Source organism: Chelon labrosus (assembly GCF_963514085.1).
Source record: "Chelon labrosus genome assembly, chromosome: 20".
NCBI lineage: Eukaryota > Metazoa > Chordata > Actinopteri > Mugiliformes > Mugilidae > Chelon > Chelon labrosus.
This window is the reverse complement of record NC_140353.1, coordinates 20338484-20410572: the sequence shown is the minus strand read 5'-3', so window position 1 is coordinate 20410572 and position 72089 is coordinate 20338484.

Below are 72089 nucleotides of genomic sequence, written 5' to 3'. Positions count from 1 at the left end.
TTTCATTTTTTAATCAATGAGCAGAGAAACCCAAGTTGGAATCAGATACTGCAGAGAGCCGTAAGTTGCAGTAATTACAGCTCATAAAAATAATGTACATCACTGCAGAACGTGGTGCAGACTCTCGAGTCCATCGTTACGACTGGACCCTTTCACTTTTAAAATATGCGACAGTGTTAATCTGAAAATATTGATGCGTGCAACTTTTAGTGTCGAATTTCATCTTATTTATAAATCTCATTTTTACTTGTGTGGTATTGTATTGTGCGCACTTTTTTAAATAAATAAAAAACTTGTACAAAACCTACATTTTGAGCGCCTTCGTTACTTTCAATTCTGTGTTGATTGCTTTTAAAGAGCATCGTAATCACTGTAATGTTGACTCTGTTATTATCCCACCGTGTCTCTGATCAGCATACACAAATACAGCCCTTCACATTCAGACGGCCTCTGTGTGTGTTCATGCTTCCAGCCAGTCTTGCATTGACTGACACAATAAAACATGGCATTCCTGCTTCTGGGAGCTGTGCTCAGAGAAGTAACTCCCTCAATTTACAGCTCTCTGTCTGCCACGGCGGGGGTTGCTTGTGCAACACAGGTGAGCCTGACACGCCGCCGGAGTACTTTTGTTACCTCAGAGCCTTTAGTCCACCAAATAACAAAAGACGACAACACGGCGAGTTTCCTTTAAAGTGCTCACGCGAACGTTCTCTCCCTCTCACAAAACACCACATCCCATTCCCCACCGAAAAACAAACCCGAGGCGTCACGTTCAAAATTAAACTCCGAGGTGACACCCGCGCGGGAGCAAAAATCCTGAAGGTGATTAATGCTTTTCATTTTCTCCTTTATGTGAAAATCAAAACGCACCTGTGATCTTCTTCCAGTCCCGGCTAAATCCCAGCCTCCTCCTTTCCCACAGGATCGCGCTCTGCCACGGCTAGAGAGCCAGAGACGGGGCGTCGGGGACCTTTGATGTCGCCGGAGTTGACAGGCGAGTGCCAGGGCATTGTCTCTTCCCTCACACTGTTATCTCTCCGCAGATAACAGCGGGATCTGTTAGCAGTTGCCATTCAAAGGTGTGTGGGAAGTACCTGCGCTGGGTTTGCAAACTGTGGGTGACACTTGAGATAAAAGGTGACGCCTGACTGGAGACAGATGGGGCCGAATCCACCATCTGTGCAAAGAATTCCTACATAGGAGCTACTGGTGTGAATGGACAATATATGCAAAAAAAGAATAAATTCATTAAATAATTGTGCGTGCAATGAGGCATATTGCGTATGTATCTGGTAGTGCAAATTTAAAGTACACATACATATAGAAATGCATTTCTTTTGGGCTATTTACAGCGGTAGAGCAAGTGCTCCTTCACTTCTCTATTCAGTTTCATTCGTGCAACCTGAATTGTCGTGTAAAATGTAGCTATATCCGACTAACATGTTGAAACAGCTTTGGGGGTTTTTCAAGGGCCAAGCCGTGCATCCAGCCTCTGATCAAGAAAAATGGCTCGGTGCCGTTTTGCATTTGCAAAGTCACAAAGGGCTCACCGTTAATTGCAAATGATGTTACAGAGTATTTCTTTGTCGCTCCGCCTTAATTAATGTCCTTCATCAGCAGCAGCAAATGCCAGGCAGTTGGCAAATACGAGATAATGCCATATTTTATTCATACAGCAGACATGTTAAGTTGAGTCGTGTCTTTATTATAATCCCAAAGGGCAAATATTTGCATGAAAAAAATACACATGTAACCAAATGCGGCCGGGTGATAACACGGCACACAGGACAGACATGAATTAACTCAGAGGGTTCCAGCAGCTGCACTGTCTGAAGTGCTATTGTATGAATATCTTTTCTGACAAGTGTGTGGGGATAAGGCAGCTCTTTGAGCTTTAAGACTTGGCACTATTGCATCAGCTTTCTGACAGCTGTCCAATCACAGGCGGTGTGGAGGAAGTCCTCGTTACGGCTGAAGTTTCAGAAAGTCAAAAATGGCACTCAATATATCAAGAACATTTTAAGTGCTTTCTTAACATTTCCAGGTTTTTATTTTTTTATTGTTCTTTTTTATAAGGTCATGCTATGACATCCCCTTTTTCTGAGTAACATTATGACCACCAGCCTAACATTGTGTAGGTCTCCCTTGTGCCTCCAATACAGTTGTGACTCATCAGAGAATGGACATGGGCCTTCTGAGGGTGTCCTGTGGTGTCTGGCAACAGAATGTTGTTAGTGGAGGCCTTTGGGTCCTATGGGTTGAGGGGAGGGGGCTTTGTGGATCATCCCACAGATACTTGATCAGTTTAGGATCTAGTGAATCTGGAGGCCAGGTCAACACCTTGTGCTGTTCTTCATGCGTTTTGAGTTGTTCCTGTTAGCACTGTTTGGGTGGTTCAGTAAATGTGACTGAAGAATATTAAACTTCCGCGCCCAGGTCCGATCAAACAATTTCAGAAAGTCACTTCAGCATTCATTTTAGCTGCAAAGCTGAAAGTTTCCAAGGTTTGTGAGAAGGCCGTAATTCGGCGCCTGCTTGAAACCATACAAGCCAAAACCAAGGACGAGCCAACTCACAGAATGCCACGCGCCAGCTGGAGTGTTCATTAACACACTCTGGTAGTAGTTGTTGTGATTCCTACCATTTAAGCAATATTTGATCAAACTTTACTCCAGGGGAAATGCCGTAGCTGTGAAAGGGATGAGAAATAAGGGCAATTAAAGAGGAATTTTCAAGATTAATGTTTTATGCTGTAATGTTTTGCTAATGTTTTTTATTGATTTTCAGCTAAAATGGATCAGTGATATTTGCACATTTTCAAGAAGCAGTCGGTAAATTGTTTCCTTTTCGTTACAAAAAAATATCTGGGGTCACTGAATTAAAATAAATTTATATCCGTCACAGAGTTAACGAGATGACATTAAGTGAATTTCGGTGAGTTATTTACAGTTGATTCTTTATTTTGCTTGCTTATTTAGGCTGGAAATAATGTCCATTACCATTAACCAGTGAGACAACACAATACCAAACACATTAATAACAGGAGAATAAGGTCGCATTTACAATTATTTTAGTACCTCTTTTCAGCAATTCCTTAAAAACTACCCACTTCTCCTGTTATTAGTGTGTTTGTTAAGATGTCATTGTCTCGCCGGCGTGAAGACATCACCATCAGCCTCAACAAGCACATGATGATGAATGTTTATAAGGGGAATTAGAAACTTGGTGCTTGGAATCCAAATGGTATTCAGGGAATTTGTTTTACTTCAGTCTACTTGTCTGCAGAAATCAGGAAATTATTTTAACATTCAACAGCTCACACTTCAGTTAAGAGTCCTGCTTAACAGAAGTTAGACTAGCTGTAAGTTTTTGGGAAGCATATCAAAGAAATCAGCTATTACTTATAAAGTAAATAATACTGGTGTAATTTTGATGTGAATGTGAAAGAAGTCTTAAACTGTTCACATTTCGGTAGCTCCATATATTATACTTAGTTTAAAGTTTAAAGAAGCAAAGGAATGTGAAGTGCCACCACAGCCCAGGGATCCTCAGTAGAAGACACACTGATTACCATACCAGCATCCTAAAGATCCGGTGTGCACTTTCACGCGTCGTGACATAAAGGTGATAAACTTTGCAGAAAATCTGTTTAAACTGGATGTGTAACCAGCAGCTGTGAGTAATGACTAATATGTGTTATTTCAGGGATACATCGGAATCGGATCATTAAGATCTACAGGCGCGAAGAGAGAGAGAGAAACTGTGATGAAACAGTGTGACATGACACTGCTGTTGCATTTAAAGACGCAGATGAAATCTTTAGCAACTTAATGCATATGGAAATCTTTGTTAACTCAAAAAGCGTATACCAGTCTAAATGTGGTTGAAAATCCGTCATCCGTTGGATTTAGGTTGGGTGACTGAGGAGGTCAGGTCATCTGATGCAGCAGTCCATTAATTCTGTAGCCCTAACCCCAAACCTCCAGGCTCTCTAAGACCTCTGTGTTTTGGCTCGTTGATGGTCCCATTAATCTAAAAAAATATAATAATTAAAAAATCTAAATAAATCACAAATGGTGCTCCCTTACCGCTCCTCCTCCCTGCTTCACGGTCGGAATGCAGATGCTATCCGTTCACTTCACAAAGACACAGAACCAGGAACCAATTCACATTTGCATTTACCGCACCGACGTCCAGATTTCAACTGGTCCAATTTCCACTCCTTGAATTTCTTGATCCAGGCTGTACTGTTCAGTAGCGGTCACCCTCAGCAGTGGTTTCCTTGCAACAACTCAACCACGGTGGCCTGATTCATGGAGCCTCCTCTGAACAGTTGATGATGCCTTGTGTCTAGTAGGAGTTGTACCGACTAGTGGACTAGTCGGTTTTTTGAATGATGCTTTAAGCATCAAGTCGACTAGTCACTGATCACATGACAATAACAATATGGACGCCTCTGAGAAGACAGTTGAGGAGCTGAATGAGTCATTGCAGCAAACTAGCAGCGGTTCATCAAGTGTGTGGAAATACTTCACTAAAGATGACGCCCATTCTACCGTGACATGCAGAATATGTAAGTCAGTCCTGAAATACAACAAAAGTACTGCTACAACGCACACTCATCTGAAAAGGTGTTGGCATGATAGCAGTGAAATGGTCCAAATCCACTCGACGGCAGTCAGTTAACAACTTCACCAAACGCCCTGTGGTACAGAAAGAGGACAGCTGCACATCAACAATTTGTTGGTGAATTTGAATAGTTATTAGACCTTTAGGTTACAACACGCTGTGGAGTACTATTAAATGTTATTGATGGTGCTGAGTTGCAGCCTGTTTTTATACAGGCTATGCACTTTTAACCATTCTAACATATGTGCCTGTTTTCCAATTGCAATATTTTTGTGAAGCGCTTTGTAATACTGATTTGAAAAGTGCTATACAAATAAAGATTATTATTGTTTTACATATCTGCAGAGCACAATATGTAGCGCATGAGCTGTCTGTTCTCAACATATATATTCAGGTCAAGAATATAGATCTCATTGTTGCAAAGCATTACTTTCTATTGGGTTTTTATTAGTGATGTCCTCAGCAGCTAGTCACAGAATTGGCGATCTCAAACATCTTAATAAGGCAAGAAATCCCACCAATTACAATTAATCTGTTCTCTTAAAACCCTCTCAGGTAGGTATTAGAGATTACCAACAGTATTTAAAGCAGTCCTCATCACAAACAGTGGCTACTTTAAGAAATCTAAAATATGAAACATGGTGGTTTATAAATGTATGTTAAATATAACACTCCATGTGTGTTATAGCTGTAACTCTGTTCTACAAATATCCAGAAAATTGTAAAAAAAAAACAAAAAAAAAAAAAACTGATAACTGTACATCCAACCAGTTTATCCAGTGAAAACTGAACCAATACTATATACAAATCAGAGAATGCCACTATTTGATGTTATGTGCTATTGCACGTTCACCACACAATTTAATTTAACTGATAATTTGACTGAGCCGGTGCTGTACCTGTGTGCTCGTCAACCTGTTCCTATGATGCGCAGTTTGCCAAGTTTTTTGAGTTCACGAGATGACTGTCAACTTTCACGTTTGGTAATTATCTCAGAAGGATGCTTGAGATGCAGAAACCTGTTCTCATATAGCACACATAGGAACCTCATGACGTGCTGCTTTAACATAGAGAGTTTAAATCCATCTATTTCGTGTGTGTTCTAGTTGCTATTTTCTCTAAAATCAATACTATCTTCGTACAGCTGAGGGCAGCTCAATATTTAAACAATCAAATTGTGGTGAGGCAAGAGATAATTATTCATGCCTGACCTCAGCTGTAATTCAGTTTAATTGACAAATGCTTTGGGCAAGGCAGTAACTGAAACACCATTTTCAAGGCATTCTAACCAGCCACTGACCTTAAACTGTAGATTAACGACAGCAGCGATCACGGAATTAGGGGTGCATTTGAGTCTCGTCTTGGTTGAAATATAGGTGTGAAATACGTGAGTGTTCCTCAGTTCACATCATACTTACTGAATGCAACAGGCCCTTGAGACTCTGGGGCTCACAATCCAGTACTCGGTCCCCCAGGACCCCTTTGCTGAAGTCTCTAAATTGTAATCTGAAAGCGCTGTAATCTCTGGCCTTCGAAAGGGACTTCAGACAAAATACCTGCCAGTGCAGGAAAAACAAAACTTTGAGCTGTAACTTGGAAAATGTTACCAGGCCTTACATTGAATCAAAGTGGTGTTCAGAATCAGCGCTGAACCTTTTGACCTTTGCTAACATGACCATGTGACCACTAGTTCAACTCTTGGACAGTCAGGAAGTGGGCCGACAAGTCTGAAGGCTCAGTGTTCCTCCATATACTGTATAATATCTCTGAATGCAAACCATTTCTTCATTTTAAATGTATTTTTTCCTGTGTATTTCCATTGCTATAACCCAGAAGATTTATTGATGTGGCTGGTCTACCTGGTCTGGGCTCCATATGCTCATTATTTTAGTCGCATCCATGTTTTCACACGGTTCAATGGCAACATTTTAAAGTCTGAAGTCTTTATGGCTGCGTGGCTGCGTGTTTTGCCTTCAGGTAATCTGCAGCCAGGAATACTAATATACCTCACTTTTAAAAAAACAACAACATAATCATTGATGGTGGTATCTGTATTGCCACGCTCACTTCTGGCTTTTAGAATCATTCTCAACGAATTCCTGCTCAGGAAGCTTCTTATCTGCAATCGACAGCAGTCGGTGGTCATTTGTAACTGTCTGGGCTAGAGCGAAAACCAAAGTGTGGCGTGCAGACATAGCGGAGAGAACGAGACACGATTCACGTGACCACTGACATTTCACTGCTGCCCTTGTGTGTGTGTGTGCAGGCGTCAGGGTGGGGGGGCTGAAAGCATTCCAGACAAAAGGAAAGTTCAATACACTCAACAAGGGTCTCTCAAATTTTTAAAAGCTCAATTCCTAAGGTCGATTGGGGTCCTCAGAGCTCTTCTGGTTCTCTGTGTGAGTTGAAAATAACAAGCTTCATCCTGCTAGCAGCCTTTCTCACAGGCTCTTATTCTGCTTTATGAGATCTATGGGGGACTAATCACATGGAAACATCTGAAACAAGGTAATCTCAGGGTCAGGCTGCCCTGGGTCACTGTCTCACAGGGGTGTGAGGAATCGGACATCACAGCACCAGGTTGTCGCACTGTTCATTTAGGCTGACACTTAAAGACAGCTTTACGAACTTGACAGTCATTCACAACTACATTATGTACATTTCTCAACGTCAGTGGCAAAATCAGGTAATTGTACAAAACAACTCAGGGAGTAATCTAATCAAGCAATATACTCACAGTGAAATGATTAAATAAAAATATGTGCGTGAAAAATATTTGCTTGAAAGAACCTGCAAATTCTCCTGCTCTTGCAATTAGTCCTCATTTATGAGATAATGAGTAGTATATAATAGTTTACACAGCAAATCTCGGTTTAACAATTCAAATAAGATAAGAAAATAAAAAAATCTGATGTTGGCGTTTGGGTCACAAGGCTGCAGTTATTTAACACGTACTGTATATTAACGGTCTTTTCCAGCCAATAAATGTGAAATGCACCCCAGATTATTAGAGAGTGTGACGCAGGTTTTCTCAGTCGCTCAGACTTCATTAAATATTCCCTCCAGATATTTCCATCCTGGTAAATTAATAGCTACGGCAGCATGCTGAACCTAGGTCTCTTAATGGCCGTGGAGAATTGAGTCGAGCATGACACTTTAAAATGGTTTTCTCTCGACGGTGCTGCAAAATGTTTGCAAAGGTCTGCTGTGCTGTGTTTATGATCGTCAATGGCGTTCTGTGCATGCGTACATACTCATTTAAACCATTTATTTTCTTTATTTCTACTGTTTTCTAAATTGTAGACACATACTGAAGGCACCTGGAGGACAATGAGATATCACATATGGAATTATGTAATAAATAAAAATGGTTAATAAAAGAAAATATATTCTATATATAACTGCACAAGCTGTCATCAAGGAAAACTTAAGTTGGGTTACATTTTATAATCCCTGGTTCTTTGATAACAGAGTGAGAAAGGACTGCAATGGGGGCCCCGTATCCGCATGGTATGACCCACCCCACCCCTCCCCTCCCCGCTCATTCTTCCTATCTTGAGTGAAACTATTAGATGTTTCCAGGCCAGCTTAGTAAGCTACTTAACAGTTCTCAAATCAGATTTAAATCAAATCAAGCTTTGTCATTTTGACACACATACAACTGTAATGCAGACAGAATGAAGTGGCATTTCTCTTGAAGACCTGTGCAGACTTATAATAAGTGGCTACTTATTGTAAAGTGCGCAGGGCCCATCCCAGATCAGATCAGATCAACAGTACAGCAGTCTAACAGCTTGTGGAAGAAAACTGCCAAGCAGTCTGTTGGTTCTGCTTTTAATGCACCGATACCGTTTGCCTGATGGCAGCAGTTCAAAGAGTTTATTTAGAGGGTGACAGGGGTCTCTGGCAATATTTCATGTTTTTTCACCAGCTTTGGAAAAGTAAAATCTTGGACAGAGGGCAGGGAGTCTCTTCGCTCCCCTCACTACCCTTTGCAGGGCCTTCTTGTCCACCATTGTGCAGCTGGAGTACCATGAGCTTATACAGCATGTCAGAACACCCTCCACCACCCGTCTATAGAAAGTTGTGAGCATGCTGGTGGGAAATGAAGCCTGCTTCAATTTCCTCACAGTGTTGGTGCATCGAGGTGGTGTTTGCTGACCACATGACGTTCTCAGAGAGCTGAACTCCGAGGAACTTGATGTGCCACTGATGGAGAGGGGTGTGTACTCAGGCTGAGACTTTCGGAAGACGACGATCATCTCCTTTGTTTTGTCTGTGTTGAGCACCAGGTTGTTGTCTCGGCACCAGCCCTCAAGATGCTGTACATAGATTTGACATTACCATGGATGAGTCCCTCTACTGTGGTATCATCCGCAGACTTTATAACCAGGTTCTCATCCTGACTGGAAGCACAGTCTTGTGTAAACAGTAACAGACTGATTACGCAGTCTTTTGGGGGACCAGTGTTCAGCGTGATTGTTTCAGTCAGGACATCCAGTACCCAGCGGCAGGTGTAAGCGTTCAAGCTGAGAAGAAGCCTCTGGGAAGAAGACATCCACACAGAAGTACGTCACTGAACACAAGACCTGGTATTGGTTCTGGATTGTGTTGACTTTAAAAGGTAGTTACATGATTATTAACAGTCAGTGTCCTCATCGAGGCGAACTGTCACTAGGTTACACAGTGTCAGTATTTGGTAGCTATGCATGTGTAGCTTGGACTAGCGTGTCAAGGTAAGCTCATTTGGTTTTTGGTTCGACTAACATTGGACTGAGCCAACTCAATCAAATGCTCAAGCTTGGCATTAAGCCCATGCCGTATCTCACCTGCTCCCTATAACATGTGGCGCATCCATCTCAGGCCAGGACCCTCACCCAGTGTGCTTGCATAGGCCCTAATCATGTATTTATGTCTTTCTTTCCAAAGCCAGAAAAGAAAGACAGAAATACAATTTCTCAATAACATAATTCCATATTTTATAGTTTAGATGTCCTCAGGTGACTAAAGGTGATAATTAAGATCATAACACCAGTGGGCCAGTCAGAACAAAAATAATTTTTCCCTTTCTGTGAAAATCAGAGCAACGTTTTAGAAATTAAGCCCATTTCTGTTATTCCTGAAAATAACACACAAATCTGGGGCATAATTTATCTTCCGTACGCGCAAATGTTTCCTTCCATAGAGTGTGCTTTATCAATATTATGTTGTGTTCGAGAGTGTGCATAAATTCTGAAGCAATCCAGTTCATGCATATGCAGATGCCCTTGGTGAAGGTAATTACAATGAGATGTGGAAAAACATTCTCATTTCAACATATTGCACAACAGGTGCTGGCAAATGAAATTGTTAGAAGAGATGGTTAAAGGGAGTTTATTGAAATTCATCGGGAAAAAACAAAACAAAAAAATATACGACTCAATATCACATCAGAGAATGCTTCACTAATTATCGCAGCAATTTTATCATTCGCAGGTGATGAGGTGGTTTGTTCTCCTCTAATGGAAGTTATTCAGGAATTCTTTTTATTTTTTTTTTCAATGCAGTGACATATGTCCAAGCTGTAAGCGTTCAGTGTTTGTTTACTTTTGTTTTTTATATTTGCAATTGTGCCAAATAATGTTTTTGTCTCTTTCTTAGTTAATCCGTGTGAAAATAAATAAAAAAAAAAAAACATTGAACTCAGTAACTACTCTACCACTTAGAGCACTCTAGCTGGACAATTTTGGGCACTAATGGATGAGAGACACTTGTCCCCATCACCAGGCTAAATTTGATATTTGAACTTCCACCTAATCAAGAGTAAATAACATCCTGCAGTAACTGCAGCTCGACCAGATTTGATGCCACCGAAAGAGAGCACAACAACGCTACATTTATCTGAGTAATATACACTGATCAGCCATAACATTAAAACCACTGACAGGTGAAGTGAATAACATTGGCCATCTTGTGACAATTCACTGTTCTGATGGGAAACTTTTGGACCTGGCATTCATGTGGATGTTACTTAGACATGTTGCACCCACCTAGACCAGACCAGGCACCCCCACCCCATAGCAATGACACTCCTTGATGGCAGCAGCCATCAACAGCAAGATGCAGCCTGACACAGACGCACACACAAAGACGCTCTAGGAACAACTCAATATGAAGAAGAGTACAAGGTATTGACCTGGCCTCCAAATTAGATCCCAAACTGATCAAGTATCTGTGGGATGATCCACAGAGGCCCCTCCCCTCAACCCATAGGACCCAAAGGCCCCCACTAACAACATTCTGTTACCAGACACCACAGGACACCCTCAGAAGGCCCATGTCCATTCTCGGATGAGTCACAACTGTTTTGGAGGCACAAGGGAGACCTACACAATGTTAGGCAGGTGGTCATAATAGGCGTGTTCGACTTCATGCAGATCTGTGCAGATCTGACTTGACGTGATGCATGCTGGGTTGAACAAGTTCATTTTAACCAATCATATTCGAGGTCTATGAGCATGAACAACCCAGCATGCATCACGTCAAGTCAGATCTGCACAGATCTGCATGAAGTCGAACACGCCTAATGTTACTCAGAAAAAGGGGAGGTCATAGCATGACCTTATAAAAAAGAACTGTCAGGTTTCTGGTGAAGTTGGACCCAAAGGCAGGACATAAAGTAAGCAAAATTACTTTAATAAAAACATAAAATCCAGAACTTATAAAGGTATTAAGGTAAAATTCAAGAACTCATCTTCAAAAACAGCTGAAGGCCAAAACGAAGACAAGAACATGAGGAACTGAACGGCAAGACAAACAGGCAATGTCACAAACAGGGGAAACACAGCAGGCGATACTACAGTGAACAAAGGGAATGGCGGGGCTATATATACACGTGGGCAGAGGGGTGATGAGATACAGGTGAAACTAATGAGGAGCACGCAAGGAGAAACCAATCCAACAATCAAAGGGGGGAAAAACACAGGAAGTAACGCGAGACAAGAAACACAGAGGAAGAACTACGCAAGAACAGGAAACACAAAGAAAACAGAGTCACAGGAAATACTCGAAGTCCATTGGAAGGAGTTAATGCGTGAAAGTTAGAGGTTTTGTAAAGCCTATTTTCCAAGATTGGACATTAGCCACCTTTTATGCCAAGTCAGGCCAAGTCAACCATGTCCCAACCTATAAGCGCAGACAAGAGAAGGATGTCACACTCAGAAAGAATAACAGTTGAACTTTTCATTTTGGAAGTAATGCAAGTATATGACACTGTGAAGGTAACACAGTTTTGTTATTTAAATATTAAAAAAAAAAAAAATTAAATCCTCAACTGCTAAAGTATAAAGTGTGATCAATTGAAAGAGGACAGCTGACTGGATATAGTATTGACACATTTTTAGGAAGAGCAAACACAATAACGCTACAGACGTTTCATTGAGTGTCATCACAGCACCAGTCAGTCAAAGCAGGTGGGGGCGTTGTGTGTGTGTGTGTGTGTGTAAGGCGGCAGGGTACAAATCAAATACCCTTGAATGGTGCATTAGAGTGAGAAAAATCCACACTGGATTGTTTGAAGAAGTCTGGAAAAAGGTTTCGCAGACATTGCATCATCTCTGTCTGTCTGAAGGCATGTGCAGGTATGCACACACACACACACTCTGATTCATACTGTACATGCACAAATCCTCTCTCTGACTGACTCGCGCTCACACCTTCTTCTCTGATCAGAGATCAAACTGCACCGAAAGCCACCCGCCATGTTTGTTTTCTGTTCTTCTTCACTCCTGCGATGTTGTTGCCCCAGTAAAGCCAGTAAGTACGTGTTCAACTTGCCGTGTGTGTTTATGTAAATGGTACAAACATCCGACTTCAAACTCTGGATTATTTTCCACACAGAGTCACGACCCAGATTTAAACCTGGACTCGTCAGCTTTATTTGTCCTTCTCTGTCTGTCAGTCAGTTTTGCTGATGTAAGGGTGCACACCGGCACCGTGGCGGTTCCACTTAGAGTGGCTGATTAGACCTCTGCTCAGGTACAGCTTGGCGTTATTGGGAATTACACGAGGTCAACACAGTTCGTGTACCAATAATGATGATAAAGGTGTAAGTTGTTCCCAACCCTCCAGGTGCTAGAAATCTAACAGCACGGTGACAGAGATGTCAGTCAAACGCAGCCAGCGCTCCCACACAGCCCCAGAAGGAAGTCTAATTAGTCAAAGGGTAAAAACCACCAGGGTGGTGTGAACCCCAGGCGTGTGTAATGTGCATTCCTTAAATTTCTTGTCAAATCAACTGATGGTTTACCAAATGCTTCACATTTAAATAAACTGCTGATCCTTGGTAAAGTGTACTGGTTGCAATAATTTGATCGAAAACACATACCATTGGAATGGTTTTCTTTCCCCAAAGATATTTCTAGTAGGTCATGTCTCATCGATCAAGGTCTTTTTTCTTATTTTTTCTTTGCATGCAGAACAAAAGACAGTTAACAGTACTATCCAATCAACACAACACTCATTGCAACATGGTTGACAGCCCAGCACTGTAGCTTTAGTTTGAGTTAATGTTATTTTTAGTTGCTTTACAGTCCATAATCTCCTCTTCTCATTCTCATCATGCTTGTGATAAGAATGAAATGATGGTACAACGTGCATTCAGGTTTAACGAACCAGTTTGAAATGTAATGAGTCTACATTTTTTAAGAAAAACACTTTAACTGTAATATGTAAGTTTATAACTGCATTCACATTGCAACGCATACACAAATGTGAGGTGTCTACTTGTGCACGGATTATTGACCATATATATATTTGGCTAGTTTAAGGAGCTGTTAAACGTGTTCTTATTAAGGGATGACAAGTTACTCTATATACTGTGAAACACTCGAAATGAACCATATAAAAAACACCAGAACCCAAATGTATTTGCGGATCTGTGAGCAGCTGAGATTGGCCCTGCAGCCATTTAACTGCTTTGTATTTGTGTGTAGATTGGGACACAGATTAGTCTACACTACACATTTGTAAATCCTATTTTATATTTGCAGTAGACATTTCTTAGCATTTTGAAAGTAGCTCCTCTTCATATGTTTCTCCATCGTAAAATGTGATCAGTTGTGCGGGATCACATTTTACGATGGAGGCAGGAAAAGTATGGAGCAGAGTCCATTGTCTGAGGCATTATTATGTACAATGTACATTATTATCACGCTGCACTCTCTAAAATCAAAATTTGATATTGAATCATAAAATGTTAAGCCTCCTTCCTCCTCGGTCCAGTTTGCTGTTGCTTCTTGAGCTCCGATACAGCCACTTGTGTGCATAAGTTACAGTTTAGCGCGCAAACGGACAGAGTTCCTAACTTCCTTTTGATTTTCTCCACAACTTTCAATATCTGCACTTGATAGTCTGTCACCTCGTGTGCAGGTGGCAGATTGCACTGCCTTCACTGTCTGAGCTTCCTGTTATGCTCAAAATGACTTCCTGGCTTTTCATTCATCACGGAGATAGTATAAATTGTATGTGGGCAACCTTAAGGACCGTTGTAAAATCAGATAACAGACACATCAGTGAAGCAGGTTTTAACCTGCGCAGCCCCTAGATAGTACCACAATGTGACTCATCTGTATGGAAATACAGTGTTGTAGTCCTGTTAACTTTTAATATTTAGGCCTTGGGTCAATTTGAGCACCTTGGGTCAATTACATTGCGTTTAAGTGTGCTATATAAATAAATGTGACTTGACTTGACTAAAATGAGATCGTTTATGTTCTATTTGCATTTCCAAACTTATTAAATAAGAGTAATAATAGATTTTTCATTACATGGCCAACTAGATATGTGAATTGAATATGGGAGGCATGAATTGAGGGGAAAATCTATAGAGATAATTTCATGAAGTGAAGTGAACCAGTGAAAGCGAACGGATGATGTGGTGGATCTGCATCTCAAGGAACTACAAAAGAAACTTTGTTCCTCAAAGAGATAAAGAGCTACAGAAGCTCACTTATGTCACCAGGGAATGTTGGAAAACCTGACAAAAAGATACCTTTGGGGGGTTTTTTCTGTTGTTTTTTTACCCAACGGTGCTTCCCAAAAAGATTTAACCGAAGTCAAAACACAAGGCTTTTTAATCTGCATCCTTATTGTCACTTTGAAACTAAACAGTTGACATTGGACCAGAGTGGATTTCCTCTTAATGGCCCCCCTGTAGTGTTTTCACAGCTGAGAAAATAAAAATAGTCTAGGCTTGATTTGTTTCCATTATTAAACATATCACATCTCTGCAGTGCACTGTCTGTTGCCAGGCTTGGCAGTGCGTTTTACACACACACAGTGGAAAGTCATCTCTCCCTGGAGTGCTGTACTCTGAAAACTAAATATATAACTAAATAGACTGGCCTTTGCTATTGTGCAGGCCCCCACATAACCTTCACGGTGGCCCCGGCAATTCACACAGCTTTCTGTCTGCCAGGGGAGGACAATATGGTGGAGCTGAGGTGGACGAGTGACGCCTTAGACAGACTGCTTGCAACCTGTGCTACCACCCTGTCAATTGAAGCCTCATTACAATTCGCACCGGTGAATTATATTAACAAGTTCTAAAACTCTTGAACCTCAGCTTGATTCCCCCAGGCAGAACATCAGTCCACAATGCCATTTATGGGCCCCTGCAACATCCCCACAGGCTCCAAGCTGGCGGAAAGCCATTTGCAGGTGTTGCAGGGCAGTTGATAACCATCTGTGAACCAGGTTTTGGTTCTGTATCCAGCACTGATGCCACTAGTCGCTGGGGTGCATCGTCAGGGCAGATAAAACTGTGAAAAAAAACAATGGGAAAGGGGGCCCCCAGATGGCTACCTTTGGTATAAAACTCCCACGAAGGCTCTACAGTGCATGGACAATACTTCACAATACTTCGCACCCGTGACGGTCGGCTTGTTTACCTGTAATTTGCTACTGCTAGTTTTTTTGCAACATGGCTGAATATTTTTCTGATTCTGAGGTTGTGGACGACGACTTTGTTTATGATGGACGTCCTTACCGCTTTGAGCCAGAGTATACGGATGAGGAGCTCGTTGGAAGGAGGATGCGGAGGCAGAGAGAGGAACAGCTGGCCAAAGAATAACAAACCGCTGCACGTCTGCGAATAGATAACGGGTAACTCCGGACTCAACGGGGAATAGCACTAGCGTATCATAACAAAATATTGGTGAAATGAAAAAGTTTCGCAGCAGATGATGCGTTATTTAGAGGCTGCGTTTCGGTGCCCCAGTCACTCCCACTATATGGATATACACGGCGCTCCGCTGGATCTAAATATCTTCCGAACGACTCCAAATGACACCAAAGTTATATGGGTGAGTAAACGATCGTATTTTATGCCAGAAACAATTTCTTCTTGCAACCCTTGTTTGGGAGTTGGGACCTAGTTCTCGATCCATCAACCGGGCAGAACTTTTTTCTTGTGTGGTGTCCGACTTCTGTGAGTGGCCGGAAACTGGAGTGGGTGTGGTTAATGTGGAAAGACAGAAATGCTAATGGCCACTCCCTGGCCACTTAGGGAGCTCCCTGATGCTAATATTCATAGTGTGACCGCTACTCTCTGCTGGGTACAGATCGGCATACTGTGTGGTCGCATGCTGAATGAACGGCGTGGTCCAATGGACACAGCTGTCAAAATGACTGACCGACATCCGAAAATAATAAGAAAAGTGGGACAGCCCTATGAGAACTTCCCGTTCAGCACTTGAGTTCAGCACTTGAGTTTCTCCTGAAGTAAAGGTGACCTGGCCAAAAGGAACTTTGTTCTTGTGCTTGCTCGAGAACAAGAACAAATTTTTTGCTTCTTGCAGAGTATGAAACAAGCTTTAGAGTGGCAGTTCAGCTTAGCAAACCAGTGTCCAAGTCAAGAGGGTTCAGACAGAGCTCTCTTTTTGCTTCTCATCTTCAACTCATCTGAGGATTCAAAAACATGTATCTAAAACAAGGCAGCTGGACTTGTTTTAGCCTTGTTTTAGAGATACTACAACCTAGGGTGTGTGGAGTGGAGTGGCTAGCTGTTGTTGGGTTTAGTCAATTTCTACACACTTGCATTAGCTGTGCCGTGACAGTAGTCAGAGCAACATTTCGGATAATTGCTTTCTGCTGCGACCAGGCCTTTAGTCCCTCTGTGTTCTCCCTTCTTCCAGACTCCACAGAGTTATACTCAATCTTAGGATCCTCAATCTATCACACCATCTGCCCACCTCTCTCTCACTCCAGGTTCTTATTTTTCTAATTATTCCATCTCTTGCCCTCTCTGCCAGCCAGGACCGAAGCCAGAGCAAACTTCCCTGCAGTGGAGTACCTGAGCCGTCTTTGGGGCTTGGCTGCCCGTCTCACATCACATCAGAAATGTGATTATAAAGTGTGCAGAAAGCAAAGTAGGACTCCTATCCCCTTTCTGCGCAGTTCAAAACAAGCTATGAGAGCTGAATCAAAAAGGAGATGTGAGCCGGGGCCCATGAGGTTTTTCTTCAATCTATTCATCATTATCTAGTTTCATTGCAGTGCTGGCAGAGGTTAGACTTCTGGAGAATAATCATATACTGAGAGAAGTCTTTATCATCTTGTTTGGCGGTATTTGAAGTGGATGGACGGTCGTGATTTGATCATGTGTTTGCAGTTATTCAAAGAAGCAGCAGGTGAAGCCACTGATGGCAGACAGGAAATCACTGTCTGTAGATTAGAGCTGTCTGTCAGCCTTCCTGTTCCTGTCTCTTTTTTTTTTTCTTTTTTTTTTTAATGAAAGCATGTACATCTTGTAGAAAGTAGTGGTGGTAAACTTGATTCCGGATTAGTCTGAGTCACTCCCTAAAGTGATCCAGTTCACTTGAGTCACTTGAGTCAGTGTTGTTGGAATCATCTGAGTTCCCTGTGTTTCCGGTGAGTCTGCTCCGTGAGTCTGTTAACCTGCCTTGTGTACTTAGCAGCAGCCAGCCAATTGACTCAGAACATCCGGGCGAATGCAGATGTTGGACTTGTGGTAGATTCAAATCATTAACCCGAGGAACCGACGAGCTCAAGTACAAAGTGCTGAGTCCACACTGGGAAGTATATTTCATCCGGGCTGTGCTTTTTCACTCATTCAGTCATCTTCTGTAACCGCTTGTCATGCAAAGGGTCACAGGAGGGCTGGAGCCTGTCCCAGCTGTTACAGGGTTAGGGTTAGAGAGGCGGGCTACACCCTGGACAGGTCGCCAGTCTATCGCAGGGCTGGCTGTGTTTTTTATAAATTCAAAATGCTACTGAGGGAGGCAGATTATATGTTCTGAAACAAAAATAGTTTACAGTATTCATTTGCAGTAGTCAGGCCAAGTTTCAGTTTGACCTACACTTTCCAAGAGGCAGTCCATCAGATTCAGCTGCTGTTGAGCTAATTAGGAAACGCTATTATGCTCCATCAGCTGCTGTCCACCTTAAAGACATGTGGGATGTCTGCAGGTAGAATCTCGGTCGTGTGATTACATTTAATGTCAATAAGCTGAAACGTGAGGTAGGTAAAATTATTTGAATGTATGCTGCTACTGCAGTGTTCAATAGTAATGAATGATATATCGTTTTTCTTCAGTATCGTGTTGAGTCCTGACGTGGTCGGCAAGTGTAACCTTGCTGACATCTTTAAATTCTGTCTGCTCCGCTTGCTCTTACTGGAATCCACATTAAAAATGAGACGATCCGTTCAATCTACACCGACTCTGACCTCCGCCCTTTGAAGGACAGAGAAGACAAACTGTCTTTCCCATGCTTACTGACTGCAGAAATTTACTGGATAAGGTAGTGTTCTTGTAAAAAAAAAGGCATCTGCGTTTTTATGCAGTGCACGGATTCATTGATTTCAGTGATTTCCCCAACTGTGCGACATAGGGCAGGGGAAAGTGAAAAAAGAAGCCTCACGATAAATAAACAGAAAAAGCTTTCAGGAGTCAGTGTGGTTTGATACATTTGATAGATGGGAAGTCTGTCTGTTCTGTCAGGTCTGACAGGTGAGTACGGAAACGCTTTGCATTCGCAAAAGGAAAGGAACAGTTTGAGACGTAATTGGTCACATCACTTACGACCTTATTTAATAGTATTTTGGAAAATGTCACATTAAAAGAATCCAGACAGCAAATAGGAAACGCTGTGTTTCCATGGATACGCTGAATTACATTGTGGTCTGAAAAATGAGCCGTGTTTTATGGCATGTGTTGGTTTACACTCAATGCCTCTTTCCTTTTGCTTATTGTCACAAAATTACACCGTTACTTAATGAAATCAAGGTCTGAAGCTGCTCTGTTGTCAGAATTATGAGATAAGGTTTCCAGTCATTTCTGGATGCAGTCTGTCCACCTTTCTTATGGGCCCTTGCCACGTCACTCTCATGAAGAGTGTGACTAAGTCTGGACTGAGCTTTAAACCAGAAATTGCTTTTGCATTAAGAAATAGTAACTACTCCTAAAGTTAGAAAATACTGGTATTTCATATTTGACAATTACACAGTTCACTTTTGATCAGTTAATCAAGGTGTTATGCTGTTACAAACCGCAATAGCACCTGCATTCACTGTGTGTGTGTGTGTGGTGCAAGACGGCCTCTATTTATATTAATAAAAGATGTGTGTGTGTTCCAGCATTTACATACACCGATCAGACATAACATTATGACCACCTTCCTAATATTGTGTAGGTCTCCCTTGTGCCTCCACGCCTTCTGAGGGTGTCCTGTGGTGTCTGGCAACAAATGTTGTTAGTGGGGGCCTTTGGGTCCTATGGGTTGAGGGGAGGGGCCTCTGTGGATCATCCCACAGATGATTTGAGTTGTTCCTAAGCTGTTTTTGTGTGTGTGCCTGTGTCAGGCTGCATCCTGGTAGGGATGGCTGCTGCCGTCAAGGAGTGTCATTGCTATGTGGTGGGGGTGCCTGGTCTGGTCTAGGTGGGCGCTACATGTCTAAGTAACATCCACATGAATGACAGGCCCAAAAGTTTCCCAGCAGAACATTGAATTGTTACAAGATGGTCAATGTTATTCACTTCACCTGCCATTGGTCATAATGTTATGCCTGATTGGTGTATGCACAGTGTTTTTACATTTACACATTGTGTTTGCAGTGTGTTTTTTTCAGCGCTAGATTCAGGGACATGATGCTTGGCTGGATTAAAGCATAAATACGGTTTATTTCAACCAGCATGTTTCCCTTTACAGTAATGGCTATTGTGATTCTACAGGTCATGCTAATTTTGCACTCTCATTTGAAACATAGGTCAGATGGCAAGAGCTCCCTTAAGCTGTAAGCGAAATGACCAACCAGACAGCTAATTTGTGCTTATATAAGATAAGATAAAATAAAATAATCCCTTATTTATCCCACCGTGGTGACATTTGCTGTTGCAGCAGCACACAGTTTAAAGAACATTGCACATAGAAAGAGATAGAAAAATCAATATTTACATCTAAAACGAATCACCGCAAAATGAATCATGTATAGCCAGAGCTAGATGAAGGCGCAAAGCTATAAATAAAGCACGGTAGCATGTGAAAAAAAATGTGACTGAAGCCCAGAAGCAAGTAGAATTTAATTTAGTTCACTTAAAATACTTAAGTTAATTTTCCAGCTGCACATTTATTCTATTTTTAACCTTCAGGCATGTCATTTCCTGAATTTGGATAAATGTTTAATAGACATGAATCACAATGGAACCTACGATCAACACAGCAACTTTAGGCCATCATTCTCCTTGTGAAAGTTGAATGTTAATTAACTGACATCCGATGGTAACGCACACTTAAATATTAGTTGTGCTTCTTGTAGACTCTTGACTATCAGATGTGACAGAAACACAACTAAGTGGCTGAAGCGACATGAATGTAGGACCTGCAAAGAATTTCCTCAGAAATGTTGACGGTCTGTTGCTAAATGCTGCTTTTTTCTGCACAATTATTCTATTCGTTTTTCTATTTTCTGCTGCTATTTTCTGCAATAATTCAATGTTTTTCAGCGCTCTGCCACACTGGAAAATCCAATCACTGTTTAAAGGTGCACAAGGGTGCAATATTCATATGTCTTAGCCTGTCTTTATGTGCATTTTCTCCATTATGTTGTCTCGCGTCCCCTTGCCGGTACGTTTAGTTTTGCGTCTTGGAGAAACGCACCACGTCGTTCTGCTGTGCACTCTTTATTGTGTGGTCTGAATGACAATCAGCACTTGCTGATGGTATGCTCTGACGTCTAATAGACACATTGGCAGAGGCACGCGCGAACACGTTCCTTCAAAAAATAGAATAGTGTTAATTCACACACATATAATGTAAATGTACAATGCTGCTATTCGCACCAGTTGTACAATTACATTAATTTGTGGGCTACTGTGTGCTTTTATTGTATATAATGTATTTTATTGTGTATAGTGTGTACTGTTATAGGTTTTTATCTGTATGCGGCTATAGTTTCTATTTTTATTGCTTCCGAACCAAAGAGCTGCCAAACTTTGTTGTTTTTCACCAAACTTAGGGTAGGACCCATAGAAGCACAATAACCACATTAATGGGAAATATCGTTAGCCTCATGGCATAATTGCCCTAGTCATATTTTAACATTTTCAGAAAACAAGAAAAAACACAATTTTTAGCAAGCACATTGGTATTTTTTATTGATATTGTAACAGTGGCCAAAAAATTACTTGGCAATTATGCTATGAGGCTAACGATGTGTGGAAGTATAGCAATAAATCAGAAGTATCACCTAAATTATCCACTGAAGGCAGCCACACATGGCGAGGCGGAGATAAACAAAATAGAAATTATATTTCCGGATTTATATACACAATAATACATTTGCAAACCAACCATTACTCCTATACGAGAATAGGCTGGCCTTTGTGTTGTCTGTGTCAGTTCATGTGATCATTTGATGAAACACAACTTTGCTTAGAAACAGCTTTGCTTGTAATCTCAACTAATAAGATAGAGAACCTGATGCTTTTTTTTTTATCTTATCTTTCATGCAGAAAAATGTTATTTAGGGGTTTATATCTACATGTATATATCAATGAGGTGCAGCAGATTGCTTTATTAAGAGCTGAAATTGCAGATTTGTTCTCTTTGTTCCATTAATGTAAATTCCCATATTTTCCGTCGTTGTGTTTCAAGATTTCAATTGCCTTGATGCCAGCATTATGTTTTGTCCTCCGCCCACTTGCAGCTCTTGCAGCTGGCAAAATCGAATACGCACTTGAACTTCTTTTGTCTCGCAAAAGAGCTGTTGTTGTTTTGCTGTTGAGTCACAATAGCAGTCATTGTGATCAAATTTTATAATTAAAAAAGCCTTGGAGAGCTTGGAGAAGAAATGCGGTGCTTCGTTAGAGAAGAGCCGAGCAACGCCTGAGCCATGTGCTACGGCGTGAACCGCCACGTACTTGCGTGATGATTAATGCCTGACATAGTGTTTTATGTAGAATGTCACTTAAAACAGAGATTTAATATTAAAATCTGTCATTTAGTTGCATCATGGTTGTAGAAAAAAAAAAAGAAATACATATTCCACACTGCACAGCAATGTCACAGACTCTTAGTTCTGCTTGTCAGAGTGAAGTGGAGCAACATCCAGCACGTACAGCAATCTATTCCTACATCATGTTTTGGATGGCTGCACCATTAACATCAAAAGCCGAATCATTACGTTTCCTTTCGATTCAGCCTGACATATTCTGAATCCTCAGAAAATTTGGTAGCGCGGCGAGAATTTAAAACACATTTGAATAAAGCTCAGCTGCAAAACCGTGCACTGCACCTCCGCCTGCAATGCTGACCAACAGAATGACTGGATGCTCATAGGTTCCTCCAGTGCACACGTTCACAGGTGCATAAAACAATCTGGATCTTTAGTTATTCACCTCCATTATTATTCTTATTATGCTTATTATTTATGTGTCACATTCTTATATCTTTAACAGCTAATTACAGTGTCTGCGGCACAGTGGGGTTTCGGCTGGCGTTCCACTGAAGCAAGCCACAAATGCGCTGTATCATGAAACAGATGCTAAAAATAATCCGAGCAGGAAACCACCTAAGCATTAATCCTCACAGAAAGGACAAATTAATTAGCTTTAAAGGTCTTTTGACTTTGATGTGTTCAGATTGTTTGTGTGTGTGTGTTTCTTTTTGCCTGCTCCACCTCTGAGCCTGATGCAGAAAAAAACTAACAAAAAAAAAACAGATTCACATCATCTGAATGTCATTGCCTTATGTAACCATTTCAAGAGCTCAACACGAGATCGATATCCGCGTGTTTGCTTTGATGCGGCCCATTTGACATTTCTGGCTTGCGGTTGTGACAAGTTAAAAAGATAAATAAGTTAAAAAAATACCAGTTAAAAAGGTGAACAAAGAAAAGAAAACACTCGCATGAATGTAAGAAGCCTTTCTGGATTCCAGATGAAGAAGTGAAGTTGAAAAGATTTACTTGATAATTAAATCATAAGGAGTAATGAGTGAAGGAGGCGGCGCGCACAAACAAGGAGGAAGTGAAATGAATGTGGCCAGCTGATACTTTGGCTGGCTACTAATTAATGAAATTTGGTTGCACACTTTACGATAACCTTTAGGGCTGAATTACAGTCTGTCATTTTAATTACTTATAGTATCCACAGACCATGAACTAATTAAGCACAGCTATTCCAGCCACTTCTTTTATTTAAACTACGACAAATTGGCCTCTGATGAGGAATGCATATGGATTTGAAGATTATGAGAAGGGCGAAGTCCTGTCCATGAGACTTGACGATAGCAAGAAGTAAGAAGCAACTAATGACTCTTCCACCCTCCATTCATTATTAATTGTGTTATTCTCTGATCACCAAGTTTCTGCATAGCCAGCTGCTGTTACAGCCACTCACTAATATATTACATGCTTTAATGCTGTATTTTAGCACTGCTGCTATATTTTTGCAGCCACTCAGACAGTGGGGTGGGATGAGTACCACATGTTTCATTACAAAGGGTACCACTATGGAAACTCTGACCTATGTACTCTGAAAGAGAGGTATGTTTGGGGCCTGGCTTGATTGACAGCTCTGGTCTGGAGTGACTGAAAAGCCCTCCTTGGGTTGTAGGTGCGATCTGCCCCACTCTCCTCCCAAGCCGTTCTCTCTTGTCCAGATATGATCACCTCTGGCTCCTGTTTCATATGCATAGACTTTATATAAATATGGACAATGCATCCCCACTTTCTTGTACTGGCCAAACTGACAGTATTTTCCTGGGATTACAGCCAGTGCCAAATGTTTTCGTTTGATTAATACTACGATCCAGCTGGGATAGGCTCCAGCAGACCCACGCGACCCTTAACAGGAATAAGCGGGTACAGAAGATGAATGAATGAATGAATAATACTACGATCTTCTCTGTTACAAAGAAATGTTGTCTTATACACTGTACTCTCAACTCTCACAGTCCTACGGGACACACCCGCCATTTAATGTCCATAAAACACCTTTTTTGGCCTGTGTTTGAATTTTGTGTTACAGTACCACAGATACTATCACCTTATATTCAACTTCCAAGATGAGTGGAAGCTGCTTTAGCTGTAAAAGGGGGACCATCTGCACGTTCTGCAAATCTTATTTTGGATTTTTGAATCGCCAGCCACCCACCCACTTCAAATGAAGGGTGTCCTCCCCCTTCTTGAGACCACTGAGTACTGATACACTCACATCTCACGTGTGAAACAGCAAAACAAACAAACAAAAAAAGAACGGCGCAGAACCAGCCAGCTCAAATTCCAGACTGCTTAATATTTTATCTGCACTGTCTCACCATGACATTTTTCACCCACCTACTGACACTGGTCAATTGTGGAGTTCACTGTAACCTCTGAAATGCTAAGATAATGTCAGGTTGTGAATTGTGGCTTTCCTGTGCACTGTATTAAGCTTGTATATGTAGACTCAATATAATCACCAGGACCACATTGCCCAGGATAAATGATGAAATTATCATCTGTTAGAGTAAGGTACACCGCCAAGATAATCATAGATGTATGGAACGGTAAGAATCGTAAACGATTACTAAGTGCAGATTTAGCTTGCAAAAAGAATAACAGTTGTAGAAACAGGTCAACTGAAAGAGGGAATAAAGAGTAGTAACCAGAGTTATGTACCAGACAAACATTAAATGATATTCACCTTATACAGAGGGGTTGTTAAAAATGTACAAAGAACAGCAACAACGTTCACAAAACTGGAAGCTAAGAAGGCATCCAGGTAACATATGGAGAGAAAGAGTTGCAGTATGCTGAAGCAGTGGCAAATACCCAAGAGAAGGGCTGAGAGGACCAACCTATCAAGTTGAAATTGGCTGCCACAGCTTTGTGAGTCTCTCAACCAGGCACTTTCTGAAAGAAATTGTCTTTGTGTTAACGAAAGTCAAGAAAGTCCTAAAAGATCTCTCAGGATGAGTAGAAAATGGAAACTTTCGGCTCTGTGCTGCGTGAGACGAGAAGCCACGTAATGAAAAGCCAGACTATCATTAACTATGTAAATCCAGCCGCAGGGCTACATCTCCGACTGCTGCCCCGCCATTCTGAGATGCTCTGAGACTGCAGCGTGACACATCTCTGAAGGAAGGCTATCAGCTAAAGACCTCGCTAACGACACTCCAGCAAAAGAGCCTTGCAAGTTTCAGCATCAGCCTGTAACCCTAATGAACATCAAAACTGACTTGGCACTACATGTCGGAGATTGTGTTGTTAAATGCATCTAAATCCTCAATTCCAGAGTTCTACATTCATGTGATAAAGTGACATGTGTTTGAACAACTTAACAGATGCCTCGCAAGCCATTATAACTTCAAAACATTACAGTTCTGGAGGATAGATGTGTTTCTTGTTACATATTAACATCTATTTATGCCTGCACACATGGGAAAATAGTAGCCTATGCATATCTGAGTCAGTAGTACTCCTTTAGTATTCATCCATACAACGGTAAATTACTTGTGATGATAACGGATTATATATTTTGTCAGATGGTAAAGGCATAATGTCTAATTTCATATTATTAGCTTGTTAAACGCTAAAGCTGTGTTCAGATTTACATTTGCAGTTCCTTGGTGTAAATATTTAGTAGCCCCAAGCAATTGTTGGCAACCAACACAGAATTTGGGATGAGAGGTCAACAGAGATAGAAAATGTGAACACGGAGAAACAACAAACAGTAAATGCTGAGCAGGTTGTTTCTGGAGCCACCACACGTCATAAAATGCAGCTCTGGAGCCAGAAATACAGGGAGAGAGAGCGACATTTCTTTATATATGAGCTCTAACAGTCCCATGACAGTGTAAGTGGTATACTGCTACATGGTATAGCTGTGCTATAATGTAATATAGTCTTTCCAGTCACAGCAATCGGCCCTGTTCACACTTGGCAGTAGTGGTCCAGTCACAAGTGGATCAGGCATAACATTATGACCACCTTCCTAATATTGTGTAGGTCTCCCTTGTGCCTCCAAAACAGTTGGGACTCATCAGAGAATGGACATGGGCCTTCTGAGGGTGTCCTGTGGTGTCTGGCAACAGAATGTTGTTAGTGGGGGCCTTTGGGTCCTATGGGTTGAGGGGAGGGGCCTCTGTGGATCATCCCACAGATACTTGATAAGTTTGGGATCTAATGAATTTGGAGGCCAGGTCAACCCCTTGTACTGCTTTTCATGTTTTTGGAGTTGTTCCTAAACCATTTTGTGTGTGTGCCTGTGCCAGGATGGCTGGAGCCTTTAAGGAATGTCATTGCTATGTTGAAGGGATGCCTGGTCTGGTCTAGGTGGGCAGGACATATATACATCTAAGTAGCATCCACATGAAGGATGGTCCAGGTCCAAAAGAGCAGAAGATTGCACAAGATGGTGAGTCTTATTTACTTCTCCTGTCAGTGGTTTTAATTTTGTGGCTGATCGGTGTATATCACAAGTAGGCTAATTGATAAAGTTGCCGATGATAAAGACCCTCATCAGTCTAAGGGGACTGAGCCCAAACTCTGTACTCAGTCTCCATCCACAGTCTAGACTGCATAGTAAATTCAGCTCTGAGGCCTGAATCTCTTCTCTTAGCCAAGCCGGCGTTAATACAATGGGATTTGTGAGCCCCTTGTTACAAGCAACAGGCCTCGGCAAGGGACAGCCAGCCATCCAGATCAAATGACTCAACTCTCTGGAGTGCTGTGTGCTGTCAACATGAAGGATTCTCTGCTGATTTGTTTTGATTAGTGAGTATAAGTCTGCGGGAAACAAAGCAAGGAGAGAAGGCGGAGGGTTCCCTGGTTCGTGCTTGTGTGTATAATAGCCTGACCACAAGGCTGTGTGACACAATTGATGTTGTTTTCCCTCCACTCAAAGGTCACTGACCTCCTCATTGGGGAGGACACGTATTTTGTTTTGCACTGTTTTGTGTGTGTGTGTGTTAAACATCTTCTTTTATTTTCATCTTGGGGAGCCGTGAACAATCTTTGAACCAAATCTGCTGCACATCTGAAATGACCTTCGGCTACCGTCACTGTCAGCTCCAACCGAACCCATTAACAGACAATCATCTATGGAATTGAGAACTCCCTACTTCCTCTGTCCTACCTTCTTTACAGTGGGACTGAGGTCCCACTTGACATATTTTCTCCTTGAAGACTTACTCCAAGGACTAAAAGCCAGGACAAATATGTTTTTTATGAATCCTGGGCTTTATATGCTTCATTAGAATAGCACTGCCAGTGGGTAGAATTTGCCTGCAAGGCTTTTTGATCATATATAGTTATATGTGTATAAATTAAACCAAAATACTTCTAACATATAAGCAAGTGCTTATGTATTTAAAATTTAAACATAAAAGCGCCTGCAGGTATCTTTCACCCCTGGAGAGAACAAAGTCATTTTCATGTGATTAATTTAGCAGGCTTAGATTAGCATTCTGTGTTGCAATGGCAACACCCTCCGTCTCCCGCCATGAGTGATACACATGCATCATAAGTCAGAGGCTAACCTTCAATACGGACAAATGAAAGAAAGAAAGTTATGACTGTAGATCAGACATTAGAGTTACTATATGAATTACAATGGCTGGCCCTCAAGCTCCCCGCTGAGTGGCGGGCATCAAAAGAATGACGCCACATGAATGTGACCTTCAAATATGCACAACAGCACAGGAGAACGGCTTGCATCCTCCGAGCAACCTGTAGCACAAATAATCACAAACTGAACGTCATTTAATATTTTTGACACAATTTTGTCTCCGGATATTTCCTTATCTCTGAGTTGTTTTTATTTGGTTCATCTTTATCTTTTTTTTGTAAGTGTGCTGTTTTATCTGCAGTTTATAACTACTTATCACCTCAGACTTCTTCCATTAGAGAAGAATGGCGACTTTTATGTCATTAAGTTGAATGCTATTAATAATAATACTAATAATAATGTAACATTTCTGAGAAAACATGCACAGCAGTTTGAAAGGAATTGGTTGCAATCAAAGTGTTCTAAAAGATCATTTCTGTGTGTGTTATGCAACATGAGATAAAGTAGGAGTTTATGTCAAAAAGTACAAATAAAGTTAATTTTACGCACCTGACCTAATATGCACTTGGAGCCCAGTGTCATCACACTACAACATTCCATAGAACCTTCTCGATGTCCACTGTCATTAAAGTCCTAGTAAAGTTCCCACAAGTGCTCAGTTGTTCAGTTTCTCCTGGACACTTTGGTGGGAACCTACTCGCAAGAAAACCTTCTTTAAAACAGAAATACAAGCATTGCTAGCTACCTGAGCCATCGGTAGTTCGGTAGTTTAAGTAGTCAACTTCTTTACTTAAAGGGGAATGACCGTTTTTTACAACCTGGACCTTATTTCTGGCATAAAATACCATCGTTTACTCACCCATATAACTTTGGTGTCATTTTGTCATATTTAGATCCGCGTATATCCGTATAGTGGGAGTGACTGGGGCACCGAAACGCAGCCTCTAAATAACGCATTATCTGCTAGTTTTCTGCAACATGGCTGAATATTCTTCCAATTCTGAGGTTGTGGACGACAACTTTGTGTATGATGGACGTCCTTACCGCTTTGAGCCAGAGTATACAGATGAGGAGCTCGTTGAAAGGAGGATGCGGAGGCAGAGAGAAGAACAGCTGGCCAAAGAACAACAAACAACTGCATGTGCGCGAATAGATAACGGGTAACTGCAGACTCAACGGGGAATAGCACTAGCCTATCAGAACAAAATATTGGTGAAACGAACGAGTTTCGCAGCAGATAATGCGTTATTTAGAGGCTTCATTTCGGTGCCCCAGTCACTCCCACTATATGGATATACGCGGATCTAAATATCGTCCGAACGACTCCAAATGACACCAAAGTTATATGGGTGAGTATACGATCGTATTTTATGCCAGAAATAAGGTCCAGGTTGTAAAAAACGGTAATCCCCCTTTAACTACTAAGTACGTAAATCTGATCTAAGTTGCTTAGTACTCGTTACATTGATGGAAGGATGTTGTTAGCTTGTCCAGTCTTTAACTACAAGCTATAATCTTCTTGCTGGCCTCTGGTCCGGGTTGAGCAAGATATCTTGGCTTTTATTGTGCAAACACAGTCCATTTTACTCTTGTTTTATTCGATGATGTTTCATTGCTTATTTTAGCTCATGTTCATGGCTTTAATATTAATGGGGTTTGTTGATTTATTTATATTTGTATTGCTTGTTCATTAATGGGGATTCTTGATTTATTTATACTCATATTGCTTGTACAGCACTTTGGTCAGTGGAGGTGGTTTTTAAATGTGCTACAGAAATAAACTTTGACTTGACTTGACTACATGTTTTCTAAGCAGTTCAGATGTGAAACAAGCTTAATTATGTAGACATATCTGTGGAACAAATATATTTCCCTTGGAAATGTAGTCAAGACAGAAAGCGGAAGATATTGAAGTATCTCAACCTTTCATCCTTGGTTTCAAGCTCCCCGTCTCAGAAATAGACTATAAATTACTTAACTGACTGTTTGTTTAGTCTGATATTACCAATTTACTTCTTATTAATTGTAGATATCCAGAAACTGAAACTACCCTCAAGTCACTTCTTGATTTAAACATGTTCATCGATCAGGCATAACATTATGACCAGGTGAAAAAAATAACACTGATTATTTTTAAATCACGGCACCTATTAGTCTGCAGGATATAATAAGCCCACTATTGAACAGGCAGTGTGATGCTTTGGGCAATGTTCTACTGGGAAACCTTGGGTCCTTGGATGTCACCCATGTGGATCTCACTTTGACATGCACCACCTACCTAAGCACTGTTGCAGACCATGTACACCCTGTCGTGGAAAAGATATTCCCTGATGGCTGTGGCCTCTTTCAGCAGGATAATGTGCTCTGCCACAAAACGAAAATGGTTCAGGAATGGTTTGAGGATCACAACAACGAGTTTGAGGTGTTGGCTTGGCCTCCAAATTCCCCAGATGTCAATCCAATCGCTCATCTGTGGGATTTGCCCCACATTTAAGGCACAAGTGAGCAGCATGACGTGCAAGGAATGAAAAACTGAAAACAGACCAATACAAAATATATACAAAAATGTGCATGGAGGATGTAAGTGTAAAGTGAATAAAGTGCAGGTGTAAACAGAAATTACATTACATGTTTCAATTATTATTAGTAACTATAGATTACCAGCTTCCAAAATCTGCCAAAGAGATGCTTCTCTTTTTTTCTATTTTTGAGCAAGCTATGGAAGAGATCACATGGGAAGATGTCTTCGCCACTATCCATTTGATAAAGATATGCTGGAAGACACACTCTTGCCCTCTTCAGTTGGTGGCTCCTCTTGCACTAAAGTTATGGCAGTCTGCCCCCGTCGCGCACCAGCGACCAATCTGTCATCACGCAGGCTGGTTTGTACCCCTGTAGACTCTGCTGCACCTTCATTGGCGTCAAAGTAATTTAGCTTTGCCAGTTTGGGTAAAATTGCTATTCATTAACAGTCTGTTTTTAATTTTACATGTAGCGTTCAAGCTTCAAGGCTCTGAATGTCGTTGGTTATGAGTCAGTGGATGCAATTGACCTTACAGTGTTAAATAAAGTTATATAGAACAAACTTTAAGTAAACATAGTTGGATTATTTCAGTTGGTTAACCTCATGGTGGAAACGTGAAAAGAAAATGTCAGAGGCTATGAACACCATCTGGTGCCGTGGATATCTGTACAGAGGTTTGTGTTAAATCATGAAGAGAATGTGGAGATATTTTGCTTGACAAGAGAACACTTTGAGTTGCAGGTACCATAAAGTCTACAGATTACTTTTTCCCTTTATCTTCTAGGGACCTTGAGTATACTGTATGTCAATATCCACCTCATGGTGGTGACAATCTAATAGTTAGATTTCTTTTCCAAAAGAACCATTTCGGCTGTTACCTTGGCTCCAGCGTCAATCAACCAATTGGCTGAAAAGTTGACGTATATAGCGGCCAATCGAGTTTTTTATCACGAGCAAATAGAATCCTCAAACTCAGTCTCCTCTCTTACCTAACCTGTGGGACGGTGCTAAGGCTGTGCAGTTTTAGCAACATTCAGCCTCAAGCTACTAAATATGCATGATGTCCCACTGTGAATACTGGGAGAGTGTGTGTCCTGTACATATTTAATGAAGTATTTCACACTGGAGCTTGATCACTTATGTATAATAATTCTGTTATTTTACCCAGCTGAAATATCAATCAAGTCACAGCAACATGGTCAAATACAGGAACCGGAACAACCGCTACACATCAGCATTAACATATTCATTTGTAATGAAGCTCCCGGTAGGATTATAACAGTGTCAGCTCATTCATGAGTTCGGTGCTATTTAAAGGACCCCATTGGTCAATTTTTAACAGCTTATTTCAGATTTAGGTCAACGTTTGTGAATCTTAAAGGGGCTGTAATTCGTTTTTCTCTGCCCGAGTGAGTGTTTTACACACTGCACGTAAGTCCTTTGCACGCTGGCACAGGTCGTATTTAAAATTACCTAAGACCTATGGGGAGATTTAGTGTAGGTCATCCTGTGCACACCTTAGTCACTACAGACCACATTAGTTATGTTTTATATTTAAAGGTATTGAAAATGAATGCTACCAACATGCAAACATAACTGGTTAATACAATCAAATAGCAGGTGGTGCTATTTCTCCAGTGGGACCATTAAATAGTTTAAAGACGGTTTATTGTTCACAATTTCCATTTGTCATTGTATAGATTACATTATTCTTTATTATTATTATTATTATTATTATTCTCCATTTTTCTTTTGCAGTATACCATCTTTTGCTTTATTATTAATGTTTCCAAATTGCACCTGCTTTCTCTCAGGACCACCGCTGAAAACTGAGGCTTTGCATTTTCATGATTGTGGAAATCTTTACAAACCACTACACCTTTTTTTTGTATTACAGCACTGGGAGTGTTACCAGGAATTTGAACTGTTGGAAAAGCTGGTGCAAAATCGGCCAATCTGCTGAAGGAAAAATTAAGGAAACTGAGCAAAACAGACTGGTGCATGGTTAGATCCCAGCGGTTGACAGTGAAAGCGCTTTGAATTGAGAGAGCTGTAGTATTCTGCTTTAAATTAAAGTATTTACAGGAAAGATAAAGATAAAGCAACAATGCAGCTGTTTAACAGGCATCCTTGTCCAAAGCAACATACAAATACACAGAGATAGTTGCTGCCATAGTGACTGCATGGTTGGTGGAGATGCGGTAGTGATGTCCCAGTGTGATTACACAACTCTTGAACTTCACATTGCCCAGCTGCAACAATCTTGACTGTACACCTATAATTGTGTAGACAAAAAAAATCAATGTAAATCCTACCACTGAACAAAAAACTGGACTGGTCTGAAAACGCTCGGGCACTTTATAAGAAAGGCCAGAGCAGACTGTACCTACAAAGAACCTTCTATGACTCTGTGGTTTCATCAGCTATATACTACGGAATGGGCTGCTGAGGCAGCAGCATCTCAGAGGCAGACAAAAAGAGACTGATCAGACTGATCAAGAAGGCCGGCTCTGTTCTGGGCTGCTCTCTTGAGCCTGTGGAGGTGGTGGGTGGTCGGAGGATGGGAGCAAAGCCGTCATCCCTGATGGAAAACCAGTCCCACCCCCTCTATGGTGCTGTAACAGCACTGAGCAGCACCTTCAGCAGCCGACTGCTTTACCCATGCTGTGTGAAGGAGCGTTACTGCAGGTCATTGCTTCTTTCTGCTGTGAGGCGGCACAACCAAGCCTGCTCCCAGTAGACCACACACATATAACTACTGTTGTATTTAATTGCTATTTTTCTAATTATTTAATGTTCACTTTTCTTGTCTTGTGCACTTCCCCCTAACTATATGGTGCTGTAACACAGAACTTTCCCCACTGTGATAGATAGATAGATAGATAGATAGATAGATACTTTATTAATCCCAAGGGAAATTCAAGCATCCAGTAGCAGTTACAAACATTGAACATAAAATAGCAGTTACAAACATTGAACATAAAATACAAAAGCTATATAAAAAATAGAAAGTGACTAGAAATAAAATGTTTATACAACTATAAACTATGTTAAAAATATAAAGTGACCTGTTAGAAATATAAATATAAAGTGACCTGTTAGAAATATAAATATAAAGTGACCAGTAGAAGTAGAAGGGTTTTTTTTTTTTTTTTTTATAAATATGAGAGCTACAAATGGGAGAAAATGAATGAAAATCACAGTCACCAGATGTAGCAGGGGTAGACAGACATGGTAAATGAGAGTGTCCGGTAAGTAGGTGCAAAAGGTTTGTCCATTGTCTATTGTGTCTCCTGCCATCACTGAGAGCTGTTGTACAGCCTGATGGCCAGGGGGACGAAAGAGTTTTTCAGTCTGTTGGTGGAGCAGGACTGAGACAGCAGCCTGCCACTGAACACACTCCTCTGCCTGATGAAGGTGTTGTGCAGAGGGTGGTGGGCATTGTCCAGTATGGACAGCAGTTTGTCCAGGGTCCTTCTCTCTGCCACTGTCACCAGAGAGTCCAGCTCTGTGCCCACCACTGAGCCAGCCCTCCTCACCAGTCTGTCCAGTCGAGTAGCGTCCCTCTTCTTGCTGCTTCCTCCCCAGCAAACCACAGCATAGAAGAGGACGCTGGCCACCACAGACTGGTAAAACATCTGCAGCAGTTTTTTGCAGACGTTGAAGGACCCCAGCCTTCTCAGGAAGTACAGACGGCTCTGTCCTTTCCTGTGGAGTGTGTCCATGTTTGTAGTCCAGTCCAGCCTGTCGTCCAGCTGCAGCCCCAGATATTTGTAGGTCCTGACCACCTCCACATCGACCCCGTGGATGGACACAGGTTGGAGATGTGATTTCTTCCTTCTGAAGTCCACCACCATCTCCTTGGTCTTGGAGGTGTTCAGCTGCAGATGGTTGGACCTGCACCACCTCATGAAGTCCGCGACCAGGCTCCTGTACTCCTCCACCCGTCCATCCTTGATACAGCCAACTATCGCAGTGTCATCTGAGTATTTCTGCATGTGGCAGAGCTCAGAGTTGTACTGGAAGTCAGATGTGTACAAGGTGAAGAGGACGGGAGAGAGCACGGTCCCCTGTGGTGCTCCGGTGCTGCTGACCACAGTGTCCGACGTGCAGTCCTTCAGTCTGACGTACTGTGGTCTCTCTGTGAGGTAGTCTGTAATCCATCTCACCAGGTGTGAGTCCACCCTCATCTCTGTCAGCTTGTCTCTCAGCAGGAGGGGCCGGATGGTGTTGAAGGCGCTGGAAAAATCAAAAAACATGATTCTCACAGCGCCGCTCTCCTTGTCCAGATGAGAATAAGCCCTGTGTAACAGATAGAGGATGGCATCCTCCACGCCCACCTTCTCCTGGTATCCAAACTGCAGTGGATCCTGTGCGTGGTGGACCTGGGGTCTGAGGAGATGGAGCAGCAGCCGTTCAAAAGTCTTCATGATGTGGGATGTTAATGCAACTGGTCTGAAGTCACCTGGCTCCCTGGGGTGTTTTGTTTTGGGAACCGGGATGAGACATGAAGTCTTCCAGAGCACGGGGACCCTCCCCAGCTGCAGGCTCAGGTTGAAGACATGCTGAAGCGGCTCCCCCAATTCAGCAGAGCTATAAATTAAAGGATTATTTTATGTTATCTATCTCTTGTTAACAACCGATGTCTTTATTTTGGCTCAAACACAAACAACTAGGTAGACTCTTTACATGGATGTGCTGTATGAATATCTAAAAGCCATCACCCCACGTGGAAAGGACCTGCAAACATTGTCACTAAATAGCTATGACCAGATAATTTAGCTTTATTTCTAGGACTCTGTCATATCACCCAGTATTAATGTTTATTCTTACTCCACTGCTGGACATTCTGGAGGGCATTCAGACAAAGGTCATACACACAAAGAAGAGCAATTCCTCCTGAGTGCACCCAATTGGGAAATGCTCATGCAAGAATTCGCTGGTAATTTGCTGCAGGCTTAGTACACATTCACCACATTGATGACCCATAATAACACTTTAGATATGCTAAGAGAAGGTTTGTCAGTTTTCCAGATTCACAGAACTTCACTAGATTTTATTTTTCGTTCCCTCTAGTTGAGCGGAATACTTCAAAATTTGATTCAATGGGCAAAAGCACAGGGTCTTTGCACTTTCATACAAAGGGAATGGGTTTTAGGTATACATCTGTGTAAAGAATCGATCTAGTTGTCTGGGTCTAAGACCTTCAAAGAAAGTTATTAATAAATTAATTGTCCACAAAGTTTACCCGAAGAAGCAGCACAGTAGCATCTTGTAATTGAGACATTTTGTGTAAGGTCCAAGGTTTGTTGTTGTTTTTGTAATCTGCACAACTTGCTTAAAAAAATGCCACTGAATTTGGAACCAGAGCCAATGTAGCAAAAATCTCCACACAAACCTCAAAGTGTCTCCTGGTGTGTGAACGTCACATATTTTGTTAGTACACATCATATTTGAATTGCAGCTGGAAGTTGCAACTAAATTGCCTGCATTTAAAGCTAGGCAATTATCAGTTTCTTAATTTGTCTCGAAAGATACATGATCTCCTCACACTGACTCACCCGCGTGTCTCCTGAAGCTCGTGTCTTGTTCAGGCTCTTTCACAGTGAAGTTATTCTTGGGTGAACCTTTCAACAGGTTTCTGTGCAAGGGCAGCGGGGCACTAATTGGCTCGCAGCTCAAAGCTCTGGGAATGTGTTAACTGTGTGATCCATCTATTATCACCATCAAGATGTCTCTAAGGACAAGGAAAGGCATTAGCCTTCTGGACACTTCTGTTCACTTTATGTGAAGAAGCATGTCCGCTTTTCTGATTTCATAAATAAAATCATAACACATCCGCATGGATTCACCAGTTGCAGGTAGTGGAATGAATAAGGTTTTTGTTTCAGATCAGAGTCCATCTGGCTCTCTGCTATAATGAGCCTCTCCATTGTAAGTTTATCGAGTGTGTCAATGACAGGCCACTGTTAGCTGGGCCACGGATCTGCTGGGGCTGCGGCAACTCACTGGCGAACAATAGAGGTCAATGAAAGTCACAGTTTAAATAATGGCCCTTTAAATGCCCAATCAATTCTTGCAAAAAGACAGAGAGACAGCTCTTCCCTTTGGCTGTGCTCACACAGGAGAGGAAAGGCACCAGATGTCATCTTCTCTGTCACAATAGTCAAAATATGGGGTCATATTTAACAGACTGAATAGTGTATATACTGACATTGCTTTTGTGATGATTCTACAGCAATTTGTGAGGGGAGATGAAAGGCAACTGCACTGCAATTGTTCAGTGGAGTGGGGTTAAATTTCACTTCAGGATTTTCTCGTATGCACGATTGTAGCTTATGCAGTGGCGGCCGGTCAATAGAGGGCGCTAGGGTGCCGCCCCTCCTGTGAAATATTGACTGTTTTATATATCTACCAAGATCAACCATGAATCAATCAAACCTAACAAATACGAAATAAATACACAAAAATACATCGCGTTTTTACTTGTGCAATGGTGTAGTGGTACCCGCCACACTGCCAGCAACCATTAAACGCGTCTGACTTTAGGCTAAGCTTGCGATTTGCCATTCGATATAAAGCCCTCCTCCAGGTCAAGGGCGCCGGTAATGCTGGAGTCTATGAGAGCTAGCAAACTTTTTTACTGTTTACGAGCAGAAACAGCTTTTCATTGGCGCATGAAAATTCGATTCTAGTTCGCAGCTCTCTGCGCCCAGACCAATGGCATTGTTTTCTATTTTTTTAATCTTAGCATGATTGGACAATTCATCAATCAATCACGTCCATCAGCAAGCATTCGCACCACAGCTGTAACTCGTTCTAAGAGACAAGATGGCTAACGTTAATAGCGGAGACTCAATGATGCTTAAGGAAAACTCAATTATTTCACTTAAAAAAACTCAATTTTTTCGTCGGTCGGCTGTGGAGAAGAAAAGGGTGAAGGAGTTGGGACCCGACTGTCCGGACTTCAACATTTCGCAGCAGGCTACTGATCGTGGGAGGACATACACAAGGAGCTTCACCTCAAATGTGTATGCTAAACGGAATTGGCTAGCTGGATGTGCAGTAGGTAATGCTTTTTTTTGTTTCCCCTGCGTGCTGTTTCAAAGTCCCGGGACAGAGATGTTATGGACTACAACGGGGATGAAGGACTTAAAACATTTTACCTAGAAAAGCCAAGAAACACGAGTGCAGCCGCAGCCACCTTGATAATAGCTTGAAGCTACATTTTTTTGGAAGGCTTAGCATTGTAGAGCAGCTCAACGAAGGCTACAGAATTGGCATCAGGAAGCACAACGAAGAGGTGACAAAAACACACATACAAACAGAGAGAGAATGTTAACTTGTGTATAATTCCTATTTTTATTGATGTTAGCACTTTTAAACTTGCTGGATTTTACAAGGCAAATAAATTAAGTTAAAACTTAGTTCCATGGCCCCATTTGTCTTTGTAAGGAAATGTTCTATTTTGTCTTTATTATTTTGTCAGAATGCACCAGAATGCTTAGTTTGTATGTGAAAATCACAAAAAAAATCTACACTATGAGCAACAGAAGTTACTAACCGAGTTGTACAAAAGTTCAAAAGCAGTGAGGAGCGTAATGTTTGGCATTGCCAGAGACACTGACGCAGAGTCACCGTTGGAGGATCACTGAAGCGTCTAGTCATCTACGAGCAGGTTTAGAAGGGGCATTGAATGTTTGTGTAGCCATCAAGGGTCAATTTTATTTTTTAGGTATTTTAAACATGTTCAATATTTGCACTTAAAATCAGCAACCGGTGATGGCTCTTCTGTACTAGCTGACGGCGACATACTAATGTAATCATCCAGGGTCTCAGCTACTCCTCATATTTAGCCATTTCAAGTCAAATTACAAAAATAATAAAGAGTACAAGCTGCCAGTAGTAGTTCATGATCGTTTTGGTGCAATGGCCTTGCAAGGTATAGGCCATATTTACTATTAAAATGCAACCCAATGTCAATTCAGAAGGTTGTTGAGAGTAATGGTGTGTTTACAAACAACAAAAGCTACATTCAGTCAGCTTTGCCGAGACACAGAGTTGCTGTCGGAGTGTCACTCAAGCACTTGGTCCGGTCCTTAACTGGGGGGTTTGGAACTTGACTGCATAAATAACACGGGTACAGGTGCACGCATATTATTGTTTGACGTGTCACCGACAAAAAAAACTTGAAGCCAGCTCAACCTTCCGTCGCGCCCAACACGTAGCGTCAAGTGACGGATGTCAGCTTGTCACTTCATATTGCCTTTGAAAATGTGTTGTAGCCTGTCACTCTCTCACTGCAAGTGTGATCACACCCTAACACGTTCAACGGAGACTCCACCCAACGCAACCATAACTTAAATGGGTGCAGCATTGTTGTGCTTATTTTCTGAGGCACCAATTTCCTAGAGTTGTAGTTGAGAAACAGGCCCCGTACCTTAAGATCTGCTCTGGACATTCACTTCAGATCCTCAGACACAATATGGGCCTGGTCGCAACCTACCCTAAGGTCTCAGCCAAGGTTCTCAAAGGGTGACCTGGCCTTTTTTCTGTTAAGGGCCCCTGTCCACTTATCCACTTTCACATACCTCTAAAAGTCACATTTTGTTATGAGCGAGTATTTGCGACTTGTTGTCTGAATTCCATTTTATCTACTGAGTCATTTCTGAAAACCTGTTTTTATAAAATGTGTCACTGACTCATTCTGATAAGGCTCTTATTCCCTCTCTAATTCACAGTTTTGATTAGGTGGAATCAAAACTGTCGCTGGAGTTTTTCCAGATCTCACTCTGGCCCGGTGCAGACACAGAGACGTATTGTGTTTAAACATTTTGCCAAGTGAATTTTATCCACACTGCCCAGGTTGTTTGTTTTGGTGGAAATTTAAAAAAATACAGGAGTTACTAATATTGTCCCTTTATATTGCTTTTCAGTGAGTCTGAGCCATTTTTACCAGGTATGCAGCAATATTGACCTATTTTTATGCATTAAAAGGTTCACCAAAAGTATTGCAACTTATCATTATGACAGTAAAGCACAAATAAAATTTCAATTACCTCCAAGTAAAGTCCGCTTTTGCTACAGTTTGTTCAGCAGTAAAGAGAATTAATTATGAATGGTACTGCATGTACATCCACTTCAGCATAGGAATGAGGTTTTGCTGCCGGGCAAGGTCAGATTGAATGCTGGCGCAGATTCAGTTTAGTAATTGAGGCATCAAGTTGACAGTTTGAATGGATTAAACAGATTCAATGTACTTGAGAAGAATATTTAAGTTCTGATATCACGGTCAGGGAATGTTAAAAAAAGTCTCACAACCACATGCAGTTATCAGGATTTGCTTATTTCTAATGTTTAGTCCTAGTCACACAGGAAAATCCCTCTGTGCTGGGTGTGGCTCATTCACGCAGGATAAGTGAATTCTGTTATTTTACTCCAATGTACAGACATTATCTCTAGATATTATATCAATGTTCTGCAACTTTCTGCTTCCACTCCACTACACGTCACAGTTAACTAATGTGCATTTTACACCACTTTACTTTTTCATAGCTTTAGTTACTTTGCAGATTAGGATGAATAATACATTTAAAATAAAAATAAAACATAATGCGATAACACCGTATTGATCCCAGGGGTGATTCGCAAACTACCTGGCAGTATGTAAATCAGCTCCACCTTTACCGATGACATGAACGCATTAATGCAGCAATAAGCAAAATCCAATACATCAAAATGTGCTGCCGGGCGTGTCATCCATCCCATCATCCTTTCAGTCTTCTGATGGTTTTGAGCTTGTTTTTTCGCTGACTGGCTGTGATAGCATCCTCCCGACTTTGCACCCAAACACTTGCCCAAGCTTTCATTCATATTTGACAACACAGCCTTCGATACGGCAGCTCCATGTGGCTCCACCCTCGGACTGTACTGCACAGACTCTGGCTCCAAACCCGGAAGATGCCGCCGCCCGTATCCCCGGGAAAGTAGAGTCAGTTTTGCCAATGCAAGGAAGCGGGGGCATTGTCTATATTAACATACAGTCTATGTTCAAGACATATAAGGGCTGCTAGCACTGCATGTAAGTCAAAATCTTACAACAAAGGAATCTGTGTATGTGTATTTAAATCTTCTGACAGTTGTTGATGCTGTCCAATCTACTTCAGACTGATGTTTCGGATGTTTCTAGGACAGGCCCCACACTACTTGAGGTTGAAAGCAAATTTCATTCAATGCAAATTCCCTGATTTTCTGGTGTTTTTCCAGATGTTAGTGACAAAATTTAGCAAGAACAAAAGCAACACAGATATGACTTAGACATGACAACCGATCGGACCATAATGGGTGGAGACTGTTCCTGTCTGGGTGGGTCATAAAGTATGTTGTCATAAAGTATGGGATGTGTAAAGATTCTAATCTTCACGTTTCAGATCCAATTGCTGGCAGATGTTCTCATAAAGGATATTTTGCACATGTTTAGGTAGTTGCAGTTGTTATCAGTGACCAGTGATGCCATTTGTATGTTGGCTAAAGAAGACATACCGATAGTTCTCTTGGTCCTACAGTTCTCCATGCCACCGTATCCAGGATCTTAGGCATTTTTTGACATTTCAGGCCAAATTGCCCTGCATACAAACACTTGTCAAGTGATACAAATCACTGCAGCTATATAGATATTGAAAACAAAATTGATTAAAGCACAAACAGAAGCCAAATGCAACATGCAAGGTATAGGTTATTTACAATGTAAGCAATTAATACCTAGCAAAAGCATGTCAGAAGCGCAAACACTGCACACTGCAAACACACTGCACAGCAGATTGCGTTTGTTTCTGCTCATGACACTTGTTTGAGGTAACAATAACAATTTAGGCGTGAACAATGACAGATGGGTCTGTCCACTCAAAGGCTATCCTGTCACCTCGGGAAAGGTAAGCTCTTCATCTTCTAACAATGCCATTTCCGAATCCTCTGCCTTCCAGCGAAGAGGTGCGCAGACACTCAGAGGTAAATGATAACTTGGATGGCTGTTGACACCTTCATAATCCAGGGGGTGCGGTGGGATTCAGGTGGCAAGCTATGCCGGTGGCAAGCTTGAAGATAACATGATCAAAGTCAACCTTTAATAGTATAGCGCTGGTACATGTTTTGTCCGGGGCTGGAAGGTGTTCTAAGCTGCTATCATTTTGTTTCACCCTCACTTGTGGAAGGAGATGGGACTCCATCCTGTGTAAAATCTGAGGTTTGGGAGAAAAAGTCATGACAAAGAAAGTGTCAGAGGCCCTCTTGGTTCTTAATAGAAATGCAACCAGTCATATGAGATTCACATGCTCAGGGATGGCGGCGAACTTTTCACGAAAACAGCCCCGCACGCATGCAATCTTGTAGAGCGCTCTCGAGGAGCATCATAAATTTCTGGCAGATGAGATGGAAAATGAAGGAGACATTGCTGCAAAAGACCGCCTCAACTCCAAATATCCATTATGATGGGAGAGTGTGGAAGGCAGGAGTCTTTTTAACGTGATAAAGGCTCCCCTGTCCACTGAACACAATTTAGAAATCATTTAGTCTCCTACAATATTCCTGTGGGGGGGCTGAGATAATTGCGTACAGGAATCAATTCAGTTCATGTAAAATCTAAAAATAAACGTGGCAATTTAGCTATGAGATAGGAAAAACTGAATGCCATATTGCTACATCCCTGGACCATAATAAACAAATAAACTATGGTTGAATAAAATGCATTGAATTAGCCAGCTGTGTGCGCCCATGATACCTTAATGATAACTATCATCAGAGAGGTCGTTTCAGCACAGATTCTAAATGCGGCGGCTTTATCACGACGGAGCAAGTCAACCAGAATGAAGCCGGTTTTCATCGATCTGCACTCGCCACAGTCCGGCACTTTAAATGACGCTAACATCTCGGTCCATTTCACACTGCTCTGCCTGTTATATTTGTGGTTTTCTGGGACTCGAGCAGCTAAGAAAAGACAGTTCCCACATGCCGCGCAGAACGACAGGAAATTAGGTTTCTTGCACATTACAAGTACCCCACATTTCATCTTCCGTGACGCAGTGAAACAGCCACTGAGCAGAAAGTCGCTATTAATGGCCATAACTTTCAAGTAATAGTCTGCTTGCAAGTTTAAAGCATCAAGAGTGAGTCGTTAAAATCTGTCTGTAGAATATCACTTGATGGGGTCCCAGTGAGTTATAATGGAATATTTTGAGTAAGAAATGCACATTTCCAGGAAGACTCCTAATATGATGTTCACTGTTTAGTTTTATGAGACATTCCATCTTGCCCCCTTTTATCCAAAAGATTCTTTGTGATATGGGCCTCTTGAGACACTGAAGGCTCTAGGCACTGAAGATGGTATTGACAAAAGTCTAAAACAAAGGCAGCTGGACATGTCTTAGACGTCTTTAAGAAGTTTCACCAATGAGGAAATGACAAAGCCACTTAGATTAGACATCTACCATCTTCATGAACAAGTGCTCTTGCCATTGTTTTAGCTTTGTCTCTGGGCAGTTTCACACACTGAGCGTTTATCCCTCAGGTCGGGTTCGTTTGGGCTGGTGTGAACATAGCAATCACACTCCGTTCCAGAATAAATTAACAGAGAGGAGCTGGCTAGAGAGGATGGTCTCAGTCTGGCTCCCGAGAGTGGTTTGCTTGCACTGTGAACACTCTTTACACCGATACAACATCCCTTATTGGGGGGAATTCTCTAGTGTGCAACAGTGCAAAGTAGCCAGGCAGGCTCCTATTTTGGTTAGAATTATGTAGCCAAGCCAGTGTGCACATTCGATGCCCATGCTGTGTTTTCAATTGCTGAAATCCAGATTTTCCTGCACAATTATGACCAGTCACAAAACAGTTTGCAAGAACGTAGTTTTGAGAACAAAGCTTAAATGCAACATTGCAACAATATCATATGATAGTATTGATTACAAAAGTCATGAGACACTCTATAATGGGAGTGACTGGGGGCACCGCAACGCAGCCTCTAAATAACACTGCCGCAAAACTCTTTCATTTCACCAATATTTGTTACGATACACAAGCCAACTGTTGCGGGTGCGCGCAGCGCTCAGAGACGACATCATCCAGGTCAGAAGAAATCATCGGGGGTCTGCAGGTCAATCTACAGACCCCAGATGATGATAACAGGTAACTGCGGACTCCACGGGGAATAGCACTAGCCTATCATAACAAAATATTGGTGAAATGAACGAGTTTCGCGGCACATAATGCGTTATTTAGAGGCTACGTTTCGGTGCCCCAGTCACTCCCACTATATGGATATACGCGGATCTAAATAACGACTCCAAATGACACCAAAGTTATATGGGTGAGTAAACGATCATATTTTATGCCAGAAATAAGGTCCAAGTTGTAAAAAACAGTAGTTCCCCTTTAAGTGCAGGTACTAACTTTGTAAATCAGCAAAATGTGTGATTTGCCGAAGGCTACATTACCAAACTTTTTCACACAACGATATTGTAAAGTGTCACTATTTGCTATCCAATTCCGGTCACAGTGTGAGTTTTTCCAGGTTGTTTCTGGATGTGGATAATAAATACATCATACCTAATGAATACTGCCTTGATATTGCCAGCGCCATCTCATCCTTGTTGCGTAAATCTGACAAGCAAACAACCTAGAGTCTCTCATGGTTGCTCTCCCAGCCTGTCAGCGCTATCACATGAGGTAATTACTGTTCTGCACACCTAACGTGCATGCACCAGAATGCACACAGACACACACACACACACACTGTGTGTGCATCTATACTGAGGCTACAAGCGTACACCATAAAACAGAGATACAGGTTAAGTGATTTGTGTCCGTCTGCAAGTGTGCGATGTGTTTGCCAACGGCCTGAATGTTTGATTACTGCAATAGAATATGTCTGAAAAACTGATTATGCAGCATCAGAGTGAAACTCATTATGAATTATGGATGAATTTCTCTCATGTGGAGGAAGCTGTGCTGAGTGAATCCAGCAAAAATAACATTGTTTACTGAGTTGGAGGGTCCTTGGGTTGTCTCTCCTGCATTCTTTGAGCTTTGCATTTAATAATCTGCACACTTTCAGTATTATAGCTTAATTAACATGTAAAAGCTAGTGAAAACATACCAATAACAAAGTGACAATAGACACACAGCAATGTGTTCAAATATTGGATTTGAGAATATTTGCTTCTCACATATATTACGACTGAAGTGGGAAACTGAAGCCTGGCGTTCTACTGTGTGTAGCCCTGTAAAATTAGAATCACTTTAGCAATAGTCATGCTGACAGAGAAATCTGGGCTCTGCTGCTTTGGGAACTGGTCCCACTGTGCCTACTCTACACGTAACAGCATGCATTAAGTATGAGGTTTTAGACTATGTTTCATGTACGGACAAAATGGAATTAGGAATTTATAGCAACATACTGTACTGTACAACTCCCACGCTCATCTGCCTCTGACTTAATCATATAGTTGCCCTGAAGCGGTTTCACAGTCTATTGCTTAATAGGGTTTTTTAATGCAAGATATTAAGATTAACTCCAGTGGCTCAAATGGCATCACTTTGTATAGTTCTGGACTTAGCATAGTCCTGAATTGACTTATTTACAGATTTTCACTTGAATGGTCCACTTCTGGTTCTGGGCTCTTTGGCTACTTCTGTTATTCCAGAAAGCCTGGTCTTTGCTTATGTGCTAATTGGCAAACAGTAGTTTTGTTCTTCTGAAATACAGAAACAAAAAGCTTTTTCCTGGTACACCTTCCATGCTGGCCATTCATTCATTCATTCTCTGTAACCACGTGTCCTCTAGAGGGTTGTTGGGGGCATTGCAACCTATCCCAACTGTCATTGGGCTAGAGGCGGGCCACACCCTGGACAGGCCACCAGTCTATCACAGAGCTAACACAGAGGGACAACAACATCATATGATGTCTTTATAGGATGCAGTTCGTAAGCCATGGACTTGTCTAACTACAAACATGGACAAAATTGTCGGTACCCTTCTGATAAAAAAGAAAAACCTAAAACCGAAGTAATTGTCACTGAAATAACTTGAAAGTGACAAAAGAAATGATAAATAAAAATTTACTGAAAATCAGACATTGATTTTGCATCAAGGTTCAACAGAATCATTTTAAAAATCAAACTAATGAAACTTAGCTTAGACAAAAATGATGGTACCTTTAACTTAATATTTTGTTGCACAATCCTTTGAGGCAATTACTGCAATCATGCAATTTCTGTAACTCTCAATGAGACTTCTGAACCCGCTGACAGGTCCACTCCAGAAAACTGCTCTAGCTGTCTCAGGTTTGAAGGGTGCCTTCTCCAGACCACATGTTTCAGCTCTATCCACAGATATTCAATAGGGTTTAGAACAGGGCTTGTGGAAGGCCACTTCAGAATAGTCCAATGTTTTGTTCTCAGACATTCTTGGGTGTTCTTAGCTGTTCATTACCCTATTGGAGGACCCATGACCTGCGACTGAGACCAAGCTTTCTGACACTGGGCAGCACATTTCCCTCCAGAATGCCTTGATAGTGTTGAGATTTCATGTTACCCTGCACAGATTTAAAACCCCCTGTGCCAGATTCAGCAAAGCAGCCCCAGAACATGGAGCCTTCTCCATGCTTCACGGTAGGCGCAGTGTTGTTTTCTTTGGATGCTTCATTTTTGCATCTGTGAACATGGAGCTGATGTGGTTTGCCAAAACCTCCAGTTTTGTCTCATCTGTCCAAAGGATATTCTCCCAGAAGCTTTGTAGCTTGTCAATATGCATTTTGGCAAATTCCAACCCAACGGTGGAGTCCTCCTCTGTCTCTTCCATTAAGTCCACTTTGGCTCAAATAGCGATGCATGTTGCAGTCTGACACTGATGCACCTTGACCTTGGAGGTCACCTCTATTCTCTTTGGAAGTTGTTCTGGGCTCTTTGGCTACTATTTCTATTATCCTTCTCTTCAAGTTATCATCAATTTTCTTCTTGCAGCTACATCCAGCCACAATAAACTTCTGAATAATACATGCAACTGTAGTCACAGGAACATCTAGCTGCTTGGAGATGGTCTTATAGCCTTTACCTTCAACATGCTTGTCTATAACTTTCTTTCTAATCTCCTGAGACAACTCTCGCCATAGCTCTCTGTGGTCCATGTTCAGTGAGTTAAACACCATGATATCAAACATCACAGTGACTCATTTTCACCCTTTAAACAGGCAGACTGACTGATTACAAGTTTGAAGACATCAGTGACGCTCATTACAGGACACACATTAGTTAAATATGTCCTTATGGTCAAATTATTTTTAATTTTGTCTTGGAGTACCATCATTTTTGTCCAAGCCAGTTTCATTTTTTTTTTAAAGGATTCTTTTGAACCAGAATTCAAAAGCAATGTCTGATTTTCATTAGTTAATTTTCAGTGAATTTCTATTTATTATCACTTTTGTCAGTTTCCCGGTTAGTTCGGTGACCACCATGGGTTTGACAAAGGAATCAGTTTAGCCTATATGTGGAGGGACCTCAAGGGTTAGGATTGTAAAACTCGCGAACTGTCATTTTCCAGCTGTTTTTGTTGCAGTTTTCTGAATAAGATATCACAAAGATCTCAGATAATTCCCAGCTAAACTCTTCCCATGTTGAACGTGAGCTGAAGTCTAATGAGCAACCAGAAACCGTGTGCATGTGCAGTGCCTTCAAGGTGTTTTTCAAATAATGCACTTTGCAAGACAGGATTAGAAAAAGGTCTCATTTTGATTTATTTTATATGCTATCCATGCAGTAAAAATCTAAGTGAGAACTTGAAAGTTTTGTGACCAGGACGGACAGCCAAAAAAAACATACAAAGTAGAACTAACGGAAGAGAGAGAGAAAGGGGCTTGTAAACAACTCCTAATAAACCACAGTGTTGTCACAGTGTGAAACTCTTACTAAACTGCACACACTTGATGTCGTAAAGAAGGTGTCAGGTAAAAATGTCATGACTCATTGATGCCAGTCTGAAAAGAGGGAGACACACACACGCACACACATGCAGCATTCACAAAGAGCTGAAAACTGAAGCTGCATATTTTTGTCAGGCAGCACTGCCACTTCTGCAGTGACAGAGTGATAAAGGAGTCTGTATCTGCTGCGTTTATTGAGCTTGCAAAACTCTGCAGATTTGTTCATTTTGCTGTATGAACACGGATAACAAAGAATGCTCACAGCTGTGGTTTCTGCTAAGCTTATTAAAGTTATTTGAAACTTTGTATAAAATATTCAGCATGTGCAAAGGGGGAGTGTGCAGATGACTTTCAGCAACTTAGATCAGCAGCCATGCTGATTGAGGTTCCTTGTTGAGTACAATGGCTGGTGCCATGTTTGCACATGTGCCGTCAATTACACAAAGTGTTGAAATATAAATTGAGATTATTTGTGCAATGTGAGCCGGAGTCCACATATGCAATTGTTATGCCCGCGACCCTTCACAGGAACAAGCGGTTACAGAAGATGAATGAATGAATGCAATTGTAATCCTATGATGATTAAAGGTTGGAGAAATGTTCATTTAAAACTGCACTAATCAAAATATTGATCTGCTAGTAAAATACATTAACCCACAGAAACTATTTTGGATTATTGATACATTTCTGATCCAGAAATTCCAAATAAAATAGGCACTAACAAAATTTTTCAACACAAGATTGAGTGCAAGTCCAAAAGGAACAATTATTAAGGGACTTAGACTGATAATGTGGACAGAAACATGATTCCAAATGAATGCTAATATCGCTCTGTGATGGTTTGTGGTGTAAAGAGTTAAGATATTTGCAACGAACATATCAGGCAATGTGGTAGACATGTTTGTAGCTGGCTATGATGCTGTAAAGTGGCCAGAAAATCAATAAATGCAGCTTTTAAAGGGGAACTACTATTTTTTACAACCTAGACCGTATTGCTGGCATAAATTATGATCGTTTACTTTCATAACTTTTGTGTAATTTGTATTCCTTCAGAATTTATTTAGATCTGCGTATATCCATATAGTGTCTGGGGCACCGAAACGCAGCCTCTAAATAACAGATTATCTGCCACGAAACTCATTAATTTCACCAATATTTTGTTATCGTACGCTAGTGCTATTCCCCGTTGAGTCCGGAGTTACCTGTTATCATCATCCGGGATCTGTAGATTGACCTGCAGACCCCCGATGATGTCTTCTGACCTGGATGATGTCGTCTCTGAGCGCTGCGCGCACCCGCAACAGTTGGCTTGTTTACCTGTAATTTGCTACTGCTTGTTTTTTGCAACATGGATGAATATTTGATTCTGAGGTTGTGGACGAACTACAGCAGTAGTTCCCCTTTTAGAGTAAAGCTTTCACCACGTTCTAGACAAGCTACATATGAGAAGGTAAATAGTACTCCTTTATGAACATGGCTGCAGCTGAGGCTGTTTAGCTTAGCATGGCAATGAGACCGGGGACATCTAGCCAGGCTCAATCTGAAATTGACAAAAACCTATAGTAACTTGTCTTCCTAAAAGCATGAATGGCATGAATAATGATTAGGAACTCCAATTTTAGAAAAGCCTGGTAGTTACAAAATTCCAAGATGGCAGCCAATTTTCAAGATAGCCATCACGTCAAATGTAAGAAGTTTTTTTTGCTGCCAAACCTGAAAGGCTGGACATTTGTTAATGTTCTTGACATCAAGATGTAAGTTATTTGAGATGGCAAATTAATTATACGTATAGAAATGGTAAGATATGCTAGGCCAAGTGTCAGTATTAGGTAGCATGGAAGCCACCATCTTGGTCAAGGCCATGGGCTTTTATTGTTGGTTATCAAGCAGAAAACCCTATCTACATTAATGTACAGGGAGGGAACTGTAACTGCAATTTCACAGACAACAAATTATCCTATTTTGAATGTGAACAAAGCACAGAAAGAAAAACAATGAAAGAAAAAGCTTAATAGCAAAGGCTAATAGACTATTATTAACTAAATCAGTTTACATTTTTTAATCAGTACAATTTATAAAACATATTTGTTTAAAATCATTAAATTTCTATAAGATGCCTTTACACAGCAGGACAAGGCACGTTTGCTGCTGCGTAATCTAATTTATTAAGGTTCGGGAGTGTTCATTCAGTTTGACACTTACTGCCACAGATAAGATATAGTACTTTTTAGTCTAACAAGCTCTGATAAATAGGAGCTGCAAGTCAAGCAAAAAAATAGCTGTTAGCAATGTATTAGCAGTTCTACTAGTCCAGATAAAATAATACTGCATTCAAGTCAGAGTACCTGTCAAACAGTGACAACCTTTTTGACTGACAACTTAATTTCCTGGCAAAACTAAAATGAACTACATCCTAGTCAATGGATTAGAAACAAAAGAACTATGTAAAATGCCATGGAAGAGACGAATGAGCAACTGAAGGATCATTCTGTTTTATTTGAATTTACCTTATTTCTTATGTGTATGGCTACTGCGGTTCAATGAGCTCACTGAAGCATTCCAAAAAAACATTTTCACTGTTTGTTCATTGCAAGTAAACACATAAATAAGCCACCTGAACAGTCATAACTGCGTTAGGGATCCTTATCAGGGGCTTATTCACTATGTTTACCCGCAGTAAGGCTAAGAAACCAAGGTATTGTGTAAAAGTCAGTTTTGGAAAACTGCAGGGTGAAGAGACGACACTGTTTTGTGGGACTCATTGCTTGCCTGGGTCTCTAAAACAGAGGTGCAAGATTAGCATGGGGCTTCATTAGCAGAAAATTGATCAGGTTTGAATAAACGCTGCTGCTGTAATACTTTCTATTATGGCAAGGATTGTTGAAGTAGAACAACAACCTTTCATCATTACTTTAGGACATGAAAGTCGGTCAATGTGAAAAGAAAAAAAATATCAAGAACATTGAATTGAACCAGTGACCACCTCCAGGTTCTCTTAGGACTGTCTGACCAAGAAGCAGAGTGATGGAGTGCTGTATCAGGTGACCTGTTCTCCACAGCGATGTGACCTAAACCAGTGCTCAGTGTGTAAATCAGAAGGTGCCTGGACATGAAGTGCATATCAGAGTGGAGGGGTGATGAGGTGAGAGCAGGTCCTGGAATGCATCAAGAAGACAGTACTGGAAACCACATGCTACGTACGTTGTTTCCCACTCACTAAGCTCTGGGCTGATTCCAGTTCATTTGCACTGTACACATGTTAATGGCAGTAATTGAACACGATTTTAGGCTAATCTGGAGAACACATGCAAATGCACAGGTGTCTAATTGTCCAAAGCACACTACACAATATCCACGTCCATATTTTCCTCACTGTTTAAGGCAGTGGTTTCCAAACTGGGGGGCACAAACTGTAGGAAGGAAGGCAGTGGAATGAGCTTCGCTGGAGCGCTACTGGCACACTATGGAGAGGATGGATTGTGAGCACGTCCAGCTGAGGATGAGTCTTCATCAACTCAAAACACAACTCCCAAACGAAAGAAAAGAAAATGTGACGCGGCATATATCGCCAACAACATCACCGGTACAACGGTGGAAACGAGCAGACACTACAGTGTGTTGTGCATCTAAAAATATTAACTTCTGACAGTTTGAAACCGAACAAGTTATGACGCCACATTGAGAGCATAAGGACAAGCCAGCTGATTTCTTCAGAAAGCTGCATCTGTGTCTTCATATGCTCAGAATGCCCCACATAAAGCTGCCTGTTGAGTTGCACAGTGTAAAAAAACGCACACTATAGCAGAGGGATGAATACTTCCTTATGCTAACTATATGGTCTCAACAATGGTTGATGAAGCAACGGCAAGCTAAAAGCACTTCCTCTATCAGACAATACAGTCACAAGGTGCATCTATGACATGTAAAAGGACATAGAAAAGACATCTTTACTTTGGGAATCACTGGTTTAAGGTGTTACTTCATACATACTGTGGCAGTTCTGTGTCATTTGGTCACCAGCATCTAAGGGACTGGAGTGGATGTGGCTAGGAGAGCTCTAACGAGATTCTGCTAAAGTAAAGGAACAAAGGGTAAAAAAATCAAGGTGAAAATCAAGTTCCTTTGGAAACATCCACACTCCGTCTCTTGAGACAGGAACGCTACCGACAGCAACAAGTACAGCATCTCACTCAATTTATCAGGGATGTCTCTTCCATCAGAGTCCCTGCACTCTCTGTAAACTCGAACGACTACTGTCAGTGTCAAAGCGCTGACACAGTAATTCAGCGCCAAACTCTCTATATAACGCACTTGTGTTCTCAGGCCTCCAACCCCTCACTAAACTAGTTACATCCAGATTTATCGGGCAACCGCTGCCCTTGAGATGACACGCAGTTCTCCGGATTCTCAACTCAGCTTTGGAAAATAAATTGCCTCAGGTTAAAATGTTGTCTCTGGGACTCACTTTGACCTGTGGTGTGCCTCCTCTTCCTTTTCAACCGAGTTAGCTGCTGCTGTGGTAACCTCCTGCACCTGCTCCGTCTACGTGATGAAGGCTTTTTTCCAAGCGAGGTTTTCGCTCAAGCCTTTCTTTTTAAGAATAAAACTAAGCTAATAAAAGTGGTAAAACAGTTTTTCTGTTTTGTGTGTACATCAAAATACACATGTTTGTTTAATTATATCACGAGCGGTACATATTTGCGCAGACAGGTACCGCATCCTGGTCACTGGAGTCCTGACCTACATTCCAGTGCGATGATTTGGATCGCACATTAAAAGGAAAAACAGCTAACTAGGCAACTTCAAGGTTGCTGGAAAAGCTCCAGGTGATGACCTTGTGAAGCCGGTTGTTGAAGAGAATGAATGAGTGTGCAAAGCTGTTATCAAGAGATTATTGTACTCTACTGGATACTGTGAAGAATCTAACATTTCAAACATGTTTACTACATACCAAATGCATTATTTTATGGTGTGAATGTATTGTACAAAAAATGTAAAGAAAAGAAATGAATAGGAATGTTCAGCCTTTGACTGGTACTATAGAAAGGAAGAAATATGAATTTATTCAAGCGGATAAACACTACAATTAGGCAAGGGGCATACAACAGATGAGCCCAAAAAAAAACAAAAAAAAAAACACAAACGCAGATTCAAGGCACACAAGAGAAGAGAGGAACTGTTGACTTCCTCCATTCTCTCCTTGTCATTTAAACGTTCCGCATCAGACTCACAGCGGTTCACGGACCTGTGTGATGAAAAAAGTGATGTTAATGCAATCTCACAAGGAGGCCAGCTCATGCAGGCAGACACAGATCGGCGATCTCAAGGTGACCCCGCCAGGGCCCCATAAATGTTTCATAAAAGTCTGCACAGAGCTCAGAGCTCGGGTCCCTGTCACAAGCCATCATCTCTGCGGGCTCAAACGCAGCTTTCAGAAGGATGGAAGTGTTGCTCTGCGTCGATAACATACACGTGCGTGCTGTGTTATTCTAGATACTAACTAGCAGAGTGAAATGAAATCCTTCATAAATATCATTTAGGACTTCAGCAACAGTAACTGAAACATTTTATAGCTCGTGTGAGCTGCTCTTGGTTGGCAGATTTCATTATCTGCCTCAGTACTCCCATAAAGGCTTCACTCACTGCACAGCTCAGTCCACTGCAAAGGGTTTCATCGACTCTCCATATCAAGCTAGAAAAGAATTGCCTTTGGCGTTTCTAAGTGATGCATGACTTCACTTGTATTTCTGTCTCTACTTTTAATCTCTGAAAATCACAGACTGTCAGCCAGCATTTAGTCCCTCTCTGACATGACGAGAAAATGTCATATTTGCTGAAATAAAAATGGATAAACTTAGCACAAGGAGCTTAGAAGTTTATGGTTATCTTTGTGTTGTTCAGCACCGAACGCAAATCAATTAAAAATGGTGTGTTTGTGTTTTCCCTCACCTGAATCTGCTAGCCTGTTATAAATACACCAATCAGCCATGACATTATGATCATAATCACTGGTCAAGTGAATAACACTGATTATCTCATTATCATGGCACCTGTCAGTGGGTGGGTTATATTAGGCAGCAAGTGAACATTGTGTCCTCAAATTTTATGTGTGTGGAGCAGGAAAAAATGTTCCTTAGTAACCGGCATCTGTCAAATGACGAACCGACAACTGGACAATGGGCGGCCGAGACTCAATCAAGCATGTGGGGACTGAAGGCATGCCCCATGTGGTCTGATCCAACAGACAAGCTGCTGTTGCTCAAATTGCTGAATATTTTAATATGGGCTCTGATAGAAAGGTGTCAGATCCATAGACTGTATAGAGATGGACGGCGGAACAGCTCCTCAAAAGTGAAGCCAAAGCAAGTAGAGCTCCCCCTGGTGTCTGGCCGCAGTATAGGTCATAGGCTCCACCTCCTCCATATTAGTGGAGGGACTTGAGACAAACTATAACGCTAAAATACACGTCAAATAATTTCTTTTCAAGGACGGTTTCTTTCATTTTAGGTAGTTAAAAATCGAAATGGAAATTTAAAAAAATAAAAAATAAATAAGTGCAGTGTATAATGCAACATTTCCTTGTAAATGGCGGAGGTAGAGCAGAGTGTAGTATTAATTCAACGAAAATGCGAGTGAGTCTGGAGGAAGTGTAGGCGGGTCATCGATAATGTGGCTCTGCGTGGCTCCATTCTCGGGCCACACCGCGCAGACTCTGGCTCCAAACTAGCAAGATGGCGCCGCCCGTATCCCCGGGAAGATAGCATCAGTTTGGTCAAAGCAAGGAAGTGGAGACACGTTGTCCATATTTATATACAGTCTATGGTCAGAACACACTGTGTCAGTTGTCATTTTGTGCATGCTGCGTGGCTGCAAAGCAGTCATGGCACCTGTGCTGACCCCTGTAAACTCCAATACGTTATTTTACGTCACATGGATGGCCAGGTGCGTGTACAGTGGTTAGCTGGGGAGTACATGGCACCAGAATGCAAAGAACACCTCTTGGCTATTTCCATGGAGGTGTGCGTACGTGGTACGTATCAAAGGAACATCCGTATGAATGTCAGACCCAAGGTTCATTTTACCATAATGAGATCATCAGTGTTATTGACGTCACCAGTAGACCTGTGGATTTGATGTTGTGGCTGCATCTTACACTTACATCACCTTCCTTGTATGTTTTCTTTTGCATAAACTAAATTGTAGAACTATAAACATAGTAAATACACATTTAGGTGTTTTTACTGGTTTCTTTTGTATTAAAACATAGAAAGTATGACATTTGATTAAATCTCAACTAAGGATCCAGTGAAGGGACATTTCCACCAATGCAGAACCTGTTAAGCTCTGGTTCAAAATCTGAAAAAATAGTCCTGCAAAACAGTGACCAAGTCATTGAGGGGTTTGTCTTCTTTGAAATGGCAACACATTGGAAAAGTGCAAACGTGTTTTTGTTCTGTTTTTTTTATTCACTGTAACAAAGAAAAGAAAGAAGTTCTGCTACAAATTAGAAGTCCGGACTGGTCCCACTGTCTGTGTATGGACCCACTTTTAAAATCTGAATTTTCATGTAGTATTGCCACTGGTATTTATCTGGAGATGGAGTTCACTCAGGTACTCCTGTGATGGATTTATAGATACGTGGGCTTAGTAGCCTTTTCCTGTTTAGTAGTCCTCTCACTAGACTTTCTATTTAGCTTTCAACCATTAAAATGCCATCCACATGGACTGAGCAGCCAAAAACTGCACTCCAGTGAAGGTAGTGTTTAGTAGTGATCAAAATAACTGCTTAAATTAGAGTCAAAAAGTACCTGACAGACAAATACCAGAGCACCAAGAATCATTTTCCTACTTTTTTTATGAAATGCAGATGAAACTGACATAATTTCAACCACAAAGGTACTGCACTGGAATGAAGTGAACAGACAACTGCAAGGATGTGTCAGTGTAACTGATTATGAGCACATTTATTTGCATGGAATACGTCGATTCATTACACTGTCACACCCAGTTATTACGGCTCCCGCTGACAAGCATGTGAAAATGACACTTTATCCAAGAAACCCCATTGTCAGCTGTCTTTGAACAGAGACCTAACGAAATGGACCACGGCCTGATTCTTGGTTGGTTGCCTGTGCCTGGAGGTCGGTTTTGGTGTTTCCTGCAGGAACTCAGTACAGACTTTCTAGAGCAGATGCTAATGGCTTGCATGGAAGTGCGTCTTTCCAGCACATTTGCAAGTTGTAACACACACAGTTTGTTTATGTGCACATGGACCTGTAAAACGAAACAGCTTGTGCAGATAAGTAACACAGGTGCGTTTCCAATTACAGTCTGCTCCAGCCACTGATTTGAATCGCACTCAACACAGTGCTAATTAATGGCAGAATAAACAGCATCAAAGAAGTAAATGAGGTTATAGTTGAATCATTTACAAAACAAAAACAATAGATTATGTGATCAAAATGATAATTTCTTGCTGCAGCTATAGCACATCATCATATTCCTTGTATTTCTAAAATGTGATTACAAAAACAGGAAATCAGATCTGCATGGAATGTGTATATACATGATCAGCCACAAAATTAAAACCACTAACAGGAGAAGTAAATACTATTGACCATCTTGTGACAATGTTCTGCTGGGAAACTTTTGGACCTGGCATTCCTGTGGAATTTTACTGAGACATGTACCACCCACCTAGACCAGACCAGGCACCCCCACCCCATAGCAATGACACTCCTTGATGGCAGCAGCCATCCCCAGCAGGATGCAGCCTGACACACACACAAAAACGGTTTAGAACAACTCAAAAAACATTCACTAGATCCCAAACTGACCAAGTATCTGAGGGATGATCCACAGAGGCCCCTCCTCTCAACCCATAGGACCCAAAGGCCCCCCACTAACAACATTCTGTTACCAGACACCACAGGACACCCTCAGAAGGACCATGTCCATTCTCTGATGAGTCACAACCGTTTTGGAGGCACAAGGGAGACCTACACAATATTAGGAAGGTGGTCATAATGTTATGCCTGATCCGTGTATATTAATATCCAGATGAGTTGCTAATCTTCCCAACAAGTGGCCAACATTGGGATAAAAAACACTCACATGAATAACAGTACAGCGGTGCAATCAACACATATTGCTGCATATTGTACATATTACAGAAGGGTAAGTAATAACTAAATAATATAAATGCAAGAGTAAGTCAGCAGTTTACTTTAATGGCTTGGATCAGATAACTCATTAGGCTCACTGGAAGATAATGAGATGGTGTTTCATCCACAACTGTCTATTAAATAAAAGGTGTGATTATCTCTGTAGTTGAAACCTTAAGTCAGTCATGTAGACTAGTCTTTTATTTCTTAACGTGCTTTATTAATGCTGATAGTCACACACAGCTCCAGCATTAACAGTAGGACAGGAAGCAGCAGTGGGTGCAGGCTTTGAAGTCTGCTGCAGTTAAACTCCTCAGTTCAGCTTTATCATCTCTGTTTGGTATTGACAAGAATGTGTCCTGGACTCGTTATTAGTCTGGATAAACAATGTGTGACTCAGCTGAGAGGGGAGAGAACATCAAGAGGTAAGTTCATCATTAGACTTAGACATGAGGCAGTGGTGTAAAATGACGTCCATTATGTAGTTTTGTTTGTAATCCTAGAAGACTTGTTTCATAAAAATACATATTTGCAAGACTAGTTGAGGCTTACATTACACTAGTGCTCATTTACATTTTAATCACATTATATACTAAAATTATAGATAAAGTCCGCCAGAAGGTGAAGTGAGTCAGAGCTGCATATTTTTACCACATGACATGAATGCAGATTTAGTCTGCATTTATCTCTGCATAGATGTGTTTAAAAACTGTTTTTCAGTGCCGAATCATCCGCAGGTGCTCCTTCTACTCAGACACAGTCTCATTGAACAAATTCAATTTAACATTTACATTTTCCCTTCACAAAACCACAACAGAGAAGTTCTCAAAACTGGAAACAATACTTGACATACTTGCCTGACTACAAGCGTAGCTGACAGATAAACACCATTTCCAGCAACTCGCTGATACATCGCCTTAACTAAAAAGTGTTTATCCTTCATCTTTCTGGATAGTGAGCTTATGTCAGCTTAAGAGCTGCATCACTTGCTGAGACTGCACGGCGAAGGCCCACGTTTGATCCTTGCCCGTCTTCTGATGCTCAGGTGACGAAAAGCTGTGCAGTCTTACTTCCCCCAACTTGGGTTAATCTCCAAGGGGAGAGCGTCTCTTTCATTTTTCAGATTTAGGAAATGTCATACATGCATTCAGCACCTCCAGACTCGACTGCTGCCGCCAACGTTAGCCGGTATCGGGCAAGGGAAACATTCAGACACTTCAGTCAATTCAAAACTCTACTGCTCGGCTTTGAACTCCACTCGGCACCACTCAAACGGTCGCTGGTCTTCAGTGGTTGCCAGTTAGTTTTGGAATTGATTTCAAGATTTAACTACTAGTTTTTAAAGTTTAACAAATTACCCTTACAAGGCCTTCTCATTATTTATCTTTTTTTAATCATAAGGTCCTCTCATTATTGGTGCACCATTTTATTATGCTTACCATAATTTTGTCTATAGACACTGTGGTTATGTTGCTTCAGTGCCTTATATTTAAATGTCTGCTTGGCCGGACTTCCTTTACCACCCAATGTACACTCCTTTTTTTTTTTTTTTTTTTCTTAAGAAAGATATGTAAATCACATTATTATTACAGAGAACTGTAGAGGGCCCTGAATAGTTGGAACTATAACCCTTATTGACCTGTCAATATTGAGTGGCGACACAAGTTATTTAAAGACTCACACTGGGGCTGCCGACGTGCATCCAGAACAATACTTTTACTAATAATGGTCTAATGTAAAGGACAATATTGAACTCCACGGGGGCTAAAATAGCAAAAACACCATGGAAACTTTTATTTAGCAATACTGAAGAGGCTAAATGAGACCAACCGAGTAAAGAAAATCACAAATAAATCTCACTGTAGGGAGAGACTATCGCAACCTGCTTACAAGAACACCACATGCTCACCTGGGGCCTCATGTACGAAGGTTGCATGCACACAAAAATGTTCCGTACGTACTCGTTCACGGAAGGGTTCAGATGTATCAAGAGCGAAATGTCCGCGAACATGTACGCACCTCACGTCAACGTCATGGCTGGCGTACGCTGGCTTCTACAGATGTTGATCCTTTGGCGACACTTAGAGGTGATGCTGGGAAACTGTCATAAATGTGAATTTATCCGCATGTCAGCCAGGTATATCAAATTCCCATACAATGCATCTGAACAGGTCAACATTAAAGTGTAATTGCTACACATATTGCTGTAAAAGCACCATCACGCGATGAATTTGCAAATGTCAACAGGAAACATTTTCATTCGATCAATATACAGATCATATGTGATGCTCAAATGCAATTAACCAACATTGTGGAGGACAGCGTGCCAAAGTACATTTTTGTGCGCCTCCACTCCAGTGAGTTGCGTCTCCAATTCTCTTTCTGTGAAGTTCTTCTTTTTTCCCGTCTTACTCATTCTTATGTCTTCATTTTCTGATCGTGCAGAGAGGGGAATCTCAGGTGCAGGGTCAATTTAAATATAATTTGCATATTTAAAAGGGGCGTGGACAGGGAGGGACCAGGTACAACATGTGCGCTCAATTCCACGTTGATTGGGATGTACGAAGGAAATGTGCTTCTGGATCTGAGCGCGCGCCATGTTGCAGTAGGAAATCCACGCAAGTCTTTGCACATGAGGCCCCTGGTGTCTACTGGAAGACACAAAAAGCAAATGCCACCCCCTTGCTTCTTAAAGGCAGGAAAATCTACCCGTGCCCATTAATGGGCACGAGGTATAAACCAAGAATTTAACAACCCAGAAATCCAACTCTAACTCAGCCCTCACACATATTAAACTCTGTATATTGTAAGGTGGCTACTTGGCAGTGAAACGTCATTCCATCAAGTTTTTCCTTTTGGCATTTTTCGTTAGAATATCCAAAAACAGCTCAAAGATTACATAACATTACAATTCTGCATAACGTACAATTTAAAGTATGACATTCAACATTTGCAAAGCCACACCGTTCTTTGCTAACTGTAGCGTGGCAGAACGGTCCAGCACAAACTATAGCCGTGTTTGGACAGCACAAAAATCATTTGGGGGTTGTTGGACTATCAAACCATCGCTCTGGGCAGCATTGACGCGCTGACAAGTGTTCACTTCCAAAACAGCGTCAAGGGGAAAAGCTGTGGAGCCACAGTAGCACACAAGTCTGACACACAGTAATCACACAACCCACATTTGCAGTGATTACACATATACTAACATTTTAGCTCTCTCCAATGGATTACGGAGTTCACCGCTGCTTGCCGGATGAGTGACTTTGTTGAAAATGATTTTAGCAGTCATTTCAGGAACATTCACACTACCGCGGTCCTGAGATCTGCTGCACCAAACACCACACATTTCGATGATTTATTTTTGGGGCTGGGTTAAAAAAAATATAGTAATAATGAAGTTTTATAAACAAAAAAATTGCCTCCTGAAAAAGTCTGATGTAAGATGGTCTTGGTTAACTGTAGCGTGGATATGTTATCTTCTTTATTTATTGTCCCTATAAATGCAGCGCAGTTTTTCCTCTTCCATCTGATGACACTGTGTGTACCACAGGAACAGCATGTGTAGGCTATAAATAACCAGATAAAAATAAGCAGACAGCAGCATCTTTGTTAGTCTGAGACAGTGCATATGTTCTGGAGACAGCACCAGTCATATCACTAGCATTTTGAAATGCCATATTGTTTTGATACGACTTCTCAAAAGAGAGAGAGAGAAAAAAAACTCCTTGACAGCCCAGACGGGTCCAGCAATACTTACCTTTTCATGCGGATGACTGGAGGATGTTTTGAAGGAGATTCTGCTTGATTTTGTCACGTGGGACAAGGGAAATAAAGAACAAAGCAAGACACAATGAATGCTTCATTTATCACCTCCAGGCAGGTTTTTATCTTAACGCTGCCTTTTGGCCTCATCGTGGTCTGCCTCAGTCCCCGGCGCAAAGTGCTCCTCCACGTCAGGCATATCATGTAACGTCATCTGCAGCTATTTCCAGCAGAATCCTGAATGACGGAACGACGCGAGGCCACTTCTAATGAGTTTGCCTTTGAAGAGAGTCACAATGGCATCAGAACACATTAGTCTTCATGGTAATGATGTGTGTGACACATCATTTTCAGACTGACCATAACATGTCAGGATATAAAAGAACAGGGCCAGATGTGACAACCAGAAAAAAAATAAAACTATTTTTATGAGGATAAAACCAAAATATTATAAAACTCCAGTTTCTGAGGAAAAGGATGTTTACCTGCCTTATATGGAAGATATAATTTCCCTAATCCAGTTTAATCCAGATTATGGTGTTTAAATTAACATTTAATCCCTGAGTGTCCCTGATGAATCAGTCAATTACCTGAACAGCCCTGACTATAGATTATAGGTTTTTACATTTCTCGTGTACCACTCATTTGGCTTCCAATCTAGTGAACCCAACATAACTGGTTGTATTAAAGCGTACCAAAATGCCTCTGAACCCAAATACAATTACCCAAACAAATCCCAGCAACAAAACCTGTGACATAATGCATCTTGACAAGAGTGCCTGAACAGTGCTCCTTTGTGCTGCCCTGACATGCAGCATATAAAGTTGTGACCTGGCATAGAGAAGGTTAGGTGGAACTATCTGAATTGAAGGGGCGCTAGACATATTCTCCCAGTGCAAATTAAACATCATCCTTGTCTGGTTCCCAGGCTAGTATAAGGTTAGGAAGGGAAGAAGTCAGTTTTTACCCTTTAACCATTCCTTACCATTTTATTTCCTGTTTCACCCATAGTGACCAAACACAATGCACCAAACTCTGAAAACCACATCCATGCACCTTGTCTAGTTCATGTTAGTATGTGTTTCTACTCTCATTCTTCCTGCTGATGCCCAACATCTATTAGCTTTTGCCGCAAACTAGATGAACTTGCCGCAAACTAGATGAACTAAAAATATATTCTAGGTTATTTTCTTCACTAGCCCAGTGATACTAGTGTAACCTAGGAATGCTAGATGCTAACCTGAGAATGCTGGTGACTAGTCTAGGCTACATTAGCCAAAGGATACTAATGTACTCTCGGAATGCTATAGCCCAGATTTTCTAGTGATTATCAAATGCTGCCTTCTATTCACAGATTCCACCAAACTTGTACATGGACATTTTCAATAAAGTCAGAGATCACAAGTTGTGTGCACAACTCCCCATGTCATAACCATGAGTTGTATTGTGACCATACAAAAGTACACGTTTGACGAACTGATGGTAAAGTTCATTGTGTTAGCTGTGGTTTTGAAAAATAAGAACATCTAGACTAACTGGGTATTTAGGTGTTTTAAAATGTGCTACCACTTATTAGCCTATATGCTGTCATTAGCTGTGCTTTTCCATACTCTATATCGAAATGTGTAAATGAAGGTCAAGTACTGTAGATCTGGAAAAAGAGGCCTTAATCAGCTGTGTTATATTTACATTTAATCAAAATTATATGTTAGTGGAGGAGTTTATATTGGTTTGTCATTTTGTCAAAGAAGATGCATAAAAAGTAAAAAGTCGGCTGTAAAAAAGTATATTAAGATTTGGGATTGTCTGTCCTTCTAGTTTCACAAGGTTTTAGTGCTCATTATGGTACATATATACACAGTACTCTTTGCTACATTTTCTGCATGAGTGTGCAAAAAGTGCTTGCAAAAAATCCTGTCAATGTACACAGTCTGAATGGCAGTGAATACATATCCAAATACAGGGTGCTATTAAACTACCCATTTGAATTATTACTGTTAACTTGCACTCAATATGTTAGGCATCCCAGACGCAGGGACTGTACTGAATAAATGTCATTGTGTACACAGTTTTATTTTTTATTTATGTATTTTCTTTATTATTGTGTTATTGATGGTAGATTTAATACAGACAAATCCTCTCTAAGTTTGCCTTCCACAGAGATGCATAATTGAAACATCTCTAAAAGTAATGAGTAATGAGTACCAGAACATCTTGCCGATGTTCTCTCCACCTGAAAGGCTCTTATTATTACCCAAGCAGTGATCACATAAAAATCAACCTGCTCTTGAATAGGTTTGCTTTTGTGGATATTGTTTGATCCGGCTGAAACGATAATTCACATGTGGATCGACAAGAGAGGCAGTGGAAAGCAGGCCACAGAATGAATACCAGAACCCATCCTGAGATACAATACTGTCTGTTGAACATACTGCAGAGGAGTATTTCACAGCCAAAAAGGCAGATATTTCCTTCTATGCCAAGCTTCATGCACATAGCCAAGCCTGGGTCACTTGGGGCTTTGACACACCTAATCACATGGCTTCAAAGACTCATATCCATCAGTAATTGTTTTTAAAATGCTCTCTAGATAATAACTTGAAATAAAACATTTGTTTGGGAAAGGTTGACCACTTAATATTGATCATGTTCATGTTTCTGAATGGCTTCTGGGACACTGCCAGAAACTCATGCGTCCATCATCCTCCTCTGTCACTCCGTGTTCAGCAGCGAACGCTTCAAAGCGGAGGACCGGGAACTGATTGAGGAAGCTTTAGTTAGCTTCAAGTTTAATTTAAAGTGACAATGCAGCGAGGCGGAGAAAAAAATTCCAATTCAGTTGACATTTCCATGGTGACCCATGTTATTTCTCCTGTCATACAGTGAGCAGTTTGAAGCTAATTCTTAAATCAATCTGGCTGCAGTTAGCTTTCTCTGACAGTGAGCTACGCCTACTGACAACTTGAAGCAAGATCAGTTGATGACATATTTGGCCAACTGAATGATCACCTCACATGACAAAGTGTACAATGATATAAATTTTTTTTAGAAAAAAAAAAAACTAAATCAGTCTAAAGAAATATATTTTTGTGCTCTCTTAATTAACTGTGCATGTGGTTTCAGATATGTGCATGTTATCGGGTGTTGCCAGGCTCTCTAGCAAGTATAATGAACTAATGTTTGTTTGAACTGGTGCCTGTGATTTTGGTTTAACAAGTAGCATTATGCAAATAGTTGCTATATATTTTGCAACAGTAGTACACCTAGGGGTCTTGGACATACATAATCTCAATTCCCACCCACATAATGATCTCTAGCTCTGCTCAGACAGTGGACATAATCCGCTGAAGGCCCATACAGCATGCCCATTAGCGTTCTTCTCAGTGGAGCACAGGTTCCTGATGGCTAAACTGGCAGATTCCCAGTTGGCAATATGAAAGATAGAATTCATTCGGCTTTGCAAGACAATCCGATTGTTACAGTGTGGATTAACTACTGATTTCAAAGGGGCTTGTGACGCTGAGGAAAACATATTCACAGTTGTGTAGCCACTCCTTTTCCAATGTTTGTGTATGGATAAAAGCACTTTTCGGCCAGCGTACATCACTCGATATCGAACTAAAAATGATGTTGATACTCCCAGCAGTTTTTTTTTTCCAAATGGTCAGTCAGTTTTAATCTTTATATTATTAATTATTATTTTCTGAATATCCCCAATGTCTTGAAAAGTTAGTTTTATTGTCATGAGGTTGTCACGGTATCAAATTTACGGGCTCAGTGGGAATCCTTGTGGTCAAAGGTCAGCGAATGTGAGCGAGCTCCAACATTGAGTCTGACATCCTCCATGGTCACAGCTTGCTGTGCTGTCCCTATGTGGCCAAGGCATATATTAATTCAGTTTTAAAATTAAAGAAAAAACAAAATCTTTACAGAATTTACAGAATGTGGCATGATAGGAACCTGCAAATTCTCCTTTCTGTGAGCTAAAAACTACTTCCTCTATGCAAATACCACAAAGGACAGAGCTGATTAAGTTAAAAAAAAAAAACAGAGGAAGAAGCACTTTTATTTTCAGGATTTATCGAAGGATTACACACATTTGCATGCCACATACATTTGGTTTGTCATCAGATTTGTGTTTCTGTCAACAATAATAACTTAGTCTGCTTGTGAAGCTGCGTGTCGTCTCCCCTAATAAGTGTGATGAAGCATATTTGTTGTATTATGCTAATTATAATGTGAGCCAACTGGGAACTACTATGTACAATACGAATTGTTCCATTTTTCCCTTTTAGTATCTAACTCGTTCTCCAAAAGCAAAAATTCCGTAATCTTATTGTTCAAGAAGAACAAAGCAATCTCAGGCAATTACCTGCAGTAAATAGAGCCATCTGCTGACTACGTATCCCGTGTCCTACTTTCACCGGCACTCACAAAACTGTGAAATATGTTCCCCACAGAAGAAAGCTGAAGGTGAGCACCTGCACTGTCCGTTGGAATTAATCCCGAACTTTATCATCCCATAACTCAAGGTCCTCGAAATAAATTGCAACCCCTCTTTATAGTGTAATTTTTATGGAAAACAAAAAAAAAAGCATGAGTGCAGAGGTGGCAAGAACAGAGAGGAAAACCTTCCTTTGATTATTATCGACTCATTCCACACTGCCAAATCAGCCAAACGTTTGACATAAAATGTACATTCCGTCATTGCAGTTTTCTGTCCCTTTTGATTCTCAGCAAGGCATGAAGGCAATTTGTCATTTCGCCTCCAAGGGCGGCGGGAGAGGGTTTTTGACACAAGGGCAATTCAATACAGGTTTGACTCTACTTTTCAGATTTTTTTGGACTCTCAAAGCCACCAGCCGCAAACCCGGGGAAAAGTATTTCTCCTCCTTTTCCCGCAGTGTCTGTCTGTCAGAGCATTCATTCATCTTCTGCTTTGCATGGGGAGGCTGGCAGCGCCTGGGAGGGGATGAGCAGTGTTCTGTGGGATGAGCAGTCTTGAGGAATACGACATGGTACCATGTCAGTCTGGGTAAAACTGAGACCACCAGCATGTCAAACAAGCACACGCTAAGAATTGAAATCTGTGAACATGGCTCCGTGGGGAATCGCTCCTTTATTATCATTCCCTGCTGTAGACTGTGGAGCCCCTTCAACTGACACAATGTAAGAGTAAAATCCGAACTCAAAAATATAGCCACATACATAAATCATGTTGTTATTTATGTATGATGTCGCTGAAGTCCGAGTTGCTCCCGGAGCTAGGCACTAGTGTGTAAATGTGTGTGCGCTTGTGTGACTGAGTGGGTAAATGTGATATTGGGGGTTAGGGTTAGTAAAGAAGCAACAGGTAGAAAACAACACCATCTTTCGTTTACCATCAAAGATCGCAATACAAATACACAGATCAGGCATAACATTATGACCACCTGTCTAATCAGAGAATCAACATAGGCCTTCTGAGGGTGTCCTGTCGTGTCTGACAACAAAATGTTGTCAGTGGGGGCCTTTGGGTCCTATGGGTTGAGGGGAGGGGCCTTTGTGGATCATCCCACAGATACTTGATCAGTTTGGGATCTAGTGAATTTGGAGGTCAGGTCAACACCTTGTGCTGTTCTTCATGTTTTTTTATGAGTTGTTCCTAAAGTGTTTTTGTGTGTGTGTCTGTGTCAGGCTGCATCCTGCTGGGGATGGCTGCTGCCATCAAGGAGTGTCATTGCTATGGGGTGGGGGGTGTCTGGTCTGGTCTAGGTGAGTGCTACATGTTTAAGTAACATCCACATGAATGTCAGGTCCACAAGTTTCCAAGCAGAACACTGAATTGTCGCAAGATGGTCAATAGTATTTACTTCTCCAGTTAGTGGTCATACTGTTGTGGAGGACTGGCGTAAGTCTCTGTTGTGTCAGTATACACCCTTAGACACATTAGTAAATGTGTATAATGACACATTTCATGTCCCTTTTGTCATTATGTCAAAAAAATCCAGGTTTGTAGACTGTTGATCAATCACTGTTCAAGATATGGTGGACACGCCGAATAAATTTTACTGTATTATTTATTAATGTAGCCATCATCATTTTGCACTTTTATGATACCCTTTAACTACATTTGTATCCCTTTCTTCTGTCTAAGCAATGCATTTATTGATAAATTGCCCCCAAATCGAATAATTGTAATGCATTGTTTAATTTAAATATGACATTTAATCACACTGAAGTTTTCATTCTTTTTGCAGGTCCTGACATTTCCATTTCCGCTTTGAAGATCAGTGTTTGATTGTATTACCAGAGACTCAGCTGCCCTTCAGTCATCCTGATTGCTTTTCACTGACACCTTAAATTAAAAGAATGAAAAGATTCCTCTGGCAGTCTGCCTATCACTCACTGTTTACTCTAGACCGGCTGTGGCTGTCCAAATTACAACGGATCATAATCACTACATGCGCAGAGCTTTTACATTTTCATGAGCCAGGGGGTCTCCCGCAGGGATGGAGTGCAGGCCTTGACTGTCCCGACCTTGTGCTGCACTGTCAGTTGCAGGACATCCACACACACACGCATGGGAGGCGCCGAAGAGTTCTTCAGTGCACGCCGCATTTGTATGTGAGGAGGCCTCGAGAGCGCGGGTTTAGATGAATTCTGTTTGGAGGAGAAGGTGGGTGCTGGGAGACCTTGCATTTGTTATTCCCCTTTGCTTCGTGAATTCTGCCACTGCTGAATTATTCAGAGGCATTAACATGCTTAAAGCTGGCTAATAATACATTATTGAGTCAGCAGTGGGCCCTCCTTCACCAGAGTCCCACTTTATAGCTTGATTCAATTTTTTATTTTTTTATGTGTTCTAAACAGTAAACTATGTCAGCACATTCCCTAAGATAGTACTCATGTCAGTATTTAGTGACGGAAGAGCGAAGTGGGTGAGCACTGAGCAGGTTCATTTGGAGCAGATCAATTCAAGCTGTACAGTCTGGTGAGGAAGGCTGGGCTCCAATGGAGATTTGCAGTAGAATCATAATTAAACAATAAAACCATATTAAATTCTAATTATACAGCATATTACTACAACATCCACCCTGGTTAATAGGAGCAGGCAAAGAGTCAATAGCTTTACAGAATACTAAAATGTTTCTCATTAACCTTCACAGACATATTGCGACGCACTTTGGGAACAGCACCCTTCGACTAGTGCGGGAGTATGAGAGCACCTCGAGGAAACTTGCAGACTACAGGCATAACAAGCAAGTTTTCTCAGGAGGAGTTCCTATTTAAACCTCAGACTTCCCACCAGTCCCCTAGAACTGAAGAAGCTACTCGGATGAGTGGTGAAACGTCTTCTCAAAAAAACTCTACAAGTCCAGTTGCCCTTTTTGAACCTTTATTGGATATACCATGGCCTGGATGACTGAGAACCTTCACAGACGTTTCTCATTAACGTAAAAACACAAAGCGATTGCTCAGACGGGAGATCACGATTTCAGGTGCAAGTGAAGGATTGTTAATTGCGCCGCAGATAAATGAGCGGCTTATTCTTTGGATATTCAGGTTAATCTTTAGAGCCTGAGCCTTGATTACAAAGCGGACGAAGAGAGCAACTGCCCCGGGGGTGCCCACCGACCTTGAGGGGACACTGAAGGCCGCAGGTTCACCGTGTGTCAGACGGTTTGTGTTCATCTAATTCGAATGGGTTCAGGGAATGGGAACCAATAAATCAAAAGGGCAGTGTGATCTATAAAGGCTCTAAAGGTGGTGACTGTTATCGAAGCCTGAGTTAACACTTTAATATTTCTTTCCATTGAAGCTGCTGATTTTACTTCACAGTGACAAATAGTGACAAATATTAATGAGTAGGTTAATAAAAGTTGCAGATTTTTCCAGATTACATTGCAGGAGGAATAAAGCAGGAGGAACAGATAAAGAATAGAAAGCAGATTGGATGTGTAACTAAAAATTAGCTCCTTGCTGGATGGATAATTCAGCAAAAATGGAAAATCGAAGTGAATAATGAACAATGTAAAAATGTGCAATCCACAATAAACATTGGAGGCCTCATTTTATATGGAGCAAAACTAAACGTTAAGTGCTAATTTGGCATATTTATTTTTCCTGCTGTTACCACCCAAGGTATAAAGGGTGGTAACGCAAAAAGAACCAGGTTGCAACAGCTTCGAGAACTGGACAGTGACTTAATTAGGGCATATTTAAACAGAAAAAGCACATAAATAAGGAGGAGCAGAAGCAGGCAGCGGGTGCTACTCATTAAAAATAAAACATGAAAAAAAGAAGAACTTCACCAAAGCTGAAGTAGAACTGGGGGGTATTCCAGAAAGCAGGTTTACCGCTAACTCTGGGTATGTAAACCCAGAGTTAGCGGTAAACCTGGGATTTCGGTTCCAGAACGCTCAAAAATGATCAGGCTATGTAAGTAACTATAGTAACATAGGCTCTGAACTTAACCTGGTAGGGGTAGGTTTTGTTCAGGTTATGTTCGGGTATTTAAGTGCACGTTCAGCCAGGCTGCTGTTTCCACACTTGTCACACAATGATGTTTCCTTTTGAGGAAGATCCAATTGACATTGAAGCACAAATCATTCGGGCTATTCACCGTGAGAGGGTGATAAGACCACGACTTGATATCCTTTCTTTTCCTAATGAGTTTTTGCCAGAGCGCTACTGTTTTTCTGCGGAATCTTTAATTTATTTAAACAACATTCTCCATCCCCACATTTCGAACGTTACGCATCGTGGATTCGCTCATCGTAATTGTTGCGCGTGCGATAACCTATTGCACAACATTGCAACGTTGCGCAATGAATTAGTTCCTGCTATTGAGGAGCAGATAGGAACACATTCAGCAACTTGACATCAGAGATGGTCAAAGAATGCGTGATGAAATCTGTCACAATCACTTCAACCAAAAAATAAATAAATAAATAAATGCACGTAAGACTGTTTCACACATTTATTTGCCCATTGCGTGTTTCATGGCCTGAAAAGAGAAAACACTTCATTATAGAGCAAATGTTCTGATCCAGTGTTCTCATGCACTGACAGAAAACATGAAGAAACTATGCTCTAGTCTCTGCACAGCATTTCTTTACCTCGATTCCTCCGTGACTGCTGATAATGTCTATTCATCCTCCTATTATTTATGTGAACGGTAATATTGGCTATAAATTGGTCATTTTCGAACATGCAAGGCTACACAAATTAGACATAAGTGATTTAGGCGTAGGCCTATTAGGGTAAATACATTGCACTTGTTCATTTTGCTCCTCCTGGGAGGTTGAGGGCTCCGATGACGTGCCCCCAGGAATCCCCTCCATCATCGGACGCCCTCCATTGATACTGATCGCCAACTCCTCCACAGGGGTGAGGGGGGACACCGCTGGCCCAGAACCAGTCTTCCTCTCCTCTGCTTTCTTCCTATTGGCTTTGAAATGAATGTAACTTGTTGCAATATGGCAATTCAAGAATATAATACTGGATAAGTGATGTCTAAGATGATGCACCCAGATATATCTTACCAACTTGGACAATGTTTTTATATTTTGTTTTGACCTGCGGCCACGTTCTCTTAAGGGCGGTCGGGTTACATCTAATTAAAAATAATACAATATATGACAAGGTAGTCTATAGTATAAGAAAGTCTCATACAAAGCAGTTAATATGTAGCCTAATATCTACTGAATTATTGTGCTTCTGACACATTAGTGTGCTATAGCCTACTAAACTTACGCATTTACGCGGTCGGCAATTCTCTGCCAAGCAAGATCTCGTTCCTTGGCAGACGCGCAAGTAGCCTATTGCTTTTTTCGTTATTATCGCTCTTTCCTCCTCGTACGCCTCGAGCAGAACTTGCTGCTCCTCTTCAGAAAAATAGGCTGCTCTGCGCTTTGCCATTTTTACTCATGGTTTCGACTCTCAATAGATGATGCCTTTATAACTTCGCCGTGATCGCGCACAACTCTGGGTTAAACAATCCGGGGTTGATTGAACTGATTGCTAACCGGTGTTTTGGAACCGACAGCTCGGGTTTAGTCGCCTCAGGTTCAGACAACCCAGAGGTTAAGTTTTATCTCAGTGTTTGTTAAACCTGCTTTCTGGAATACCCCCCTGATCTAAGCTAAAACAAAACAAAGTTCCAGATGAAAAAACCTAAAGTTTCTAAACATGACGTTTCCACGGGAAAGCAAGAGGTGAGGTATATGGGAGAAAAAAACAGACTTAAACCTTGTCCTTGGTCCAATACAAGGCTTAAGATAACCTTGACAAAAAGCGGTACAGAAGCTCTACTCAAAAACATGCAACTAACAAAGACATTTCACTGACAAACTGACAATGAGGTAAGTTGTTTACCACAGCACACAGCTGCTGCAAATGGCAGGAGAATGAAGCTTTTAAACAGGACCCCTGATGAAGACAGCAGCCTGATTGGTTGCACTTGGACAATGGACGAATGGTTGGAGATGAAGACGGATCAGGGGAGGAACCAGGAAGTCCTAAACCAGACTTGATCCAGAAGTTTTCCAGGCCTGATAATAACTTAAGGGCAAATTACACATTTGACTACAAAAAATCTGTTTTACTCAATTTTGAAATACAATGTAACTAACTGAGGCAGGAACTGGACAATCAGGATGTCCTCGGACCTCTATATCAAAGTAATTTAGTGATAGCTAAATTCTTGTCTAAACTAATTTAACTTAACAAGTATAAACTAAAATCCAGACACGTTATTGACCAAAATTATCCATGGCAACATAATACTGATCAAACATCATGAAAACTTCTCGATGCTAGAGGAAGAAAACCACTAATCAGTGAAGTGAAGGTGAAGTGGTGACATTTTCAGTTTAAAAATGAACTGACAAAACAAACATCCATGACAGGTTGAGGTTTCGCCATGTCTTTGGAGGGTTGAAAAAAGCTGAAGCCAGCTTTGATTTGCTGCTCACCTCGCTCGCCAAGTGTTGGGCGTCAGTTTGTAGGTTCATGTTGCTGATTTTTACCTGCTACTTTAAACGCAGCACTAGACTTTTTACATTTGAGATCCAGACCTTGTAATTGTGAAATCTTGTTTTTGAATTTATGAGAAAGTTTCCAGATCAAGGAGATTATTTGCTATTAACCGTGCTTTAATCATAGAAACCATTTGATAAATCACAGTTAAATATAGAAATTCATTGGTTGGTTAACCATCACCAGCAATATACACTGCCGGGCCAAAATGTCGCCGCTTAGCCTCACTGATTAGTGGTTTTCTTAAGGCTACACAGCTGTTCAGTCCCAGTCCCTTGAGTTCTCTTCTCATTGTACGTGTGGAAATGCTCTTACTTAGCCCTGAGTTCTACTAATGTTTTTCCTTCAATTTGATTTCACCAAACGTTTAAATGATCGCCAATCACAATCAATCAGGATTTTTTTCCAACCACACTTCTTTCTCATACATGATGGTTCCCCACTATCCTTCCACTTTTTAATAATGCGTTGGACAGTTCTTAACCCAGTTTTAGTAGTTTCTTCAGTCTCCTTAGATGTTTTCTCTTCTTGATGCATGCCAATGATTTGACTCTTCTCAAACAGACTTAACATCTTTTCCACGACCACAGGATGTGTCTTTCAACATGGTTGTTTAAGAAATGAGAAGCTACTCATTGGATCAGTTGGGGTTAAATAACTTGTTGCCAACAAATCGCCCATGCAGTAATTATCCAATAGGAGGCTCATACCTATTTGCTTAGTTAAATCCAGGTGGCGACTTTATTTTTGGCCAGGCAGTGTAGATTCCACACCTAGTTCTAACATCCCTTGGAGTCAGAATTCACTCAGTACTATTTCAGAATGTACAGGTGGTTTATTAATTAATTAATTTATTTTTATAGCAGTATGTATTGGCAGTACAAATGGCTCTGGAAAACAGGGTTTGGCTGGTGTTCATCTGACTGAATGATCTGTGTAACAGGGTGTCAGGTGGGTTGAGCTGAGCCAA